The 72,089-nt window shown below is 44.6% G+C and overlaps 1 protein-coding gene and 2 pseudogenes across 1 annotated transcript; all 3 read right to left on the bottom strand.

Moving 5' to 3' along the window:
- Nucleotides 1–16,989: 16,989 nt before the first annotated feature.
- On the bottom strand, nucleotides 16,990–53,773 carry LOC124805245 (O-acyltransferase like protein-like). Its single transcript, XM_047265756.1, has 12 exons — nucleotides 53,500–53,773; nucleotides 45,577–45,719; nucleotides 42,373–42,563; nucleotides 39,083–39,168; nucleotides 36,541–36,722; nucleotides 33,104–33,436; nucleotides 30,435–30,628; nucleotides 28,316–28,448; nucleotides 25,971–26,154; nucleotides 21,939–22,081; nucleotides 21,083–21,191; nucleotides 16,990–18,218 (listed from the first exon to the last, which is right to left on the bottom strand). The coding sequence occupies exons 1-12, from the start codon at nucleotides 53,732–53,734 to the stop codon at nucleotides 17,965–17,967; spliced, it is 2,187 nt and encodes a 728-aa protein (XP_047121712.1). The 5' UTR covers nucleotides 53,735–53,773; the 3' UTR covers nucleotides 16,990–17,964.
- Nucleotides 53,774–61,003: 7,230 nt separating this feature from the next.
- On the bottom strand, nucleotides 61,004–61,121 carry LOC124709469 (annotated as a pseudogene).
- A 7,043-nt stretch (nucleotides 61,122–68,164) lies between these two features.
- Nucleotides 68,165–68,282, bottom strand: LOC124709364 (annotated as a pseudogene).
- Between the last annotated feature and the right edge of the window lie 3,807 nt (nucleotides 68,283–72,089).

Raw genomic sequence — 72,089 nt, 5'->3', positions numbered from 1 at the left:
AAAGAATGATCGAAGAAAATGGAATTAGCATACAAGCTTATTCAAAACCATATAATAGAAGATCACTATCACTCCAAGCAAAAATTAAAGACTACGCTACAACAACTAAACCGGAAGCACTTTACGGGTCTGAATGCCTAAAGAGGTGAACAAGAAGAACTGGAAAAGAAAGAAAGGAAAATACTCAGAAAAATTTTAGGACCACAAAAGAACAAAGATAGCAACTGGACGAACAGAAGAAACTAAGATCTACACAGAAACATAGAAACAGTCCGATTAAAGTTTTGCGGCCATATTTACAGAACGAATGACAATAAGCTAACTAAGAAAATTTTTAATTTCATTTCCAAATTAAAAAATATCATGGTGTAGTTGGAAGAGACAAGAAGGAAGTTGAGAAAACTTAACATCACAAAGAGACCATAAATGACAGGGAAAATTTCAGTCCGTTAATTAGTAAAGCAAAAAGACCTGTAAAAAAAAGAAGGAAGATATAAAGAGAAAGATTGTATTTTACTTAGTCTTAGGTTCAGAGCGGTCTATAAGTGGCCACATTCTATTATAAAAAAAAAAAAATTCTCTCTTTGGAAGTATTTTGAAGCCCTTGGCAGTAACACGCCAAATGAAGGCAGTATATCACTGTACAGACATACACACCGAATGCAACCCAGAAATTGATTATTTCCGCTAGTACTGATAAGAGTTTATGATAACTATGGTGCTACATTGGAAAGTCTGACTGAGTAAGGAATGAAACGCAGGCAGGCAGATTCTTCGTTTTTGGGGTTACGTGTTTCAGTTCGTAACAATGGAACACTTGTTGTCCTTCCGTCTGTCTCTCCATCTGACTGTTAAGAACACTTTTTCTCAGAAACGTTGGACGTATCAAGCTGAAATTTACGTCACATACTAAGGTCTGCGGTCCCTTGGCAATGTAAAAAATTTAAACATTTGAGTCAGTGCAATCAAAAAATACAGCCAAATATGCCGAAAATTTTGATACTCAAAAACTCAGTCATCATAACCTATAAGGTACTCCCCAATGAAGTAGAATTATGAAATTCGGCAAGATGCAAGATTTCACAGTACAAGTGAAGGAAAAAATCTGAAAATTGTTAATTTGTAATTATGTTACTCTAAAAGAAATTTTTTGTCCTTGTGTTATAGGTCTGTAAGACCCATTTTTTTCCCAGTAACGGGTTGTCGTATCACATCTAAATTAATGCAATCAAAAGATACGGCCTTTTATGTCACAGATTTTTATACTCAAAAACTTACTCGACAAAACTTACAATGTACTTCCCATTAACTCAGAATAATGAAATTGGAAAGAAGTAAAGTTTCACAGTACAGGTAAATGAAAAAATCTGGCGATCCTTAATTTGTAGTCATATCACACGAAAAAAAACGGCAAAACTTACAATGTACTTCCCATTAATTCAGAATAATGAAATTTGGAAAGAAGTAAAGTTTCACAGTACAGGTAAATGAAAAAATCTGGCGATTGTTAATTTGTAATCATATCACACGAAAAACTGTCATTTTTTATGGGCCTGCCTGTCTCTCAGTTCTTAAGACCCCTTTTCGTCAGTAACGGGTTGCCCTATCTAGTTCAAATTTAGGTCACATTTAACCTTGTAACTCAATGAATGAAAAGATACGCCAGTTTGTCACAGAGTTTTATACTCAAAAACTCACTCGTCAAAACCTATAGGGGGACCTAAAAACGGCGGAGAGGGTTCGTCCCCGCCGTAGCCCTCAGTGGCACACAACCCCAAAACAAGCTACAGCAGTCCACTCACCCCACCGCCACCCCACTCCGAGCGCAGTGTTATTGTGCTGCTCGGTCCCCAGTGGACCCCCCCCCCCCCCCCCCCTCCCTCCTGGGAACGTCTCATTCCAGACGAGTGTAATTCAGATGTTTGCGTGGTAGAGAAATTATTGTGTTCGCATACGTGGGTACGGTGTTTGCGCAGCAATCGTCGACATAGCGTAACTGAGACGGCATAATGGGGAAACACCCAGTATTCGCCGAGGCAGATGAAAACCGCCTTAGAAACAATCCACAGGCTGGCCGGCACACCGGACCTCGACACTAATGCGCCAGTCGGATTCGTGCCGGGGACCTGCACGCCTTCCCGCTCGGGAAGCAGTGCGTTAGATAGCACGGCTAGACGGGCGGGCACCTATACGGTACTTCCCATCGACCTAGATTCACGAAATTTGGTAAGAATCAAGGCTTATCAGTGCAAGTAAAGGAAAAGAAACTCAGAAGTTTGTAAATTTTTAATTATTCACACACAAAAACATTCTGTTGTCATTTATTATTCGACTTCAAGTAATTCTTGAAAATCTTGGAATTCAAAGCACCGATTTAAACACTTCCGTCAGTCAACTGACGCGATTTACAGACGAAGTGGCTGAAGTTGAAGCAGAAGTGCAGAGTCATAAATTTAGCTCCGGTGAACTAGCCACAATGTGTTAAGTAGTCACCTGCCTTTATTGGTCGTCTGTAAGTCTGCGGATCATTTCTGTAGCTCTGATGAATCATTCCTGTCGACTGTAGAGTCCGTAATGCACAATGAACTTTGATCAGACTTAGGGCGAAGCACGCGCCATCTAGGCAGCGGCTGGCGAACTTCACGAGCGCTGCAAGTGCTCTGCAGCGTTGTTGGAGGGCAGCACCAGTTGCTACGTGATGGAGGCCAAGGCTCCAGGCACCGCAAGGGATTCACAAGTTATTACAGTTTGTTACTGTGATGTCACGGGCGACCGAGATCAAGGACGTAGTAAAACCACCGGTTCCCGCTACCTGTGAATGATACAAGGCCGATCGCTGAGCAATAGAGACAAGATGCGGGGAGTCACCAGCTCTATCGTCACGTTGCGCGAATAACAGTTACAAAATACGAAAGGTTTCGAGATGAAACGACGTACGATGCAAGTTTCATAGAACCTGGCCCTAATATTCGAGGTATCGAGCACATTGTGACGTAGCTCACCGGTTTCCGAGACAGGTACGTGAGCCACACACGTACTGAAATGGCGGTTTTCTTGCAAAGACAATGTCGCGCTTGTTTCCTATCTGATTCCCAGGAACACACACATATTTTAAATACCAGTTAACAAAAAAATAAAGTTTACGCAATTCGCAGGCCGAATTGTACACTTATTTTCTTATTTAGGATAATTAACGTTTGTTGAGGCAAAAAGTGCTTCGTGCTGAAAATAAAAATAAAAGTAATTGCCGTACTGTGAATGAACGAATGCTCGCCGTTTTCCACACACTGTCGCAATTAGACTAATGCTCAATGAAAACAAAAGTTCTAACCTGTACCGCTCTGAATGGCCAGATATTTCCCCGTTGCCTGCCAAGAGCGTACCAACATCCCAGATACTGGTGGGAGCGGGGGCAACAGCCCATATTAGTTTACTGTTAGTGGCGAAATAGAGATTTTGCCTGTCTTCAGCTGACACTGACTTGGCACGTTTGTCTCTCTTCAGGTGCTTGTCTTGAAATCAATTTCAGAAGACTGGGTGGTTGGGTCGGGGAGGGGGGGGGGGGTGGGAGGAACAGCTGCCTCTTGCTCCATTTTAACCCCACCCGCAGTGGGTGTGCCTATGCTTCCTCTATTTATACTGAAGACAACAGAGACCAATTTCTAATTTCTTCTGTGCGAGGTTGCAAAAGGCCAGTGATGTTTGCGGCAATCGGCGCCTCACCTGTTGCCTACCATGCAACAACAATATTGGCTGCTAATGGCAACAGGGAATGGGACTGGAAGTATCCAGTGGTGAGCACAGCACGAGGCTACAGAGCGTAGTTGAATTGCTGAGTTGAGAGTAACTTACATCACTGCTATAGCGCTAGTGGTGTTGATACAGAGGAGAGCAATAGCAACGATAAACAAAGCGATCATTGCATTATATCTTCAACAACAGTTGCCGAAGTTGACATATCGACAGAAAGGAACCCATCAAAATGGGTCAAATGTCTCTGAGCACTATGGGACTTAACTTCTGAGGTCATCAGTCCCCTAGAACTACTTAAACCTAACTAACCTAAGGACATCACACACATCCATTCCCGAGGCAGGATTCGAATCTGCGACCGTAGCAGTCGCGTGGTTCCGGATTGAAGTGCCTAGAACCTCTCGGCCACACCGGCCATCTATAACAAGTGATTGGGCAACCAAATAAAGGCAAGATCACGCCACTTGAATAAGCGCTTACTGGAATGCAGGAAATAGTACGACAGATTAGCCTCACCTTGTTCGGACACCAAACAACCGTTTGCAGTTCTGTCGTTGAACACTGAGTAGACTCTGCCATGGGTCAGGCGGTAGTGTCAACATGCTGATTCTGTCATTACTGTAAACTGCGGTCAAGGGTTAGTAGAGCATCTGAGGTGACCAAATGAATTATGGGGTTATTGTCAGACACAGATAAAGATGGAAGTGGGAACGGAAACATCTTAGACACAGTACTGTTTACTTGGACAAAGATGAGGGAGGAATTCGGCTGGAGACGCACTGAAGGTACTACCTCAGAAATCAGATTGAACTGACAGCCCCACAGCTAATGCTGCTAGTTCTGTTAAGTCGTGATACGAGGTGTTCAGAAAGTCTCTCCGCAGTACCGTATGATAGCCGAAATAGAAGTTATTAATTTATTGAATATTCATTTTTACTTACAAATTTTAACATTAAATGTTGAAAGTGTCCACCCTGTTGTTGAATACACAATCCAATTTGTCTAATCATATTTCCAAACACAAGCTGCAACATTTCTTCTGTAACAGAAGCAGTGAAAGTGGAAATTGCTGTTTTCAATTCATCAATGGATTTTGGACGGTTTTCATAAACAGTTGCTTTCGCTGCACCAAAAACATGAGCAAGTAATGACATTGAAACGCGAGTTGCATGCGCGGTTGCACCATCTCGTTGAAAATAACCGTTCACTTAACACAAGTTCTCCTATGTATGGGTACAGAATATCACTGCAGTATCGTTGTGCGTTTATTGTTCCGTTGAAAAATATGGGACCCACAATCCGACGTCTAGAAATTGCAATCCAAACTCCTATTTTCACAGTATGAAGTGGTTCCTCATGAATACGCAATGGATTTGCAGTATTCCACATATGAGAATTTTGCGAGTTCATGTACGCGGATACGTGAAACCACGTCTCATCAATGAAAAACGTTTAATTAAGAATATCCCTTCCATTCTGTTGAACGAAATTGTTGAACCATTGACAATAATGCAGTCTCTTGCCATGATCAGTATTTTTCAGTTCTTGCACGACTGTCACTTTGTATGGGAAAAGTTCTAACTTTTTCCTTACAGCTGTGTGGGCCGTTCCGACACTAACATCGACTTCCCGGGCGAGTTTTCTTACTGACTTGTTCGGACTTATGGACATTTTTTCGGAAATATCTAGTAGTTTATTCTCAGACAAAACGCTACGACGTCTACTTCTCGGTGCATCTGTCACTGAACCTGTACTTCGAAATTTGTTAATCAAATCTCGCATAGTATCGCAATGTGGGAGTGTTGTCTCCGGGAAAACAGAATTAAATGTTTGACGAATTGAAACTGTGTATTTACCGCCAGCTTTGAACACTTGTTCGACCAAAAACACACGTTCTTCAATGGTTAGCATTTTAACAGTGACAAAAGCGAAACAAACGAACGAAGGAAGAGACCCGCCGGCATAAAAGGAGGCTGGGAGTTACTGTGTTGTAAGCAGAGAAGCACAAACAGCACAGCAGAAGCTCAGTGACTTCGAACGTGAACTAGTCATCGGAGATCGAGTAACAGATCCATCAACGACGTCCCAACCATTCGAAAGCTGCCCAAGTCGACTGCCGGTGATGTAACTGTGAAGTGGAAACATGAAGGAATAACCACAGCTGCACCAAGAGCGGGCATACCTCATGTACTGGCGGATAGGGATCGTCGAGCATTGCGGAAAATGGTTCTAAAGAATCTCATTAAATCAGCTGAAGGAACCAGTCACGAATTCCAAAGTGCTACCAGCATTCTAGTTAGCACAATGATTGTGTGATTGTGCGTAGCTCTTCACAAGTTACACGTATATCTAATCAATGTCAATTCCAGGCGACGCTTGTTGTGATGAAAAGAGCGACATCACTGCAGAATGGATGACTGGAAACGAGTGTTTTGGAGTAATGAATCACGCTATACCCCTTTTGTAATCCGACGCAAGTGTTTGAGCTCTGCGAATCCCGAAGAAAGTTGCGTGTCATCATGTGTAGTGCTTACAGTGAAATATGGAGGAGGTGGTCTTAAAATAGAGGGATGTTTTTCTTGGTTAGTGTTGGTCGCCTTAGGTAAACATTAAATGCAGAAGGATACGAACACATTTTACGCTATCGTGTACTGCGTACAGTAGGGCAACAATTCGGAGACGGTGACGGTTTGTATCAGCATGACAGTGAGCCCTGTCATAAAACAGCATCTGCGAGGTGAGGATTTCCTGAAATGGACTGGTCTACGGAGAGGCCCGATCTGAACTCTGTGGAACACCTTTGGGATGAGTTACACGGTCGACTTCACTCACGACCCCAACACTGCTGTCATCTCTTGTTTCGACTCTTGAGGAAGAATGGGCTGCTGTTCCTACACAGACATCCATAAACCTCAACGAAAGTGTTTCCTGCCGAGTTCAAGCCGTCATAATGGTTAAATGTGGGCACGCCCCACGTTAATGTCCAGTAATTGGTGTCCGTGCACTTGTGATCAGAAAGCTTATCTTGCCGCAATCAGAAGCGCTCACGATAAGAATCTATCACATCCGGCGCTCGACTGTAACGCCAACGGCTAGTTCATTGTGTGAAGATGTCCCAGTCCCGAGACGAGCCCACCTATTCCAGTCGCCGTTTCTTTATCTCCAACATAGCAGCTATCTCATACTCACTTGCTCCTGAGCGTATGAAAATACGTACGTCCCATTCATTTTACATTAATTTATTCGCATTTCGCGGATCCCACTGGCAGTGGACTCCGGGATGTGCTAAGAAATCAAAGTTATTCATTTATTTTTATTTAAGTGGAGTGTTGTGAAATGACATAGTGTCTGTTGGCCGATGTTGGCCGAAGTTCACGAGACAGAAGCCTCTCATCAAGTGATCAAGAAACCCTCGAAAATTTTGTATTGTGAAACGACATTATATTGCTCTTTTTCAGTGCTAATTATAATAATAAACTAACCTAAAACGTTAAATTTGAGAGATTCTGTCGAGGTACTCTTCAGTCGAATAGAAAGAGTTCTCCAACAGCAAGATATTGAATTTAATCTTGAACTTCAGCACATTGCCTGCAGCACTTTTAATGTGCTCTGGTAGGTTGTTCAGTACATGTGTACCCTTGTATCGGCTCCTCTCGGCACTGTTTCATTCATAATTTCCACTATTTTTTCTTAAAATACCTACTATATTGAACAGGACTCTGCAGGATGTTCTAGAATTAACACCATATGTGATTCCTATAACATGATTCTGTATTCTGAAAATAGTATGCCTTCATCGATACGCAAATCACTCAGATTGTCGTCACCCGGAAAGCATCTCGGAGGCCAGAAGTTCCCCAGATGGAGACTACAAACGATCAATAGCATACGATTATTTTTTTCACCTGAATTTCGCTAGGAAAGGATTACGTAGCTCATTAATGAGTGGCTATATGAAAAATAACTAGTCTCTCCTTTTTTAAATCGACTTTAGCAGTAATCCATACGTACTGCAAACATGGCTGAATCATGGCGCTTTATTAATTTTAGGCATTGAGTTTTGCAGTTTAGTTTGCCATACACCAGTGGCCCAAATAACGTAGCACATTCTACTTCTTGTATTTCGTTGTTTAAGAAACTTATTTTTATAGCTTGTGCACTCCTGTGATAACCCAGCTGGGCTGAACCATCCGTTGATGTTTTCGATTATTTCATTAGCTGCCTTTTGAGTAAGGGTACTGGTACTGGAACTGCAAAATTTATGTCTTCCACACTTATTAGAAGATCATTTATGTGTAGCAGAAGCAATATAGGCCCCAAAATGGAACCTTGTGGTACACCACGCCAGATTGTATGGAACTGTGAGTAGCTATCGTTATGCAATTGACATGGAACTGATACATATTGAGTCCGTCATTCAGATAAGGTAAAAATGATAAACTTGCTGTGTCTACTATGACATGGTATTTTAATGTTTCTAACGAGCGAGATGGTGCAGTGGGTCGCGTACTGGACACGCGTTCGTGAAGACGGCAGTTCCAACCCGTGTCCGGCGGCCATCCTGATTTTCGTTTTCCGCGATTCCTCTCTAATGCTGGGATGGCCAGTTTCCTTCGCCGACTTGAATCAATCCAATAGCTTGTGCTCCGTTTCTAATGACCTCGATGTCGACAGGACGTTAAATGCCAATCTTCCTCCCTTTAATGTTTCTATTAGGATATCAGGATTCACACAGTCAAAAGATCTGTCTGATGGCATTAGCTGGACTTCTGCCGATCCAACTTTTCCCTTAGCTTATCAAGTTCTTGTCGGGTTTCCAGCCGGATCAAACTGCCATCTGAACACAATATTTCACCTGTCCACCTGGCCGCCGTCATCAGGTGAGGAGTAAAATTTACACTATTCGTACCGTCAACGATAGATGTATTGAACATAATCGCCATATGCGATTATTACAACCAGATGAATCTGCAGTGGCTGAGTATTACCTTACAGAGGGACACAGGATGCTATTCAATGAGACGCAAGTAGTAGTTACAAATGCTTCGCGGTACTGGGATTGTGTTTTAAAAGAATCTGTTGAAAATCAGACTAGCGGATAATATCATAAATCGTGATAATGGATACCCGCTAAGTAAAACGTGGAATCCTATTTTATCAGATATGAAGAAACAACGGCATCTTAATCGGTCCACTATGAATAATCATTTGCAATGATATATCGTTTTCAACAGTATTCACTACCGGAGTCGTTGCAACTCTTTTTGCCGCATGGGGCAGCAGGAATGATTGACCGCGTTCGCACCGTATTTAGCGCAAGCGCTGTTGTACTTTCGATGTATATAATGGTACAGTAATTTGAGAATGGAATCAGTTATCGGCGAGAGCAGCGTAGCTTTTCTCACCTGATGATGGCGGCCAGTGGACCGCAGAAATATTGTGTTCAGATGACAGTTTGATCCGGCTGGAAACCCGACAAGAATCTGATATACTAATACGCCGGGAAAGCCTACATAGTCATTCCCTTAATTTCTTTCTTTGGCAATCGACTTATGATGGATTCAAAGTAAATGAATTTGGCTGTCTGTTTTAAATGGTTTTCTGTACATTTTGATGTTACATTTTTCCAGCATCGCCTCAATTCAGTGGCGTAAATAATGTAACTGGCGCCTAGGGCAAAGATCGCCTTTATGCCTCCCCCTGTACCAACAGCCCATCCGATCTGCTTCCCTTTGTTTCCGCATGAAGACAGTCCAACGTTCCTTTGGTTGCCTTTTCCATTTCTTGCTCAGCCATCTCTGTAAACCTCCCAACCACTGGCTTTTCTTCGTCTGGCGCCCCTCGCGATGCCGTCATCCTACGGAAAGATTCCTTCAAATTTTATTGTAATGCCTTCAGTTGTTTGTCCACATACGTGACAGCTTGCGAAATCTGCTCACGATGCACCTGGTCCAGAGTCAAACCGAACAAAACTCCGCATTATTCTGCTGACTGAACTCGAAGGTACAATGAATACTATTACATCAATGTATTACTTTTGAACAAGCGGAATTGCTAAGGTTGATTTTCACGTGGGTGAGACGCTCTATCGTGACAGGATTGAATTGGCAAGTAGCTTCAATAGGTCAAGATGGTCTGCTGCCTTAAAAGTGTCGTATTATCATTCAAGTCGCTCACTACGACTGCGAGAGCTGATGTACAGCATGATTCAGCTGCTCCAACCAATGTCGTTTTATGCAACGACCTTCAAAAACCACAAGCGAGATTTTCATATTCTCTCGCTCGCTACGCGCAAACTACTAGTCCTACAGAAAAAATTAACAGGACTTTGTAACATTACGTGATTGCCCTACCATTTTAAATCATTCACTAACCGAGCAGACACTCAGCAACAGCTACAGTTAGCAAATAACGTCCTGTGACGTGACGTGTTTATAGTGGAATCGCCGTCAGAGATACTGTGAGCTATTGACTTTGAAAGCCGCGGCGCGAAAGGCGGACAAAAGAAGAACATTTTTACTCATTCTTTTGATGTACGAGGTATTCTCGATGAACAGTTACTCATTCTTCTGTATCTCGTAATTTGTGTCGGACGCGCATGTCTTGCCACCGCATTATTATTGTTTAAAAATATTGTTTTAGTTTAATGTGGAAGTGCCACACTGCATAGCAGTAGATTCATGTGAGAAGCTATAGTGCGCGACGTATATCTGGAAATGTTAAAAGATGTAAGTTCGTTATATATCGACTACCATAAATTGAGTCCGCAGCTCGTGGTCGTGCGGTAGCGTTCTCGCTTTCCACGCCCGGGTCCCCGGGTTCGATTCCCGGCGGGGTCAGGGATTTTCTCTGCCTCGTGATGACAGGGTGTTGTGTGCTGTCCTTAGGTTAGTTAGGTTTAAGTAGTTCTAAGTTCTAGGGGACTGATGACCATAGATGTTAACTCCCATAGTGCTCAGAGCCATTTTTGAACCATAAATTGAAAGTTAAATGAAACTTGTGTATGGACTAATTATTTAGTATAGAACCTATGTCTCACTACTTCATGACCATATGTATTTAATTTTCTTTTATGTTTCTGCAAATTTTGATGGTTCACACTCACAAATTGTTTCGTCTAAATCGGACGGAAGTTGCATGCGGTGAAATAGTTTTTCCGCACCTTATTCTACAGGTAAATGCATAATAAACTTCGGTCCCTTATGAAATTCGCGTTGAGCTATCCAAAAACAATTCTATTTTCAATAGTCATTTAGCCCTGACCAGTAAAGGTATTCAAAACCACTACAATAACTAGTTATGTCTATTGGCCTAAAATACAATATATATCATTATGTGCTTTTTTCTGCAAATATATTTCCACCACCAATTATAGTTGTATGTTAACGCACAAAATAAATATATTGTCATAACTTTTTGGAGAAAATTTAATGTATTTAAGTTTTGTTCTGGGATGCGTTTTCGCTAGAGGCGTAGTTTTCGAGTTATTCAAGAAAGATACCTTCAAACGCACCCCCACTTCCACACTCAGCTCCCACCGGTCAGTATTTGTAGTATATTGTCCATTGCATTCTCTTCTACCACTGTACGAAGATTGGTGACAACGCGAATTATTTCCCACATTCGACCTTTTTCGCTCTTCATTGACTGGCCCTATTACACCACCGGTTTAGTCGAGGACTCACTAATTGTAAAACTGACGTTTTTGTAAGTTTTACCTAACAATTTTTCGAATCTGAACAACATGAAATAAACAGTTACAACGTCGTTTTCATCTGATGTTCTGCCTACAACACTATAGTGCTCGTAAGGTTAAAGTTCGGATAGAATTTCAACGTAATTAGTTTTAGCGTAAAGTGTACCAAAGTTGTTTTGTCTTTTATTACCGTCACTAGCAAGTTTAAATTAATAAGTTAACGAAATAGGCGACTATGCTGGTGGTGTAATAGCGCAATCAACAGAGACCGAAAAAGGTCGAATATCGGGAGTAGTTAATGTAGTTAGAAATTTTTGTGCAATGGTAGAAGGTATGGAAATTCTGACTGGCGAGGGATAAGTGTGGAAGAAGGGGGAGGGGGGGCGGATGGAGGTGCGTATGAAGTTCACTTTTGTATGTTTTTCTGGAGTAATTCGAAAACTACGGCCTCCAGTGAAAACGTATCCCAGTACTACAGTAAATTTGCTACAAAAAGATCTTGTTCATTATTTCAGTAGGACTAATAGTTTGCGCTTATCAAGCGGGAGGATACGAAAATCTCGCGCGTGGATGAAAATCTCGCGCGTGCATTTTGAAGGCCGGATATAACTTTGCGGGTTGCATAAAACGACATCGGTTTAGCAGCTGAATTACCCAGTATACATTATATAGCAAATGACCCTTTCTAAGATGTTGGCCAACATGTCTTCGATCTCTTTCTGAAGGTCTCTGTCAGTCAGTCCTTTATTTTCAACAATATTTCTCTCAAACTCTTTCCATTTTGTGTAGTACACGCCTCTTCTCTGTGGATGGGTTTGCCTCGGCGTTTTCCGCTGTGCGGTCTGATTCTGCTGCAGCCACGAAGCGAGATAGCCGTGCTAAACGATCGTCGATGTACCGCCTGTTTATTCTTCTATGAAAGCAACATCGCTTTACAATAAAGAAAAAGGTACACCGTTTTTTTTGGATCCTGTCGATTGGTTGTTTCAGGTCCAGGAAAACGTTATGGAGGGCAGGATTGTGAATATGGGGCACTGAATGCGTCTATTCAGTGACAGTCAGTGTCCTTCTTCTAAGTTGAAAGAAATAGTCATTTCCAGTTTGGCTTTTAAATTCCTTCAGAACGGCCTTTTGATCACTTTCATTACAGTAATGCCCCCGTGAGTTCTAGATTCTTAAACACACGAATGTTTTACTGCGACTTTCGTGTCTCTAAAGTTATGTGTCAACCTTGATGGTAAACAGCAAATCTTCGTGTTTCTGCTTTATATTTTGAATCATCTATGACGTAACATTATCCTAATCTTCAGATTTACCCTCTCTAAGCTTTCTCCTAGCTATCTCCTTTCCGGCTGATTCCAGATCTCCTCAGCCTTTCCCCGTATCAGTTTTTCTTGTATTCCTTTTTATACCTTCATATTATTCCCGTGACTTAATTTTTTTGTCTCCTTAATAATATTTTTGCCTTTTTTTCTTTGTTGCTTGTATCACTCATATGTTAATGACCAGTGGTCTTGATCCTCAAATTTATCTTTCCTTCTTCTTCCTCGCATCCTGGATATTATCATTATACCCGCTCCCAAACCCCCAGCACAGTTATTTCACACTTCCATACTCCATTTGTCCCTCCCAGAATCATCGTCATAAATGTGTTCCATTTCTTCTCCAAGTCCGGTTCACCTATATTCTGTTTTTTTTTTTTTTTTTTTTTTCCGAACACATTTACTCTATAGCTTGCGAAACCCTTCTTCCATTTTCTGGTCCTCTCTGAGTTATGTTACTTCAGTTTTCCCGTCTTTATTCTTCCTTGGCTCTCTCTTGCCCTCCTTTTCGCTTATTTTGGTTGTACTTATCAATAGATAATGATAACACCCCATTTAAAAGCCTGAACAATCCATCATAAGATTAAAATGGTACTTCTCACGACTGTTTAGGTTATTAACGCTGTTTGTTCCTGACTGGGTTTCTCCCTACTGTATTGATGAGGTCTCTTGAGTGTAAACGTATTTGCTGCTACTAGACTGTCTACTTCACAGAAGTCAAGAATCCTCTCACCATTGTTCTTAACTGTATTCTCTCTTTATCTCCCACTTGTCTACCCTCTCCATTTACTGATGTCTGACTAGCATTAAAGACTCAAACATTATACTTTCTGCAGCAATGACATTCATTCCATTCTTAAGCTCCACATACAACATACCCTTATACTGTTTCCTTTCGTAATAGATAATTCTATGTTCCACAACCTACCATATTTGTTCTACATCTAGATCCACACATACGTGTTAAGTCAGCTCTTCAGTTCCATCTCTAATATTCGTATAAACCGTCAGCATTTCTGTTTGATGATTAGTACAGAGGCTATGATCTTTATTTTCTTGTGGAAGTGTATCGCATCGTAGCAACTGAACTCATATTAGGGAAGAGCAGGATTAAAGTTCTGATGTGGTCATCCCGTTTTATGTATCCCGTGGTTCGTCTAGATCATTTCGGGCGAATATCGGGATGGTTGTTTTAAATACCGCTTCCCTTCTAGCCCCCTCGATGCCGATGGGATGCGGTAAACTCTAATATTCGTCCTTTCTTCCTTCGGTTGGGTTTCTGGATGATGTAATATAATGAAATTCATTTTTTATTTGAAACCCGAAATGAAAATTATGCCAAAAATGAGTAGTAACACAACTTAAGAATAAATAGATTAGTATAGTATTGTGGAAATTAATTGGAACAAGCTTATGTTTTACAAGTAACTGAAGTTGGTTAACTGTAACCAGTGTGGATTCGAGGCGGACTTGACAAGTGTAGGTCCCCTTCAGTTCAGTTGCGTGCTCGACAGCAAAAATTTGTGTCACCTACGATACCTGTAAAAATAGTTGATCTTCATGGACACAGCATCTATGACTATAAATCTGGTGTTTCACGACTTAGTAGGGCATATAGAGTTACTGTATCATTGTCTCCATAAACAAAAGGCAAATACGGACGAAAACGGAAAACCATCCACAGGACTGACAAGACTCAACTTACAAGCAGTAAAATTCATCCTCACAAGACAAGGGAGGACCTTCAGAGATATTTATTGGCTACTGGGGTTCAAATTGACTCTGAAAGTTTCTTGATTGTGAGCGAAAGACACGAAAGATAGGTTGGCATGGGACAAAATATATAAATCTTGGGCCTCCAATGACTGGAAACGTGTAATTTTCACCGATGACTTAAATTTTGTTGTTCAAGTTTACTCACAAAGGAGTTTAAGGAGAGACACTAAAGAAGCAGTGAGAGCAGAGAATCTCGAACAGGTTACAAAATACCAGCCCAAGAAATGTTCTGGGGTTTCTTCACTGCAATGGCTCTGGGGCGCTAGTTCCAGTTGATGACATGATGAAGTCAAGTAAATACATTGAACTCGCTAGGCACACGGTTGTGCCATTCCTACAGAGCTTTTCAGATGGTACATGAACATTTCTACATGATTTGGCCCTGTGTCACATTTCTAGAGCAGTCAAGACGACCTTGGATGCCGGCCGCTGTAGCCGAGCGGTTCTAGGCGCTTCAGTCCCGAACCACGCTACTGCTACGGTCGCAGATTCGAATCCTGCCTCGGGCATGGATGTGTGTGGTGCCCCTAGGTTAGTTAGGTTTAAGTAGTTCTAAGTCTAGCTGACTGATGACCTCAGATGTTTAAAGTTCCATAGGGCTTAGAGCCTTTTGAACCATTTGATCTTGGATGAATAATCAAATGTGTGAAATCTTATGGGACTCAACTGTTAAGGTCATCAGTCCCTGAGCTTACACACTACTTAACTTTAATTACCCTAAGGACAAACACACACACCCATGCTCGAGGGAAGACTCGAACTTCTTGGATGAAAACAACATTAATGCACTTCAAAGGCCTGGTAATTCGACTTAAACCCCATCGACAATTATTTGTGGATTATCTTGAAAAGGCGTCTTGGTAAAATGAATTGCTCAACAAAAGAACGCATGTTAGTAACAGTGCTAAAAGAATGGTTTCATGACAACGAACAACGTAACACTTGTTCTAACCTGGTCGAATCTATGCCACAACGTGTTCAGAAGCTCGTTAAAGTTAGTTTTATGCATACCGTGCACACTTAAATTGTCCCAGTTAATTTTCATACTTCTTTAGTTCAGGTGTTGGAGCAGTAAGTGTAATCCGTAAACAGTTCTAGTAACTAATTTTCTGCCCCTTCCCGTCGTATCGAAAGGAACCGGTACAGTTGGATTGGTCTGAAGCAGCTGCAACATTACTTATGTTGCTCTCCATGTCCTGCTTGGGCTAAATGTTCATCATTACGTATTATGCAGCCTTCCCGACGTTCTGCCACATTAAAGTCGTACCTCTCTGGTTCAAAACTATGTAAGTTTTATTTGTGGACAGAGACGAAGGTGTTGTACCGTCAGCATTTGTACGCTCCATCACACGAAGTTCCTGAAAATTCGCTCCTAAGTTTATTAAATGTTTTTCATTTGGCCTATAGAAGATGACACGACAGTTGTCATTAGTTCTTGTGTGGTGAAGTCTTGATATTTGGATGTTGACGTCTTACAGAGTAGGAAAGTCTAACTGCTGTGCGTGTTTGTACTTCTCTTGGAGCTGGATATCTGTGATCATTATAATATTTCTTATGTAGTATTATCTTATCATCGCCCTCAACTGTTGGTACATTCGTCAACTACTTTTTTACGTATGCAGTTTTCTATCGTCTTAAGCGATTTTGTTATTGCTGAAGTTATTAACGTAGAGCAGTCCTTATCTCTCGCAAAAAGAGTCCTCATCTATCTAGCGCACAGAAACCTGCTGCGAAAATAGGAAGTTACGCTGTTCCCGAGCAACTGAAATAGTTTAACTGCAGACTGAGCACTGGAGAAAACATAGTGTCCTCACAGATAGACGTGCTCTGTGTTTTAGATGACGAAGGAACTAGAGCATCGTTATATCTTTCCTGTATGTGCTAGTAGGTGAGAAAGGTGAGCACTCCTGTACGCTACAGACGGGCTAGTAATTTATTTCATTATTTTCATTTTTCTGGGTGATTAGTTAACCACAAGTAGCTGTTGTACTAATTTTGATGCATGTCCGATAATTTTTTGCATATTTTTAAATAATTGGTTTATAATATCACGTTGAACCAATGCTAAGAATAACTGTACACTGTTATCTTCGTGTGTTTTTAGAAGTTTAATGTTCCTTATGCTTAGTGTCTAAAACCGTCACCACATTCGCATCAGGGACTGAAATTACTTCTTTTGATATTGTTCTTTTTATCAAACGACGGCAATCTGCAGTACTATATTGTGTCAATTGCCTGTAGTAACATCGTGTATTCCATTAGTTTGTTAATTGGTGATATTGTCATTAGGACGAGTCCATGTTCAGCTTTTCGCATATAATGTATGATAGCTGTTTATTTCCCTAAAATGGGTGCACATTACAGTAGGGTCGACTTCCGTTGGTATGTTGTAGGAAATGATTCACATTAATCGTATCAAATGGAGAAGAAACAGTTACAGCCTTTTGTTATAATTAAGGTTTTTTATTAACAAAATTTAATACTGATTTCATTAAACACAGCAAACGGAGGCCTTGAAGGGCCTCGACTTCATTTGATATGTATATTTCTTAAACATATAAATATCTATGAAATACGTAGGTAACAAATGACAACGAAATAAATAGCTACTCTTCTTCGCAGTAACAACATTTTCCTCGCCATCTGGTGTTTCGTTTAACATAAAGTTCTCTTGGCAAAGACACTAGTTGAAGCAGAGTAGGTGAAAGACGAAGTGCGAGATATGCGAGTATTTTACTGTGGAAAATGTTGTACTGCTACACAAATGAAAAAACAAATATCACTTAATAAATACTGGCCTGTTTTTCGCCAATACTGTTTGCATCTAGATTTAACATTAGAGAGTGCTGCAGAAAGCACTCTCTGGTAGTATTTCCGACTAGACTGCCAAAAGCGATCTTTTACGAGAGGTTAGAGTGGTCAGGTGGTTAACAGGCGACTACCAAGGCTGTACGAATCCGCGATATGGCTGTCGCAGCGAACGGTGGCAAAACGATCGAGCAAGCGCAGCGCTTGCCTGAACGTTGCGTCAGCCAGTGTTCTCAGACCTGTCGGGAGCAGACGCGCCCATTTCTCTCCGAGTCGTAGCTGGTGACGTTAATGGAGAGTGTCGTTTGACCTCGAACCAATGCGCGGACTAAAGAAGGAACAGCACAACAGTTTCACAGCCTGTTTTCCACAAGGAACTGACTTATATTGCTATAAAAGTATGAATGAAAGACACTTATTCGACTTTTCCCCCTCAAAAGCATGTCGATCTTGCGGTTAAGAGACTGTCAAAATACGTCGGCGGTTAGTGCGACGTCATAGCCTGCGGTATCTCGAATGCTGAAGCGAAGGTCGTTTCGACGCGTTATCAGTCGACGTCGAGGTTCGTGTAGCGGCGTCCCCGGCCGCAGGTCGTTGCCACGGAAACCGCTAACAGCTGGCCGGCGTGGACGAGGCGTCGACGCGCACCTCCGCGAGTCGACCGTCGCTGGGAGGGGCGGGGTGGGTCTCTGTCGCCTCCGACGCTGCCACTGTGGCGGCCTCCGTGTTCTCGAAGGCGGGATTGTCCTGCGGTTTGCCGGCCGCTTGCCCCAGCGTCGAAGGCGGTTGGATGCTAGACAGCACGGAAGCCGGCGGCGTCGCCGTGCCGGGCGACGCGGGGTTGGCCGGCGAGGGCTTGCTGTCTGTAAAGGTGCGACGGCAACTCGTAAGCTAAAGCGCAACAGTCCAGCTGTTCAGTATCTCTGTGTGTCTACTCCACTGAAGAATTTATCGCCAAAAACATTGCTTATTAAAGTTAACCCCGGGCGTTAATACTGTTAAAGCACCATATTCAAGTAGCATAGAACATTTCTTCGACAATAGCTAGGAATTTATCAGTAAGAGCTTCAGTAAATCTCTCCCCTGCTTTGTATAACTGCTTGCACCCAGTTTGACTAATTCAGTTTTTGGTAATTTCCAAGAATGATTGCCTATCGAAGTGGCGGGGTCCAAACGGTACATATCGAACTTGCGATTGTAAATCGATCATGCGACTGTGCTGTCAACGTCATGGTCAATTATTTGTGATCGTCATTTTTATCTGTTTTCCGTCGTTCCCTCTTAGTTGCTCTAAGTTACATACCTCCGCGAATTAATAGAAAAAAGGGAATTGTTCCCCTAACGTACACATCACATGGCCTTTCACATGACGACGAGTAAGTTAAGTCATCTCCTTTGTAATTACAAGTATTTTTGTAACGGATCACGCAACTTTTTTGGCGGGCGTTATGAGTATGTTCACGGTGGTACTGTAGCAATGACAAAAGAAGACCGTTACAAAAATACTTGTAACTACAAAGGAGATGACTTACCTTACTCGTCGTCGGTGTTGTCGTCATGTGAAAGGCCATATGATGTGTACGTTACGGGAACAGTTCCCTTTTTTCTATTAATTCGCGGAGGTGTGTAACTTGGAGCAACTAAGAGGGAACGGCGGGTAACAGATACAAATGACGATCACAAATAATTGATCATAACGCCGACAGCAGAGTCGCATGATCGATTTACAATCGCACGTTCGAGATGTATCGTTAGGACGCCGCCACTTCGATAGGCAATCATTCTTGGAAATTACCCAGTTTTTTATGGAAATTGAACGGGAATGGAAGGAAAGGACAGGAAACGAAAGGGAAGGAACTAACGATATCATCAGCCTCGGGACTTTGAGTGGAATCAGCGGCGACGTCTGAAAACGTGTGCCGGACCGGGACACGAACCACGGATTTCCTGCCTATTAGGCAGGAAACGATATCAGTGATACGATGCTGATGACATTGCTATCCTCAGTCAAAGCGAAGAGGAATTACATGATTTGTCGAAGAGAATGAACAGTCTAATGAGTGCAGAATATAGATTGAGAGTAAATCGAAGAAAGACGACAGTAATGAGAAGTGGCACAAATGAGAACATCGAGAACCTTAACATCAGGATTGATGGTTACGAAGTAGTTAAGGAATTCTGCTACCTGGGCAGTAAAATAACGAGCGACGGACAGAGCAAGGAGGACACCAAAAGCCGACTAGTACTGGCGAAAGGGGTGTTCCTGGCCAACAGACGTCTTCTAATATCAAACATAGGCCGTAATTTGAGGAAGAAATTACTGAGAATATACGTCTGGAGCATAGCATTCTATGATAGTGAAACATGGACTGTGGGAAAACCGGTAGAGAAGAGAATCGAAGCATTTGAGACTTAGTGCTTCAACTGAATAATGAAAATTAGATAGACTAATAGGTACGTAATGAGGAGGTTCTGTGCTGAATCGGAGAGGAAAAAGACATGGAAAACACTGACAAGGAGAAGGGATAGGATGATAGGACATCTATTAACACGTCAGGGAATGACTTCCATGGTTCTAGAGGGAGCTGTGGAGGCCAAAAACAGTAGAGGAAGACAGAGATTGGAATACATTCAGCAAATAGTTGAGGACGTACGTTTCAGGTGCTACTCTGAGATGAAGAGGTTGGCACAGGAGAGGAATTCGTGGCGGGCCACATCAAACCAGTCAGAAGACAGATGACTCAAAAAAAAAAAACAAAAAAAAAAAACGCTGTTACGTTAACCATTGCGCCACCCGGACACAGTGTATACTGCAAATACTCGAACCATCTCTACGCGCTCCCTGATTGATCATCATCCACACTGAAGGTTGTGGATACATTGCCCATCGAGACGAATCATTGATATGGATACGTGGTGTCTGTTCTTTGAGGCACACTTCCCTCCAATACTAAACTGGTGATCCGTTTATGGCGCAAAATGTGCCATACCAACCGATCCCTTCTTTTGGTCAAACTGTGCCACAAATTTCTCGCCTCTCCATTTCTGTTCAGTGCCTCCTCTTTAGTTGTGCGATGTACTGATCTAATCCTCAACATTCTTCTGTAGCACCACATTTCAAAAGTCTCTATTCTCTTCTTGTTTTATCTGTTTATATCCATGGTTTACGTCCATAGATGGCTACACTCCAGCAAAATACCTTCAGGAAAGATCTCCTAACACTTCTCTCTATAGTCAATGTTAACAAATTTCTCTTCTTCAGAAACTCTTCCCTTAGCAGTAGCTATATCCTATTTCGACCATCATCATTTATTTTGCTCCCCAAATAGCAGCACTCATCTAACACTTTTAGTGTCTCCTTTCCTAATCTAATTTTCTCAGCATCACCTTATTTAATTCGACTATTATTATACAACGCAATTTTTAACATTTATCAAACATAGCCCACACAAAATATAAAGACAGGAAAGAGCAGTTGGAACTAAATGTGTGAATTAGATGTACAATAAGTGTAATATTGAAAGAAACTAGATTGCAGAGTGGTAAATATGAGTAAGTTTTGTTACAGTGTAAAGGTTGTAAATTTTGAATATGTGGCCAAATTGGAGATGTGAAAAGGGTTCATGGATGGGAGCATTTAGACAGAGAGGGAGAGAGAGTAGGGGGAGAGAGGCAGAGAGAGAGAGAGAGAGAGAGACAACAAACGTAGTTGGTGAAAGACACATACCAGGTTTTAGCCAAGCCTTGTCCAGGTTGAGAACGGGCAGCTCAAAAGTGAGGGCGAACACTGTGGATAACGTGAGCACAATGGCGACGTCACCCAGTGCGATGTGTACCTGCAAACAGAACAGACGGTCACTGCTAAGACAAAGTACAAGAGGTGGCACGTCTGAAAAGTCTCAAAAAATGTGTGTGAAATCTTATGGGACTTAACTGCTAAGGTCATCAGTCCCTAAGCTTATACACTACTTAACCTAAACTATCCTAAGGACAAACACACACACCCATGCCCGAGGGAGGACTCGAACCTCCGCCGGGACCAGCTGCACAGTCCATGACTGCAGCGCCCCAGACCGCTCGGCTAATCCCACGCGGCAGTGTAAAGTCTATGGTTATCAAAAAACGCACGGGACGAAAAAGCTCTTTTTCACGTTCTTTGAGTATATTATTAAGGGTGCAGTTATCATCAAGTATGCACCATAGTAAGTGTGCCAAGCCACAGCACGTTTATATGGAGTAAGTTAAGACAGAGTGTTATGAAAATTATACGTCTTCTATATTTGGTTGGCACGTATATGACGAAAATGTATGTTTGATCCACTGATATACATTGTTTTTCTCCTGCGGATATGATTGTAATAATCTAAAACGGTAGAGAATAAACATACAATTATACGGCTGACGGCGCAAACATGCTTTTCTCAACTTATCTAACAGTTGTAGACAGCCACCTCTATTACGATCTTCAACCCCAATTCATTACATGGCAGTCACCGACTTAATAACGAGCTTTAGGAGTAGGAATACTAACACTACAACAAATTTTCACCATGACCATGCAAGTGCTGTGATTGCATACTTACCACCGAGAAGTGATCGTAGCTGATCGGAGCCCTGAGGGCGCCCAGCTCGTAGTAAAAGACGAGGAAGTGGATGAGGTAGGCGCTGTAGCACAGCTTGGCCAGGGGCTGGAATCCCCACCAGCTCAGCAGTCTGCGGACGGGACCTGCCGCAGGACAATACCGCTACATACTCGTCAACAACTCCAAACACATCGCTATAGAGATGAAATCTCACATAATAAACATAGAAGCGTGGCATTAATGTCCCTTCGACGACCAGGTCATTAGAGATCTAAATCTCGGGCTAGGAAGAAAGTCGCCGTGTCCCATCGTGGAATCTTTCCGGCATTTACCTTGGGCGGTTTTGGGAAAACACCGGGAACCTGAATCCGGATGGCCGGAGGAAAATTTAAATCACCGTCCTTCCGAAAATGAGTCTGATGTATTTCTGCTGCGCCACCTAGCTCGGTAAACGAAATTTAAGCAGTAAAATCGATTTTCAAATTTTAGGCAGCCATCTAGTATTTTCAGACAAAAGAGACGATTCAGACCTGCACCAGGCGAACGGTCTACCCGACGGGAGGCCCTAGCCACACGACATTTCCATTTATCCTCGTGCGAATTAGTGACGAGACGAGGAGGACAAAGGGAAAAGAGAGCTCTGCTCGAATTCAGGAACTGTTGCAGCATTCATATGAATTGATTTAATCCGTCCGAGCAGGCATCGGAAGGCCCACCGTTACCGATAGACCATCGTGTTATCCTCAGGCGATAGGCATGGTAGGCATGAAGGGGCCGTTGTTGGTTTTCGTGACGAGAACTGCTACTTCTCAACCAGATAGCTCCTCAGATGGCCTCGCAGGTTCGAATCCTGCCTCGGGCATGGATGTGTGTGATGTCCTTAGGTTAGTTAGGTTTAACTAGTTCTAAGTTCTAGGGGACTAAACCTCAGCAGTTGAGTCCCATAGTTCTCAGAGCCATTTGAACCATTAGATCCGGACGGTCAGCCATCCAAGGGCTAGCCAGGTCCAACGACGTTTAACTTCGGTGTTCTGACGGGAACCGTTTGAACTGATTTAGGGGGACGGTAATTCAAGAAGACTGGGTTGGTGTATGAACCAAGTAAGTTGATGTGAAAACAAAACAAAAAAGCTTTCGCGTAAATTGGAGTGATTTTACCTAGGAGCAAACTGGTACCGCAGGATACCGTTGGGTAACCAAATGTGGACATATTTCATTCAATTGATGTAGAAGTATTAGGTTTTTCAGACGCAGCTGATGATAGAACGTATATTCCATAATCGATCATGAATAATCAGCATCAATGAGTACAGCCTAAGGAAGTGTCTAATACTTCACAATAAAATACATTGCGACTACATGCCTCTGAGATGATATCTTTAATATCCCCACAAACGGCTGATACCATTAGCAGCTCAGAGGTGTTGCTTATTGAGATTGACTATCCCCGATAGGAGCCGTATGCAGTGCACCTCGTGGGTCTAACCACTGTCATGGGAAAGAGGACACGCAGACAGCCACTACTTGCACAGTGCATCACATGGGTTACTACCGGTCACGCCTTCCTACTACACAGATTACGATCCTGCTATGAACGTAGACTTTCTGGCTCCCACTAGCGGTTTCTATTCAATGCGCTGCTCATGACGGCTTTGGCTTTGACATGTTCGTATCGGGAAAGGGCAGAATACCGTTGTCAGCAACGACGGAGTGATTAGAAAACCAAAAATGTGAGACTAGGACTCGCGCTCTTACGTGCGTAGATAATGATAATAACTGCGTGTGGCTCAATGACCTGTTGCAAGTCTTGCTATTGGATACCACTTAGCCTATTTACATATCATTAACGTACCCCAGTTACGCAACCGGGGAAAGGCAACCAACAGTTTAACGTGGAATCCGATCCACGTGTTGTTTCTGGCGATTCCTCACATCACTGAGAGGTGGAATTTGCAGGCACGCATTTTCTACTAAGCCACCAAACCCTACAAGTGTACAGGTAGTTCATCTATAGGTTTTGAGGACTGAATTTGCGAGCATCGAAATATGTGACACATATGGCCCTATCTACTGATTGCATTGATTTATAAGTTTAAATTTCTTAAGCCGGTTAGGGTCGTAAACCTCAGTATTTGACATAAATTTCACGTTGATACCTCTAGCTGTTCCTGACAGAAAGTGGTTTCAAGAGACGGACAGACATAGACGGACAGCAAATGCTACAAAGAAAAAATGATGTAATTGCAAACTAACAACTTCTCGTATTTTTTTCCGTTACTTGTAGTCTGGAACCTTGCTTCTTACCAGGTTTCATGATTCTAGGTCAATGGGCAGTACACTACAATTTTTGATCGGTGAGATTGCGAGTGTCAAAATATGTGATATACACTACTGGCCATTAAAATTGCTACACCAAGAAGAAATGCAGATGATAAACGGGTATTCATTGGACAAATATATTATACTATAACTGACATGTGATTACATTTTCACGCAATTGAGGTGCATAGATCCTGAGAAATCAGTACCTAGAACAACCACCTCTGGCCGTAATAACGGCCTTGATACGCCTGAGCATTGAGACAAACAGAGCTTGGGTGGCATGTACAGGTACAGCTGCCCATGCAGCTTCAACACGATAGCTTCATCAAGAGTAGTGAATGGCTTATTGTGATGAGCCAGTTGCTCGGCCACCATTGACCAGACGTTTTCAATTGGTGAGAGATCTGGAGAATGTGCTGGCCAGGGCAGCAGTCTAACATTTTCTGTATCCAGAAAGGCCCGTACAGGACCTACAACATGCGGTCGTGCATTACCCTGCTGAAATGTAGGGTTTCACAGGGATCGAATGAAAGGTAGAGTCACGGGTCGTAGCACATCTGAAATGTAACGTCCACTGTTCAAAGTGCCTTCAATGCGAACAAGAGGTGACCGAGATGTGTAACCAATGGCACCCCATACCATCACGCCGGGTGATAGGCCAGTATGGCGATGGCGAATACACGCTTCCAACGCGCTAGTGATACGAGGCCGTTGGGATCCAGCACGGCGTTCCGTATTACCCTCCTGAACCCACCGATTCCATATTCTGCTTACAGTCATTGGATCTCACCAACGCGACCAGGAATATCGCGATACGATAAACCGCAATCGTGATAGGCTACAATCCGACCTTTATCAAAGTCGGAAACATGATGGTACGCATTTCTCCTCCTTACACGAGGCGTAAAAACAACGTTTCACCAGGCAACGCCGGTCGACTGCTGTTTGTGTATGAGAAATCGGTTGGAAACTTTCCTCATGTCAACACGTTGTAGGTGTCACCAGCGGCGCCAACCTTGTGTGAATGCTCTGAAAAGCTAATCATTTGCATATCACAGCATCTTCTTCCTGTCGGTTAAATTTCGCGTCTGTAGCACGTTATCCTCGTGGTGTAGCAATTTTAATGGCCAGTAGTGTAAATGGCCATATCTTTTAATTACTCTGACTTAGAAGCGTCAGCTTTTACAGCGCCAACAATAACAAAATTTCAACTTCATGCCTCAGCTGGTTCCTAAGAAAAATTCGTCTCAACAATCCGACAGACAGACAGGCGGACAACAATGTTATCGTGTAAGAGTTTCGTTTTTATCGATTGAGGTACGGATCCATAAAAATGGTGTCCAATGTTTCGAATCCATAGCTATCCCACATAAAAAAGTACCTGTGTTATTTCGGGCAAAAATCCATTACAGACACCTTTAGTGTAAAAGGAGTAACTCGTCTGGAGCGTGAATGAATATTGTATTGTAGGAACAAAAAGGCGTTTGAGTAATAAAAGTTACTTATACACTCTTTTCTTGACCCTCTATCACAGTTTCAGTATCCCTTTGGGAAACGGAATGTTGGTACATCTCTTGTCGGTGGAATTGTACAGCCACCTCAAGACAGTAGGTGCATTAGTGTGCCAGTTGATGGACGTGGCCTCTGGCAAGCAAGCGACGCCTGCGGTATCAGAGGAGGAGACAGGGTAGCGGTCTGGGAGGTGCCTACCTGCGTATCCTCGCTCGCAGGCGAAGATGGTCCAGGCGACGACGAGGGCCCAGGCGAGCGGGTGCAGCGCGCTGAAGAAGGCGGCCTCCAGGGGGTTGTACGGCTTGACGTAGTAGGCGTGCAGCGAGTACACCACGGCCAGGGCGCACGCCGTCGACGCCGCCCAGCACACGCACACCGTCGCCTGCGGGGACAGAGCAACGGCGCTGCATAACAGACTCGGCGCACACACGAAGCTACAGTGTTGCCTCACATTACTCTTCCACTTCTTCTCCGAGACTCGACGTTTCGAACTTCTACTGGGATATATCCCTCAGGAGTCTTCTAGCTGTCAAACACTGCAAAATGCCAGTGTCGCATTCGCTTACAACATGCAGTTTTCCCGCACTTTTTGTTTAAACCGATGAATGACGAATTTTACCCATTACTCCATTTCCTAAGAAAAAAAAAAATATCTTCTGAAGAAGGTTCCTGTAGAGGAGTCGACACGTCGAGTTTTCAAAAGAAGGGAATATGATGCAGACTAACGACCCAGAAGATTTTATCTACAGTGGCAACAGTCACGAAAGAATGCAGACTGACACTGTAAACGTGCTGGGTCTACGGACGTGGACACACTTATCTCATCAGCACCCTCTTCTACGCCTTAGGGATAAATTTATAGACCAGACGAGTCTGAGTTGATTTGCGTGAGGTTTAAGAAATGCAGCTGTATGAAAAAGAGCCGTGAAAACAACTGTTACCAACAAATGAAGTCATTTTATAAATTCTTCCTCGGCCTTTTTTTTAATTTTATTTTATTTTTTTGCTGCATGGGCGTGGACGATCATTTGAAACACACATATTTTCTGATTATCTAGTCTGTATACCTGTAGCTCCAAGTATTTAAATTCTACCAAATCAGAGAGTGTCAACTTCGTGTAACAGAGTCTGTTATACCTAAACTACCCAGAAAAATCAGGTGCATCCACTTCTCCAGGAAATTTGCATCGGGATGCTTCTGTTCCGTTATTTATCACCTCAACTGTCAGTTCAAGCTTTTATCAATCATCCAGAGGAATTTTTATTACTATTCGACAGATAGATATTACTTTGCGTGTTGGCATATGCAATTTTCTCTTTTTTAAAAAAACTTTCACTCGATGTGGTTTCACCATTTTCATAACCTTTTTCAGCTTGAATAGACATAAACACCAATGTGAACAATGACGCTAGATGCAGCTATTAGCTCAATGAAGGGCTTATTTCAATAGTGGCACAAGTCCATTTTTTTCATATTGAGATACAGAGCCCTAAAGTTAAATGAGCGCTGAAAAATCTGCAGTTGACATACGAGAAATATTCAAGCATATGGCTTCTTGCTAGAGATAACCTTTATTTCTGTTTGTTTGGGCCGGCCGCGGTGGCCGTGCGGTTCTAGGCGCTCCAGTCCGGAGCCGCGCTGCTGCTGCGATCGCAGGTTCGAATACTGCCTCGGGCATGGGTGTGTGTGATGTCCTTAGGTTAGTTAGGTTTAAGTAGTTATAAGTTCTAGGGGACTGATGACCACAGCAGTTGAGTCCCATAGTGCTCAGAGCCATTTTTTGTTTGTTTGGCTCATTAATTTCAGAAGCGTTATCGACAGAAAGGTGGAAGTAATGGACTTGTACCACTATTAAAATAAGCACTTCTAATAATGCCGAGGAAAGATTTTTATACTCAATCTAACTTGAGTGATGTTTGTGTAGGAAAACGAAGACAGGCTTATCACAAATGAAAACTATATTTCCGTAGTTAATACTTTGTTTTGTTGTTCATATAATTATGTAATACGGTTTTTATTGTCTCTTGCGCTATTTCCTTTTGTTACTGTGTTCAGTGTTCTACTCCAAGTTGATAACTGTACACCGAGCTCTCCGTTACGCGCCATTATATTATTGCGTTGATTACCTTGATGTGGAATTCGATTTCTGTTTGCATACAACTGGAGCCATTTGTGTATTTCTTACCATCGACGTGGCACCAGATCAGGCATTTCTCGGCTTGCAACTTCCGTGGTGAAGTCCCGCTTCCCCATCTGCCGGCTTGTACCATTTGTGAACGTGATTCGTATCAGTTTGAACTTTACTCCGAGCTCCGAGTAGCGAAACTCGCCTGTTGTGTACATAGAGAACTATTTGCGTTTGTATTCAGCAGGGCACAAATCTAACAGTTGAAGCGACTGCTCGTGATAAGCAGAAAGTTCGTGTCAGGTCCCGGTCTGCCACAAATTTCCAGCTGTGTCGACATAATCATTATGAGCCCCTACTTTAATTGTTGCACACAAGAGTAGTCGCAAAGTGGAAGAGCACGGTGGTGGTACTTACGATAGAGAGGTGCGTTTTGCGGCCCTTGGTGTGGAAGAGCAGCCAGCCCAGTCCCAGGCCCACGAGGAAGGGGCTGGCCCGCGTGTAGGTGGCCGCGTACACTCCTGGGAAGAAGGCGTCTCGCACCGTGTCCCTGCAACACGAGGGCTCCAGTATAGACACAAGGTGCCGCGGATCCTGTGAGCATTCTGCACCCGCAGACAACCGTGCCTGCACCTGGCTATCATGGCAACAGTTCTTCCATTAACAAGGCACTCTCTGGTCAAAAAGCGTAACTGCGAGGCAAAATATCGTTCTACAAACAAGTACAAGGCGGAAAGGTAAAAATTACGTAAGTGACTTAAGGTTGGGTGCAAGAAACAGCAACTCCTGGACTATTTTACAGTCTCGCAAATTAGGATTGACATCCCAGGGGAAAATACTGCTACGAACAGGGGAAGATTACAGAAATAACTGCAATACTTCCAATATATATCCCAAGGGTTGGCACCACAGTGCTGAACTAGTGGTGGCCGCATTGGAGATGGTATGCACTCGTATGAGCTTTCATTTGACTTAGAAACCAGTTATAGGGGAACCTGCGGTTTACTGTGTATTTCAAGTCACAGTGAAAATTGGGTATTTCTTGTAGTAGCAATTATTGTAAGCGGTGAAACAAGCGATATGTGACATGAAAAATTCTAGGACAATCTACTGATTGAACTCGAACTACTTTCAGATATTTACTCTATCACCCAGTTACCCATCGAGCCACTGTCGGATGGCGGGGCAGGGTGGAAGGAGGGGGGGGGGGGAGGCCATGGATGAGAAAAATGAGAAGTGATAAGAGAGTGGGAGTAATGGAGCTGGAGAGGGGCCAGAAAGAATGAGAGAGGCTTGCTGAGAGAAAGGTAGTGAAGTCAGGACTGAGAGAGAATGGGGGGTGGGGAGAGAAAGAAGATTAAGAGAGGGGGCGGGGAAAGAAAAGAGAGAAAGAAAGGAATGTTAGTGTAATATCTCTTTACCTTCTATTAATTGTCGCTGCACAGTTCTATGAGTGAATTACGTTTCCTACTTGACCATCTATATACTCGCAGAATCGATGCGCAAAGTAGTGCTACTCCATGAGCGTATAATTACTCTTTGTAATATTCTCTCTGGTGTGTTGTGAGGACTTCTAGGTTCTTCTCCGTGCCGAATAGCCGCATTGAATAATTGTAATTTTGCTATCGAGATTACTGGAAGAAAGAGATTGAAAATATATTGTATGCTACTCAAGGAAATATATACTCAGCATTTACATCAAAGGTGTGTAAGGAATTTCATTATATATGTATTCTCTAATTGGAAATTTGCACGGAAGTGTCGTTTCGTTGATAGACAGAAGGGAACTTCCGATGAATTGGAAACGAACCTGCAATTATTAGATCCAAGAGCTCCATTATTTCATCGGATAAGTAAACTCTATCAAAACAGACTTTCCGCTTGATCTGAGATTTCCCGACTGACTACGCAACGCAAGAAAACCAAGACATTTTATTTACACAGGACTGCAGATCGCTTCGAATCATCGAGACTGCGGACAAGGAGAGTCATCGTCGGATTCTGATTAAACAAGTAAAGCTTAATTATAACTTTCTTGAGCGACTGGGATGACTGTGATATGGCTGCTTATGAATGAGATCATTAATAAAATACTAATAACTAACTTTCCTCCTCACCAGCAACCAGTATAAACACAATATTAATTAAAATTATATGAGGAATTCGGGAGGGAGAAAGGAGAGACGAGTACAGTGCGTCGTCACCGTCCACAAATAGGAACGAACGAAAACAAAAAGGGAAATAGCCGATACGAGCTAAGAATAAGTCTGTACACGATGTAATTTTCTGCTTCTCTCTTAGCCGATGTCTGTATATAAATAGTCTGTTTCCCCACTACGTAAGTCAGTTCCCGGTGTAGGAGTCACTGCATTTAAGACCTAAAGCTGTAATGGTTGAATAATCTTCCGTCTGTGAGATTCGTATTCCTCGAAAGCGTTCGTATAGCTATTACATCTGCCCAACATTGAAGTTGATCTTCGACGAAAGAGGAAAGTAAGTTTATGAGCGAGAGTTGAGTGAGGGAGGGTATACTCACTCGAGACTGCGGACGTCAGCCCAGGGGAACTTGAGGATGTAGGTGAGGCAGAAGGCGACGATGATGGGCACGAGCAGCAGACCTCCGAGCAGGCCACGTGCGACGCGCGGCCACCGGAACATGGGGTACAGCACCAGCGGACTCAGCCAGTAGAGCTGCGTGTCCGCCGACAGGTACCACGACTGCACCACGCACTGCAGCACAGAGGAAGATCCAAACCAATGGGAGACATCGTCTTGCCAGGACAAAAACACAACTTTTATTGGGGTTTTCTACACATAGGAAGGTCTAGATCCATTTACTGCTATCCTTACAGGAGTCGTGGTGCAAGTCTGCAATTTCCAGTATCCATACCCTCTCGAAATACATCTAATACATTTACTTCGGTATTTCCTTCAGACAAGTTTTACCCGTTAAAACTCAAACACTACTGTCACAGAGTACATTTGACAGTACCGTACTATTGTACAGTCGAAGCACAGAACTCTGTGTAGGGCTGCGACGAAACTTGTAGGGCAACCACTGGCTCTAAATGGCTGTTGAAATGGTGTGAGGCGCTGCAGCAGCTGATGATAGCACTGGCAGCTGTAATTGCTCTGCATATAGTAGAATCAGCTAAAGAAGATCCCTGACAGCTGGCAGCGTCGTCGCCAGTTACCAGCAGCGAAGCTCACACGGCTTCAGGTGAATACAATAGCCATCTATAGATCTGTGGCAACACTGAAGCGTTGCCGTGGATACGTTTACAAAATCGCGTTACCCGATAGGTTGTAGCAGGCATGCAAAGCTGTCAGGGATCAACTTAAACGCTGATTGACTACAGCGGCCGAGGCCCAGATCTACGCTCTCTGGAGAGCTTTCAGAGTAGCCAGGCTGTAATACCAAAATTACAAAAAGGGGAACTATGTCCGTGTGTTTCTGAAATTCGTTCATATCGCCCAACGATGATATTTTCCTGTACGCACCAGAATTGTCAGTGACAAAATGATTCTGATCTTGTCTTATAAGTTGTTTATGTATACTGAAAACATTACAAGCGCTGTTACGCTTCCTTGGGACACACGTGGTGTTACTTTTGTTTCTGTTGAGCACTCACCATCCATTGTAACATACATTCCTCGAGCCAGTCAAGTACTTGTGAAGATACTCTGTATGATTGTATCTCAGCTAATAATTGACCATGTGGTACAGTGACAAATGACTTACAGGAATCGAGGGAGACAGAATCTACATGTTCGTCTTCATACGTTGTTACGATAAATTTCTGCAGACGCCTCTGGCTGCCTCAAGATATTACACTTGGGTTATAGTTGATGTTGAGATGTAAAATGTGCAGAGTAATATAGCACATTCCGTCAATAGCTACTGTACTGGGTGGTTAAACTACAGCTACTTACAGAGTTCCAGTGCGGGCTATAATTATACTGTATGGCAACGAATCTCGGTAGATGTGCTAATGCGTTAATGGCGAACCGATTTACACTGGAAGCAAATTAGTTACAATTTTGGCCACCAGGTGCAAATTTGTTGCTGTACAGCAACTTGTCGACAACGCTGGTGATCATGCTGGTGAAATAGGGTTAGCGGCGGTTAGTAATAATATCAGCGGTACTTCTTTCTCACTTATTTACTTTTTACGTTCACGTCCCGTTCCTAATGCATTACATAGGGAAACATCTCTGTACGTCTTTCTTGCATTCACAGTGCCAAGTTTGCACCTGGTGGCCAAGATTGAGACTATTGTTTTTCAACGAAGATCTTTCCCGGATTACAGCATTAGACTATGTAACAAGTTTCACTGCGGCGGGATACTTACAATCCATACTGGATCTCTGTGAGTAGCTGAACTTCAGTTATGGCAATTGGGTACTATGCGTGTTTTAGCTCTGAAGATGGCCTACTTCGGCTGAAACTGACCGTATAAATACCGGGTGATCCAAAAGTCAGTATAAATTTGAAAACTTAATAAACCACGGAATAATGTAGATAGAGAGGTAAAAATTGTCACTCATGCTTGGAGTGACATGGGGTTTTATTAGAACAAAAAAAAAGTATTGCTAGACGCGTGAAAGATCTCTTGCGCGAGTCGTTTGGTGATGACCGTGTGCTCAGCCGCCACTTTCGTCATGCTTGGCCTCCCAGGTCCCCAGACCTCAGTTCGTGCGATTATTGGCTTTGGGGTTACCTGAAGTCGCAAGTGTATCGTGATCGACCGACATCTCTAGGATGCTGAAAGACAACATCCGACGCCAATGCCTCACCATGACTCCGGACATGCTTTACAGTGCTGTTCACAACATTATTCCTCGACTACAGCTATTGTTGAGGAATGATGGTGGAGATATTGAGCATTTCCTGTAAAGAACATCATCTTTGCATCGTCTTACTTTGTTATGCTAATTATTGCTATTCTGATCAGATATCTGTCGGATATTTTTTGAACTTTTGTATTTTGTTGGTTCTAATAAAGCCCCATTTCATTCCAAGCATGTGTGTGAATTTGTATCTCTCTATCTACATTATCCCGTGATTTATTCAGTTTTCAAATTTATACTGACTTTTTGATCACCCGGTAAATACGTGATCTAGACTGTGCTTTGTTTGGACACTGGCAGACTGACTGCTGTGAGAGGTACGAGGTGCGGGCAGGAAGCGGGGCGGGGACTCACCACCTCGCCGGGCGGCTGGTAGTTGTTGATGTAGAGCAGGTTGCGCCACCACGAGGCGCGGCAGCGGCGCGTCTGGTCGGCCATGACGCCGCTCCACAGCGGGCCGGAGCCCAGGTGGCGCGACAGCGTCGCGTACAGCCAGATGACGACGGCGTAGACGGGCGTCAGGCGGACGTAGCGGTACACGTAGAAGTTGATCAGGCCGAAGGGCCGGCCCTGCGAGCGGTCGCGCAGGAACACGAACGACAGCAGCATGCCGCTCACCACGAAGAACGTGTTCACCGCCAGGCTGCCGCCGTTAGACACCGGCATCTGCGTCCAGTCGTACTTGAGCTGCAACACGACGACGCTCATTAGAGCGCGCTCGCTGCGCTACGAGCCGTCGTAAAACTGGACTGTCACTGCGGTCGATATTGAGTCCGTCCAACTGCGCGAGTGTTCCGTGGCTTAGAGTCAGGTGACAGTGAACGTGGGCATAAGTCACTCCTAATACAATATATTCAGTTCCGCACATCTACAGGTACAACACCAATTGTTGTGGATTGGCAAGACAGCCAACCCACTATGAGAGGAAGCCGAAAGGCACGCGTTTTAGCTCACGCAGGCTGGCGTGAGGTCTGGAACAGGTCAAGGAAATGAGACTAACAAAAAAAGTACGTAGCTGCTGGAATACTTAACTTTAATCCATAATTGGTGAACATCGCTCTTGACGGTACATGTTTTACAGCATCAATAGTAACCGGTAATGGCGCCTTGCTAGGTCGTAGCAAATGAGAGCGTATTTTGTCAGCGAACCATCGCTAGCAAAGTTGGCTGTACAACTGGGGCGAGTGCTAGGAAGCCTTTCTAGACCTGCCGTGTGGCGGCGCTCGGTCTGCAATCACTGATAGTGGCGACACGCGGGTCCGACGTATACTAATGGACCGCGGCCGATTTAAAGGCTACCACCTAGCAAGTGTGGTGTCTGGCGGTGACATCACACTAATAAAAAATTTTAGAGAATTTAAACAGGAAAAAACACATCTTTCAACACATAAAACAACTCAGTTAGCCATATTTGCACTTCCAACCATCGGAAATCTTGGAGAGAAACAAACCAGTAAGTTAAAATATTTCACATATTTTTATTCGTAATGACGCACGGGATAATGTCCTGGGGTAATTTATCTTTAGCAAAGAAAGTTTCCATACTTCAACAACGTGCTGTAAGAATAATATGTCGTGCTCATCCACGACCACCTTGACGGTATCTGTTTCAGGAGTTGGGCTTCACAGTGCATTTATTCCTTCATGAAGTTGTTCAAATGTGTGTGAAATCTTATGGGACTTAACTGCTAAGGTCATCAGTCCCTAAGCTTACACACTATTTAACCTAAATTATCCTAAGGACAAACACGCACTCCCATGCCCGAACGACGACTCGAACCTACGCCGGGACCAGCCGCACAGTCCATGGCTGCAGCGCCCTAGACCTCTCGGCTAATCCCGCCCGGCTTCATGAAGTTCTTGTGAATATAGTTCTAAAAAAACAATGACGAAGGCATTTACAATGCCGGAGGAAAAATGACATCCATTATCCCACATTAAGTTTGGTTTTAGCGCTAAAACGGGTGCACAATTCTGCCACCAAAAATTTTAATCACTTGTCCACTGTTTCACAATGTCTCCCAGACGTAAAGTTAAATCTGAAAACAAACTGAAAAAGTTTTTCCTTAACAACTCTTTCTTTTCAGTAGAAGAATTTCTACCTATGTGATACGTAAATGTTAGTGGACAGGAATTGTGAACTCACATCAATATTTAAAAAAAGTAAATGTTGAGCATGTAGCCATTTTATACATGAATGTGTAACGTGAATGTAAAATGACTCTTTTGACATCGTTATGATTCGTACATTTTCATGTATTGGAGCTGCGCAACTCTAAGTATTTGAAAAATGTCATGTTACAACCTTGAGATGCCGATAAAATTATTTAGACAACCATTTGTGGTAGACTGACCAACATCAGATTCATAAAAGTATTCACAGCATCATATTAGCCGAAATATAAAATCACTAACATCAGGTGATAAAACCATGAATTAGACACTATTACTATATCATAGTACAAATTATATAGTCAATCTATAAAAACTACGACAGGTAGTACACTCATTCCTGTTACGTACTTTATATTACTATATAATAACTGTGGCAACGGCCTTGCCGCAGTGGATACTCCGGTTCCCGTGAGATCACCGTAGTTAAGCGCTGTCGGGCGTGGCCGGCACTTGGCTGGGTGACCATCCAGCCGCCATGCGCTGTTGCCATTTTTCGGGGAGCACTCAGCCTCGTGATGCCAATTGAGGAGCTACTCAACCGAATAAAAGCGGCTTTGGTCAAGAATACCATCATAACGACTGTGAGAGCGGTGTGCTGACCCCACGCCCCTCCTATACGCAACCTCACTGAGGATGACACGGCGGTCGGATGGTCCCGGTAGGCCACTTGTGGTCTGAGAGTGCTTTTTAATATATTAACTTTGTCTGATGTATGGTTTTATCATCTGCCGTTAATGAATTTATTTTTCGCCTAATACCTCCCCGCCTGGGCGGGGCTGTTTATGAGTCACGCCTGCCCAAGTGAACAGCAACGAAAGAATGTTCCGAAGGGAAAAAGACGTTGCAGGCACGCACACCTACTGATATTTTAACAGCAAGAAGAAAGCTTCCTAATAAAATTTGATACAATAATGAAGTGTGCTTTCAAACTCTATGTACTGTGTAGACTCTTAAATGAACGCCCTTCTCATATAAATAACCAAGTTCCAGCATATTTCTTTCCATTCCCCCAATCAGTATATTTCCGGCTGATCATTTGGGTTATTGTCACGTTTTGGTTAGAAATTTTTGTAGGCGTCGACAGTCATCGGTCGTATCACTTCACTCAGGAAATGTGGTAGTGAATTTCAAAGTACATCTTTTAGTCAGTCAGCGGTTCTGCACGGAAAATAGCGGCCTTCCAAGTCCTCCGCATACGAAATTAATTTCTTAAGCACTGCGATACCAGGCTGAGTCAGTCTCATAAAGATATATCACACTGCCCTCTCCCGACGTCGTCGCGTGCTGCGAAGAATACGTCTCCGTGTCTCACTACTTGGCGCTTTAATTTTATTTAAAATGCTCTTCAAGAATCAAGTTGTGCTTGTGAGGGAAAGTGGAGACAGAGAATGAAGTCTGTGTTTGTCTGATTAAGCTGAACATTAGCTAGAAAAATAATTACATCTAAACTCTAAACCTCAAGTCCAGCTTTCACATGCACAGTGGGAATATCGCCGCTGACAGGTTGTGGGTGTAGCACGCGTTTTGAACGTGAAGTAATACTGGCATGTGACTATTTGATCAGAGAGCAAAAGGCTGAAGAGTCTCTTTTGTTTTGGCGATCTGTGACGACTTACCCCGTCCTCGACGATATCGCTGTTGATGGTCGGTGTGTCGGCCATGACGGCGTACTTGTGGAAGAGCACCACCCAGGCCATGCTGAGGAACTTGATGCCGTGCACGCTGGTCAGTCCCGAGTTGCTGACGTGGGTCAGGGAGCGCCAGTTCTTGCGCACCGAGAACGCCAACCACGCGCTGTCTGCAAAGACAAGGGAGCGCCAGGTTAGCGGTGAAAAGCAAGCGAGGCGCCACGAGATTTGTCAGACTGTAATGATTGCTTGTGAGGCACTGCAAAAGTTCAGTAGTGGGGAAAATACGAAAAAAAAGAAATTTGACCTCTATGTCCAACACTTTTCATACAGTTAGCACATCACTTGAAACTTCAAGTACGAATTCACTTTTGTTGCCACTTCGTGCGATCAATGACGCATCACACGTTCCATTCGTTGGTGATTCTGGTACACTGCCTGTGTGTGATTTATGATATTGTGTACGGAAGTGGACTTCGACGGCATCAAATATTCAACACGTTGTGCTGTGCCAAAAATTATGAAATCACTAGCAGATCTCTGGGGTGTTCAAATCAACCTTCGGCTTCAGGATAGTTTTAATTCATCCTTACAGTCACCAGACGAAAATGTTCTTGTTTCACAACTCCACTTACACTCCTGGAAATGGAAAAAAGAACACATTGACACCGGTGTGTCAGACCCACCATACTTGCTCCGGACACTGCGAGAGGGCTGTACAAGCAATGATCACACGCACGGCACAGCGGACACACCAGGAACCGCGGTGTTGGCCGTCGAATGGCGCTAGCTGCGCAGCATTTGTGCACCGCCGCCGTCAGTGTCAGCCAGTTTGCCGTGGCATACAGAGCTCCATCGCAGTCTTTAACTCTGGTAGCATGCCGCGACAGCGTGGACGTGAACCGTATGTGCAGTTGACGGACTTTGAGCGAGGGCGTATAGTGGGCATGCGGGAGGCCGGGTGGACGTACCGCCGAATTGCTCAACACGTGGGGCGTGAGGCCTCCACAGTACATCGATGTTGTCGCCAGTGGTCGGCGGAAGGTGCACGTGCCCGTCGACCTGGGACCGGACCGCAGCGACGCACGGATGCACACCAAGACCGTAGGATCCTACGCAGCGCCGTAGGGGACCGCACCGCCACTTCCCAGCAAATTAGGGACACTGTTGCTCCTGGGGTATCAGCGAGGACCATTCGCAACCGTCTCCATGAAGCTGGGCTACGGTCCCGCACACCTTAGGCCGTCTTCCGCTCACGCCCCAACATCGTGCAGCCCGCCTCCAGTGGTGTCGCGACAGGCGTGAATGGAAGGACGAATGGAGACGTGTTGTCTGCAGCGATGAGAGTCGCTTCTGCCTTGGTGCCAATGATGGTCGTATGCGTGTTTGGCGCTGTGCAGGTGAGCACCACAATCAGGACTGCATACGACCGAGGCACACAGGGCCAACACCCGGCATCATGGTGTGGGGAGCGATCTCCTACACTGGCCGTACACCACTGGTGATCGTCGAGGGGACACTGAATAGTGCACGGTACATCCAAACCGTCATCGAACCCATCGTTCTACCATTCCTAGACCGGCAAGGGAACTTGCTGTTCCAACAGGACAATGCACGTCCGCATGTATCCCGTGCCACCCAACGTGCTCTAGAAGGTGTAAGTCAACTACCCCGGCCAGCAAGATCTCCGGATCTGTCCCCCATTGAGCATGTTTGGGACTGGATGAAGCGTCGTCTCACGCAGTCTGCACGTCCAGCACGAACGCTGGTCCAACTGAGGCGCCAGGTGGAAATGGCATGGCAAGCCGTTCCACAGGACTACATCCAGCATCTCTACGATCGTCTCCATGGGAGAATAGCAGCCTGCATTGCTGCGAAAGGTGGATATACACTGTACTAGTGCCGACATTGTGCATGCTCTGTTGCCTGTGTCTATGTGCCTGTGGTTCTGTCAGTGTGATCATGTGATGTATCTGACCCCAGGAATGTGTCAAGAAAGTTTCCCCTTCCTGGGACAATGAATTCACGGTGTTCTTATTTCAATTTCCAGGAGTTTATATTGTCTTCTAAACTCGGTAGTCACAAAATACCGTCTTTAGTCAAAAATTTTGCAATTTGCGTCAAGAATTGTGGCATTCTACATTGTAATCAACCAATCTAGATCTGAAAATGGCCGGTAACGACAGAAAACGGTCATAACCACTTGTATGTTCGCGCAGTCTGGACTGAAATAAAATAACCGATTACTACTAAAACCATTTCATCATCGTTACTTTCAATTTAAACTAACACGTACGTCTCTCATTCTTTATGGTGTTCTCGTTTCATAACTCAGTATTTTCGGCATCTGTAAACATCCGATGTACTATTAATGCTGAAATCCTGGATGATACTACGTTAAAGTTTTCTGTTTTTACAAGAATTCTGACTTTGACATTCACGCAGTGTAATTATATGCGGCATTTGAAATACTCAGTGCCATTACTGCAATACAAGTAGTTTATTGTTCCATGAGTCGTGCAAGCCTTACCTTTCTTAATGTCCACTTTCTCGGAAAAGAACACATCGAAGACAGTGGAGCCCACTAAGGCCACTCCAAACATGACCATCAGCGCCCTGTAACAAAGAATAAATTTCAAGTTTAGAGACAGTAAATCAGAGCCAGCGCGAGGTATATTACTTTCATTGTGACAAAAGGTGAACGTTAAAATCGGATGACGCTGGATACTGCTGGAGACCAAGACGAGTGTGATGTACCATCGGAAGACCATCGCTGCTGTTGGTGCTTGTTACAGTCCCAGATTCTGTTGAGGCAAAGACACTGGCAGTGGCCGGGCACCAATCACTCTAATGATTTCCGTATACTGTCTTTGTTTAGGCCACGTTGAAAATAACGCTGGCAGTTCGATGCTGTACTCTTATCTGAGTCAGATCAATGGAAATCATTTCCAGCGTCGACGTCGATTTGATTTGAGGGTGTTCAAATTAAAGGAATCTGCTGTTAAAATGAAACAAATTAACCCTTTCACAGCCTAATATGCTGGATTTTTGAATATGCCTAACACACCTAATGTTCCTTGAGTTACTGGCCTCTCTCACAGACACACGGATGTATTGATTATAAAACGTTTAAGTAGCTAATTCTCTTCCATAGTTTGTAGAATGCACGGAGGGGGAGGGGTGCGGGAGGTCAGGTAACTGGGTCTGGGGTTGAGAATGCAGGTCGGAGAGGCTTGGTCTCGGTTTAAGGTGAGGACATTATAAGGCAGATGAAATTATGAGAGGTATGTTTGTACCTGGGGTCCACCGTTCGTGGTCTCGCGGTAGCGTTCTTGCTTCCCGAGCACGGGGTCCTGGTTTCGATTACCGGAGGGGTCAGGAATTTTCACCTGCCCCGAGATGAGTGGGTGTTGCTGCGTCATCATTCATCCCCATTACGGTCGAAGGAAGTCAACGGCAAACCACCTCGATTAGGACCCTGCCTAGTACGGCGGTGCGGGTCTCCCGCATCGTTCCCCTACGCTCTGTCAAGAACCATGGGACTTCATTTCCATTTCAAAGTTTGTATCTCCTTCGTGAGCGCTTCGTTAGATACCAGTGATGATTTTCACGGAGATGTGCAGCCTGTAAGGCATAGGACGCGAAGTGCCCAGCCCGCCACACGTAGCTGTAATGTTTGCCATGTAAGAAGTATTCATCGTCTGGTTTCCAACAACTGTGATGTTGTGGTTGTGTGAGGCGCCGTCCTGCTGATGAGATCCACTATCATTCATTTCGAATTCCAAATGGCGTTTTATTCTCGACACAAGTATGGATATTCGGAGGTATCACCAATTAGACAATGCACGCAGAGCGAGCACTGTGCAAATTTGGCTCCGTCCAGCTTCTCACTTACAAGCACACTGTTGATTACCGCTTCATACCATATTGCCAGCTATGGGCGACTGTGGTGATAAGATCGAAATGTTTTGCACTCTCGAAAATCTTCTAAACATAAAAGGCCATTTTTTTCGCACAACAACGCGACTAGTGCAGTGAGAGAGAGAGAGAGAGAGAGTGAGTGAGAGCTACATCTACATCTACATACATACTCCACAATCCACCATACGGTGCGTGGCGGAGGGTACCTCGTACCGCAACTAGCATCTTCTCTCCCTGTTCCACTCCCAAACAGAACGAGGGAAAAATGACTGCCTATATGCCTGTGTACGAGCCCTAATCTCTCTTATCTTATCTTTGTGGTCTCTCAGCGAAATATAAGTTGGCGGCAGTAAAATTGTACTGCAGTCAGCCTCAAATGCTGGTTCTCTAAATTTCCTCAGTAGCGATTCACGAAAAGAACGCCTCCTTTCCTCCAGAGACTCCCACCCGAGTTCCTGAAGCATTTCCGTAACACTCGCGTGATGATCAAACCTACCAGTAACAAATCTAGCGGCCCGCCCCTGAATTGCTTCTACGTCCTCCCTCAATCCGACCTGATAGGGATCCCAAACGCTCGACCAGCACTCAAGAATAGGTCGTATTAGTGTTTTATAAGCGGTCTCCTTTACAGATGAAACACATCTTCCCAAAATTCTATCAATGAACCGAATACGAGTATCCGCCTTCCCCACAACTGTCATTACATGCTTGTCTCACTTTATATCGCTCTGCAATGTTACGCCCAAATATTTAATCGACGTGACTGTGTCAAGCGCTAAACTACTAATAGAGTATTCAAACATTACGGGATTCTTTTTCCTATTCATCTGCATTAATTTATATTTATCTGTATTTAGAGTTAGCTACCATTCTTTACACCAATCACAAATCCTGTCCAAGTCATCTTGTATCCTCCTACAGTCACTCAACGACGATACCTTCCCGTACACCACAGCATCATCAGCAAACAGCCGCACATTGCTATCCACCCTATCCAAAAGATCATTTATGTAGATAGAAAACAACAGCGGACCTACCACACTTTCCTGGGGCACTCCAGATGATACCCTCACCTCCGATGAACACTCACCATCGAGGAAAACGTACTGGGTTCTATTACTTAAGAAGTCTTCGAGCCACTCACATACTTGGGAACCAATCCCATATGCTCTACCTTAGTTAGGAGTCTGCAGTGGGGCACCGAGTCAAACGCTTTCCGGAAGTCAAGGAATATGCCATCCGTCTGATACCCTTCATCCATGGTTCGCAAGATATCATGTGAAAAAAGGGCGAGTTGCCTTTCGCAGGAGCGATTCTTTCTAAAGCTGTGCTGATGCATGGACAGCAACTTCGCTGTCTCAAGGAAATTCATTATATTCGAACTGAGAATACGTTCGAGAATCCTGCAACAAACCGGTGTTAAGGATATTGGTCTGTAATTTTGAGGATCCGTCCTTCTACCCTTCTTATATACAGGCGTCACCTGCGCTTTTTTCCAGTCGCTCAGGACTTTACGTTGGGCAAGAGATTCGCGATAAATGCAAGCTAAGTAAGGAGCCAATGCAATAGAGTACTCTCTGTAAAGCCGAATTGGAACCCATCGGGACCTGGCGATTTATTTATTTCAACCCATTCAGCTGCTTCACAACCCCAGGGACATCACTATGTCCTCCATACGGGAATCTGTACGAGACTCAAACGGCGGTATGTTTGTACGATCCTCCTGCGTGAAAGATTTCTCAAATGCTAAATTTAAAATTTCAGCTTTCGTTTTGCTGTCTCCCGTTGCCAGGCCAGACTGATCAGTGAGTGACTGCGAGCTAGATTGAAGGAAGTTCTTTTATTTGACATAGACGCTGAGGAAGTAGAAGAAGAACAGGTGATGGTGGGGGTACTCACACGAAGCACCAGTCTGCGGGCTCCAAGGGCATGCCGTCGGCGGTGGCGCAGTCATCCGGCGAGATGTGGACGCTAGCGTCCTGGCCCAGTGCAGCGGGCAAAGCCACCATCAGCTGCGCGGACACGTCGCTCGCCGAGCACGTCGCTGGCACGCACGTACCCCAACGCAAGCGCCGCCCGTCAGCCGCACCCTGCAACACGTAGACCGCGCTCCAGTCCGAGCACACTGCTAGCAACAACAGTTCTCATCGATACCTTCAACACTAGGCTCACTACCCTCAGCCGTTCATCGAGAGCACTCTCTACCTCGGAATAAACAATCCGATGTAATGAGGAAGTCGCCACTAGATATAACGATAATCGGAGCTGCCAATGTGAAAGGAGGCGGGGATTACTGCGTTGTCAGTAGAGGAGCAGTAACAGAAGAATTGATGGGTCAGAAGAGCTCATGGACTTCGATCGTGGATCTAAATAACAGCTAAACTAAGACTAGGCAGACCTCGTGTACTGACGGACGGGCAGTGGCGAACATGGTGGATGGTGGCTGTGAAGATCGCATGAAATCATTGGAAGGAATTACTCGTGAGCTCAAAGTGCCACGAGCGATCCATCTAACACAATGGCTGTGCATGATGGTCAGTCAGTGTAAAGTGACGCTTCAGGCGGAGTAAAGAGCGACGCCAGTGAACAATGTATGACTGGAAACAAGTGATTTGGAGTGATGCATCACAATATTGCGTATGACAATCCAGTGGAAGGGTATGGGCTTCGTGAATGCCTCACATCAGGTGCAGTGCCAACAGTGAGACACGGAGGAGAGGTGTTACGGGGCAGGGACATTTTTCTTGCTTAGGATTTGATCCATTTATTGCGCTTAAGGAATAACTGGATTAGGAACCATGCGAAGACATTTTACAGCATGGTGTACTGTGTATAGTAGAGGAAAAGTTTAGAAGTGACGACTGTATCATCATGACTATGCACTCTGTCTAAAGCAGCATCTTTGAGGGAATGGTTTGTGGACAATAATATTACTGAAATGGACTGGCCTGCCGGTAGTCTCTACCTGAATCAGTGGAACACCTTCGTGGCTGGTAAGAATGTCGATATCGCTCCAGATACCAGCGTCCAGCATTGCTACCTTCGGTGGTTTCGGCTTTTGAGTAATAATGGATTGCCATTCCTTCACAGGTTTTCAGACAGTTGACTGAAAGTGTCCCCAGCAGGATTCAGGCTGTTGTAAAGGCGAAGGCCGGACACTCGCCATATTGACGTCCACTAATAAGTGTCTGGATACTTTTGTTCAGATACTGTACTTTTAATTTATTATACTGGTGATTGGTATCCGAAGCTGTGGATTAAAGAACTTGAAAAATTGCAACAACTGACCACTTCCTCTATATCCTTATTAATGGTAATATGCGTTTTGGGTCTTTACTCATCTTCTAATGGCGTAATGCGGTTGTGTCTCACTTATATCGAAGTGCAAGTCTTAGAAAGCTGTGTGGCCATCGAGCATGTGAATGCTGACTCACTTCCCTTATCAGGTTTCCAAGTTAACGCCTCTAAAATACAAACAGACTTAGTTGCACAGAAAAGACTTATAAACCTCAGTTCAGGGAATGTAGATGGGTAGATCACATAACTAATGAGGAGGAAGTACTGAACAGAATTGGGGAGAAGAGAAATTTGTGGCACAATTTGACTAGAAGAAGGAATCGGTTGGTAGGACATGTTCTGAGGCATCACGGAATCACCAATTTAGTATTGGAGGGCAGCGTGGAGGGTAAAAATCGAAGAGCGAGACCAAGAGATGAATACAATAAGCAGATTCAGAAGGATGTAGGTTGCAGTAGGTACTGGGAGATGAAGAAGCTTGTACAGGATAGAGTAGCATGGAGAGCTGCATCAAACCAGTCTCTGGGCTGAAGACCATAACAACAACGATTACAGTATTGGTGAAAAATCTGTGGAAACACTAACCACTGTCAAGTACCTAGGTGTAACCATCCACAACACCCTAGAGTGGAATGACCACGCAAAACAAATTATACGAGAGCTATTTGGAAAGTAAGGTCCGATTGGTCGCGAAATGGGAAAAAACGACAGTGAAAGTCCGATCAAGCTTTGCACAAACGTACTGGGCAGTATCTCTAATAAGCCTGTCGATCGCGTCACATCGCTCTTTTCAGTTCTGAGCACACAGTGAACACGTGAAGAAGTCTAAAACAATAAGCGTATCCCACAAAGTCTGAGTGCAGGCTGAGAGGTTTCGCCTGATATCATGCAACCCCAAATAACGCAACTGTCTCGGCCTCACACTGCAGGGGCACTGAGGGCGTGCCTGCAGCGTTTTCAGTGGGAGGTGTTTGATCGTCCCCCATACAACCCGGACTCGCCTCCCTCTGAAGTTCATTTCTGCTTACATGAACCATTGGCGCAGAGACGTGTCGGAAAGCACAGACGGCTGTCTTCTATAAGGACGATATTGATAAAGTTGTATAACGCTACGACAAATGTCTAAGCAGGCGCAGGTACGATGCAGAGAAGATGTCGCAAACAAAACATTTTTTATTTTCACTGTGGTTTCCATTTCACGACCGATCGGACTTTACTTTCCGAATAGTCCTTGTAGGAAAAGGAGATACCAGGCTGCGATTCATCAAAAAAAACGTTAAAAATGCAATTCATTGACGAAAGAAGTGGCATGCAAAACACTTTGTTCTGATGATTCTTAAGTACTGCTCATCGGTGTGGGACCGTCACCGGGATGGACTGAGAGGACAGATAGACAACATCCAATGAAGAGTGACGCGTTTCGTTATGGGATCGTTTCGTCGGCGCGAGAGCTTTACAGACATGACCAACAAATTCCAGTATCAGACGCTACTAGAAAGGCGTTGCTTATACGGAGAGGTTTACTATTGAAATTACGAGGGAGTACGTCATGGGAAAAGTCGGGCAACATAGTGCTGCACTACTTCCCACATACGTGTCGCGTCGCGAAATGGGGGCTTCGAGAAAATCTCAGAAATTGGAGTTAATATGAAGCATTACCAAAACTAATTCGTCACTCGCGTTATTAGAGAGTGTAATACGAAAGGGCGGGGGGGGGGGGGGGCGGCGGGAGGTAGTGGCACCAGAAGAACACTCCACCACCGAGGTGGCGCAGAGTGTCGATAAATGTAGAGATAAGTGACTCACCCCTGAGAGGTGCACCGTGGCGAGGCAGTAGCGGGCCTTGAAGGCGGGCCCCCTGGTCTGCACGCACTGGTCGTAGGCGCCCAGCAGGTCTGTGTTGCCGGAGAGCACCCCTGGCGCCAGCCGCCGGTTGGACGCGTCCACCACTGCAACACCCGCCACCTCTATGTCAGACTATGTCCAGCAGCATACGAGCCGCGACGTGCAGCTTCGTCACATCTTGCGCTTTCCACGCATACCACTTCCTAGTAGCTTTGGTCAGTTAATGTCGTGACCGCGTTACCTGTATGTCGTGTGTGTTGCATACCTATCTGTCGTTACATCATAACAATAACTTTTTTTACGTTTGCGATCGGTATCTTACTAAATGTCCCTAAAAAGTGGAAGCAGTGAAACGTCTAGAAATTAAGTCGGGGTTTATAAAGGGCCACGTAAGCTGTGGAAAATTTTTGTTCTACATCATTATTCTCTTGTTTGATACTTAAAAATAAACAGTATTTACAGTGAAACTGAAATTGTCAATGTTTAATTCAGGCTTTATTCGAAAATTGTTGATTTTGGTACACGAAACAGAGGGATATTGTAGTAATAATAAAGAAAACAATGTAGATTTATCATACAGCGCTAGAAAACACAATTTCCTCGGTAAAAATGTAAAATAAAAAAAAAATCAAAATGAAAATATATCAGATATCGCTTCAATACTTCGTTGAAACTACATAAAAGTGTTTCAGTTTTTAAATAACATTTGCATTTATCAATAACAACAGGAAACTCCTGCTTTTGATCATGGTGAACATTCGATTGAGTAAAATATATCCTTATGGAATATAAATTATAATTTATAAGTAATAACAATTATTTGATCGCATTGTGTCCACGCTTTTATGGAACCAAAGCAATTACTTTTGATGTCAGTACAGGTTACATTCTATTGGCTGCAAAATAACTTATATACCGGGTGATCAAGAAGTCAATATAAATTTGAAATCTTAATAAACCACGGAATAATGTAGATAGAGAGGTAAAAATTGACACATATGCTTCGAATGAATGGGTTTTTATTAGAACAAAAAAAAAAAAAAATAAAGTTCACAAAATGTCCGACAGATGGCGCTGGACAGCAAAACGTCAGTGACTGCTACCCTGACGGGTGAGAGGTACGCCGATATGTACAGAATCGCATCATCCACAGCCTGGCTGATAAACACCTGCTGGAACGTACGATGTGTATGCAGGATGGCGCTCCACCCCATATTGCTAGACGCGTGAAAGATCTCTTTCGCGCGTCGTTTGGTGATGATCGTGTGCTCAGCCGCCACTTTCGTCATGTTTCGCCTCCCAGATCCCCAGACCTCAGTCCGTGAGATTATTGGCTTTGGGGTTACCTGAAGTCGCAAGTGTATCGTGATCGACCGACATCTCTAGGGATGCTGCAAGACAACATCCAACGCCAATGCCTCACCATAACTCCGGACATGCTTTACGGTGCTGTTCACAACATTATTCCTCGACTACAGCTATTGTTGTGGAATGATGGTGGACATATTGAGCATTTCCTGTAAAGAACATCATCTTTGCTTTGTCTTACTTTGTGATGCTAATTATTGCGATTCTGATCAGGTGAAGCGCCATCTGTCGGACAGTTTTTGAACTTTTGTATTTTTTTGGTTCTAATAAAACCCCATGTATGTGAATTTGTACCTCTCTATCTACATTATTCCGTGATTTACTCAGTTTTCAAATTTATACTGACTTTTTGATCACCCGGTATATTCTACCAATCCTACCGACAATCCTATCATTTACTCCGTCATTTAAGTAGTGTACCAAAACTACCGAACTGTAGTTTCGGTAGAGCACAACTCTAGTTTTAGCCAGACGCCAACGTTGTAAGATCTCAGTGCTTTCGTGAAATAGCGCTGCTGAGAACACATCATCTGACGGGGAAGAAGTCTGTTACTCCACACAATAGTGTAGTTTGTGAAACATTGAAATTTACATCTTTTCAAAGTATAATATGTGCCAATTAAATTCATTCGGATGACCAAACGAAAACATTTAGCAAATAATTCATCAGATTTTTAAAATTTATCGTATTCTGCATCCACTAGTATACCGAGTATCTAGTTCGCCCTTTACGTGCATCGTTTCTCGTTTTAATAACTTAATTTTCTACTCAATGTTCAAGGTTCCACGGGAATGTGAGAACGATACGCTTCATCAGCGGAATGTAGCGGATTTAGCTGCAACAATAAAATATATTAAAATAATATGAGGGACGCATGGTACAATATTTCAGGAAACTCTTTTCCCTTTACTGTAACCACAGAGGTCTCTGACGAGAGTCAAACTGGTGAATGCAGAACTTGCGAGAATGACACGAAAGACCAACTAGTCTGCGTCTATCCCTGCTGCATTCGAAAGGTTTCCCTTTAACAATCACAGATGTAAGTGGGTTGCCATTTACGTCACTACGAAGAAAGATCTAGAAAATAAATGTCAAAGTAACAGGGGAACGGCAGCATACGATTCGCTATGAACATTTCACATAACATCCCTACAAATTGTTGAAGACAGGTATGTCAAAACTGACTGATTCAAATTGTGACTCGCTGATGTTGTAGTCAAATGACACTAGATTTTCTCGTTTCGTAAAGTGCAAAAACTTGGCACCACTTTTAAATCTTATCAAGATGTGATTTGACATTCGTGCAGCTTTTTTTCTTATTATAGATAACTGCAACATCTGCAAAAAGTCAGAGTTTACTATTAATGTCATCTGACAACCCATTGATGTACAAATTGAACAGCTAGGATCCCAACACTTCCCTGGGGCACGAATGAATTTACTTCTGCACCTGTTGCGGACTCGCGGACGCACGTTCTCGCCACAAAGAATTCCTCAGTCCAGACACAAATTTCGTTTCACGGCCCCACATGATCGTGCTTTTAATTACAAGCATTGGTGTATCACTGAGTCAAATGCTTTTCGAAAGTCAGGAAATACTGCATCTACCTGGTTGCTTTGATCCGTGGCTTTCAGGATGCCATACGAGAATAGCGTGAATTGGATATTCATGACCGATGTTTACGAAATTTATGCTAGTGCAGCTCAGAATACGTTCTAAGATTCAGTACAGATAAACAAGGTGTTTCAAATGTCATGTCCTATAGGACAAAATCTACATTAGTGATTCAGTTGTCTTCTCCCATAGGACAAAGTTGCATTCAAGGATATGACAGGAAGGGTCATTCGAAGCAAAAAAGTCTAATAAATATGGGCATTAAAATGCACACTTTAAGATCTCTGAGCTCTTCTTCGTCTTCGATACTGTGAAACAAATCTTTTCTACTGCAAGCTCATTGCTTTCCATATTATGAAAAATTGTAGTATGGACCAACACAAGAAGAAAAAGAAAAGTGCATGGGCTCTGAAGTGCATACCTTAAAAGCCATGACCGCTTCTTCAACTTCTGCTGTGAAACACACCTCTCCTCCTTGAAAAGTGCTCATAGGTCTCGAGGTATGCACCTTAGAGTCCATTTTAACTAAACAGTTTTTACTTGTTTTGGCCTTTACTACCTCGTCCCAAAATATGGAAAGCAAAGAGTTTGCGGTAGAAGAGATCCGTTTTAAAATATCGGATATGAGTAAGTGCTCGTAACTCTTAAGGTATGCATTTTGGAACCTATGTTTAGTAGACTTTTTTGCTCCGAATGGTCATTCCTGCCATATCCCTGAATACGACTGGGCCAAGACTTTTAAATCACATTGTGATGATATTCTAGAATCTGATAAGAATTCCATCGAGTCCCGGTTCCTTGTTCAGCTTTAGTGATTTCAGCTGTTTCTCGACGCCATTGACATTAATACCCAGTCGTATATCACTCCTCTTTGCAGTGGCACGGGAATTAAACTGGGAGAGTTGTGATCCAATCCCGACCTTCATTTCTAAGGGAACATTTGAAATAGGCGGTAAATTTACATGTAAGACATACACGCCACTACACTGACCATAAATTCCACGTTTAAAACGACTGAACAGATTCTGAATTCTGCCACCAACCTACAGGATACTCGAAGTGCGCCGGTTAATGGATGTTTGACTGCCTAAAGTGAATCCTAAACATGTGTACATAAAAATTTTTAATCAGTTATTTTCGTAATTGCCAGTACACTGTTTTGTGACTTATGAGTCGTTCAAACAAAAAAGCGTGGAGTTCCTTTCGAGCTGGGCGCGTGAATCGTCTCAACAAGGTCACGTAACTGCTGCTATTCGCTACAGCGAGTCGACGTCTCTTCACCACATCTAAAAATCCGATCTGCGGGTGGCTCGGGGAAATAGTACCATCAAGTGAAGTGTCACCCATAAAGCCAGATATCAGCTTCATAAATGTATGCTTACGTCTTAAAGTAAGCGTAATGGTCGATTCTGTTTCGTACTGCGTGTAATGAAACTGCAGTCTTAAGCTCAGAAATGTTCTGAACGCTATGAAAGGGATGTGAAGCTTAGAGTTCGACATGCTTTCTATGTCGATGTCACCAGAGGCACAGCACTAGCTCATTAGCTGGGTCTGGTTGATGACAGGAACCACAATTAACTGAAAACTTGGTGAAGGGACGAGCAGAGAGTTTACTTCAAATGATTTACGAAATTTTAAGCACTGCGCCAACCGCAACTGTGCTATGTGCTTTGAGAAACACTGTGGCGAAAGATTCCTTCCAGTATGAGTAATACGGTAAACACCACTGACGGACTGACAAACTGCAGCGTGCAACAAGCGCCCTATAACCTTGGGACATGTGATCCTCATGACGCCAATCCCTCCAGCCGTTATTGCCAGTAGATCAATCCTGATGGCGCTGGTGCTTCTTTATTCATGCATATCGTCATTTTTCCTAAGATGGCTGAGTGAACACTGTTCCGGACCTCCCGATCTTTCAAAAACCCGAGGTTCAAATGGTTCAAATGGCTCTGAGCACTATGGGACTCAACTGCTGAGGTCATTAGTCCCCTAGAACTTAGAACTAGTTAAACCTAACTAACCTAAGGACATCACAAACATCCATGCCCGAGGCAGGATTCGAACCTGCGACCGTAGCGGTCTTGCGGTTCCAGACTGCAGCGCCTTTAACCGCACGGCCACTTCGGCCGGCAAAAACCCGAGGAAAGCCGGGAACCGAACCAGAGTCCTTTCGCACCGAATTCAGCAACGCCAACTATTCGGCTAGAGAGACGGTCGTTTATGCTTTAATCGACATGGATAAATGGAGCCTGAGGATGTCTGAAATCTTTCACATGGCATAATATTTTCACAGTGTATATAGTCCTAGTGGAATCATGTATCACATTCTCAGCACCGGTGAAACCAAGAGCAAAGAAAATAATCACCTTAATTAAAAACAAAACAAAATTTACGTACTTTCAATATTGTGTTGGTATCAATATCAGCAAATCACTATATTTGTAATTAATTAATTAAGATTTCCATCAGAGCTGTAAATAATATCTTAGTTAGTGACTAGTTTCGTGCTTCATTCTCAAACCATTTCCTATACTAGAGGATACAATGACCTTAGCAAAACGTGAAATACAATATTTTCATCTTTATTGCATCTTTATTGCATTGCTGTAATTTGTGCACGCAGAATGTTTGAAAATGAACGAAAAGTTCGAAACTAGTCACTAATAAAAATATTCTTTGCAACTCTGACGGAAACTTAATTCATAAATTACAATAAAATTTTGCAAAGAACACAATTTGCTGCTTCATTCACCTTTAACAGCAATATTTACTGCAACAGACGAGTTTCGGCAGTATTTTGCTATCATCGAGCACACATTTATCAATTAAACACTATTTTGTATGCCTTCATAAGCTAGATGTATGATGTTTTTGCTGTATGTGCCGGTGAAAAAAAAGCTAGCTGATCGAGTTCTGCAGTGAAATTTACACGTGGGTTACGCTCCAACATTTTTTTTTACTTATATGAGGCATAAATTGACTGTGTACTATTACTTGCTTATGGAATGAATGTATATTCCAATTTTATTTAGTGATCTATGTCCCAGAAATTGGAATGTATATGCAGTCCACATGTAAGTAATTAGTTCTTTCAATAAACATACTGGCCGAGCGGTTCTAGGCGCTCAGCCCGGAACCGCGCGACTGCTACGGTCGCAGGTTCGAATCCTGCCTCGGGCATGGATGTGTGTGATGTCTTTAGGTTAGCTAGATTTAAGTAGTTCTAAGTTCTGGGGGACTGATGACCACAGATGTTAAGTCCCATAGTGTTCAGAGCCATTTGAACCATTTTGAACCAATAACCATACGACTGAGAAATTTTTGTAGATCAGAGGATTTAAAATAGGGCCTCTACGGAGTATCTCTTTCGTTTCCAAAGACGCATCTCTGGAAACGAATTGAGGTGCTCTGTAGATGCGTTAGTTTAAAATATGGTCAGCTTTGGAAGCAAACTAATATACTCTGCAGATGCACTGCTTTAAAATGTTTGATTCAGCAAAAATTTCGCATTCACACATATTTATCATTGTACCGGACGATGACGTAACAGGCGAAGGCCTGTTGTGAAAAAAAAATAATAAATATTCTAGAATATTACATCGGTGACGCGTGTGTTCCCATTTGTAGTGTATAAAATATTCTACCAAGAACCGATTGACCTATAATACATTTTTTAAAGAAGGTTTTGCCATGTAACTGTCAATTGTTCATTTATTTTACACATTCATGATTTCGACTTTGTATTCATTCTCAAGTGCATGTTAAAAAGTTAAAATATGTCTGAACTGTCTGTGATATGTCATCGGCGACAGAGATATTTCAACTTTTCAACATGTACTTGAGAATGCCTACAAGGCAGAAATCGGGATTGTGAATAATAAATGAACCAGTGACAGTCAAATGTCGGGAATTTCTTAAAAAATCTCTATGATATGGTCTCCCACGAAGGAAACAGCAGTAGGTCTAGTTTATTACGAGGCCTGCTATACATCTGGGAAAAGATTTAAATTGAGAAGTAGACCACCCACATTACTGACATTTCCTAGTACCATTGGGTCACGGAAGCAGGTTAATTCACCGAGTATATAGAATACAGGATAACAGTGATATATATATATATATATATATATATATATATATATATATATATATATATACTGGGTGATCAAAAAGTCAGTATAAATTTGAAAACTTAATAAACCACGGAATAATGTAGATAGAGAGGTAACAATTGACACGCATGCTTGGAATGGCGTAGGGTTTTATCAGAACAAAAAAAAAAAAAAAAAAAAAGAAACAGAGTATTGCTAGACGCGTGGAAGATCCCTTGCGCGGATCATTTGGTCATGATCGTGTGCTCAGCTGTCACTTTCGTCATGCTTGGCTCCCCAGGTCCCCAGACCTCAATCCGTGCGATTATTGGCTTTGGGGTTACCTGAAGTCGCAAGTGTATCGTGATCGACCGACATCTCTAGGGATGCTGAAAGACAACATCCGACGCCAATGCCTCACCATAACTCCGGACATGCTTTACAGTGGTGTTCACAACATTATTCCTCGACTACAGCTATTAATGAGGCTTGATGGTGGACATATTGAGCATTTCCTGTAAAGAACATCATCTTTGCATCGTCTTACTTTGTTATGCTGATTATTGCTATTCTGATCAGATGAAGCGCCATCTGTCGCACATCTTTTGAACGTTTGTATTTTTTTGGTTCTAATAAAACGCCATGTCATTCCAAGCATGTATGTGAATTTGTAGTCTCTATCTACATTATTCCGTGATTTATTCTTCAAATTTATGCTGACTTTTTGATCACCCGGTATATATATCGATCCTATAACAGACTTTGCCACGGAAGCAACCCTATAAATGAAGGACAGTAGGACTTACTGGAGAGGGCCCACGTGGAGCGGTTGCGGGCTGCTTCCGCCAATAGAGTGGTATCTCTGCGGCAGGCGTCGCCGACCTCCGGCGCGTGTGGCAGCAGCGGCCGCAGCTGCGGCGGCAAGTCCTCCACCTCTGCCTCAGCAGGCGCCGGCAACCTGCGCCCCGAGGGGGGCGCCGGGCCCAGCGGCTCTGCCGCAGCCACCGCCAGCAGAACTGCGAGCCTCCACACGGTTGCCATGGCGACGCTTCTGCGGTACGCTGCCGGTGGGTGGATGGTGGCCGCCGACGACTGTGCGCCGGCCGGCGCGCGGCGCACGTTTTGTGCACAGCGCGACGCGACGCTACCCCCTCCCCGCCAGCCATCCACCCGCTGTGACGTCAGGCTTCACGTGCGGCGCTCCTGGCCCGATCGGGGCGACTTCCGTTCCGGGAACGTCACTGCCCGGGCCTCCACGAGCGCTACTGCTACGCAGAACCGGCCCGCCTTCCTCTCTCCGTGTTAACGCGGACAGCAGGGATGCCCCACGGACTGTGGACCCCTTATCTCGCGACCTGGCTTCACCTCGCCGTCCAGTGGCTGCGCTGCGTCAGGTTGTCCTCTGTTGGCCCTCCGGCACTAGGAAAAGCTGATGGACCCTCCAACTCAGTGGTCGTCAAACTGCGGCTCGCGGCCCGCGTGCAGTCCGAATGTAGTATTCGCGAGACTCGCTGTTCTCAGTTGTACTTTATAATAATATGCATCTAATAATTAACAACCGAATCTAAAATCGACAACTAACATTAACAGCCTCTTAAGGGTGTCGTATTCGTATTCAGTAAGAAACAAAAATGTGAGACCTTAGTTTTTCCCGGCGTATGCAATGTAAGTAAGTTACGAGAATGAAGCGAGATGACGTCGTCGACTACCGCCGATATTTCGAGAGAAACATGAAAAAAAAAAAAAAAAACAATTGGTTCAAATGGCTCTGAGCACTATGGGACTTAACTTCTGAAGTGATCAGTTCCCTAGAACTTAACACTACTTAAACCTAACTAACCTAAGGACATCACACACATCCATGCCCAAGGCAGGATTCGAACCTGCGACCGTAGCGGTCACGCGGTTCCAGACTGTAGCGCCAAGAACCGCACGGCCACATCGTCCGGCGGACAGGAAGACATTCTACCGTTTTCAAGGCAAATCTGCAGCAGGTAAGCACTGTGCAAGCGAATTTAAAACCTCAGTTTTCAGAGGAACTACGTAAAGATTACACACAAACACACACACACACACACACACACACACACACACACACATACACTGTTAACACTAGCGCCATCACAAACCAAAGATGACTGACGTCAGAAGTTACTGTTAGCAAAATTAATAGTCAACGTGCGCCTATCACAAACTCTGTCCCTCTGCTTTTTGACAAGTGAGAGAGCACGATTCCATGCAGAATCTAAACAATGACCACCATCTCTATTTATAAGGTTACTTGCTAATTTAATTTAAACAGCTTCCTTAATAACTCCATAGCAATAGCTGGAATTTCATGCCAGAATCTCCATCGAGCGAGGTGTCGTAATGGTTAGGACACTGGACTCGCATTCGGGAGGACGACGGTTCAAACCCACGTCCGGCCATCCTGATTTAGGTTTTACACTACGTGATCAAGGGTATCCGGGCAACTGGCTGAATACAACTTACAAGTTCGTGGCGCCCTACATCAGTAATGTTGGAATTCAAAATGGTGTTGGCCCACCCTTAGCCTTGAGGACAGCTTCCACACCCGCAGACATACGTTCAATCAGGTGCTGGAAGGTTTCTTGGGGAATGGCAGCCCATTCTCCACGGAGTGCTACACTGAGGAGAGGTGTCGATGTCGGTCGGTGAGGTTCTGGCACGAAGTCGCGTTCCGAAACATCCCATAGGATTTAGCTCAGGACTCTGTGCAGGCCAGCCCATTACAGGGATGTTATTGTCGTGTAACCACTCCGCGACAGTCCGTGCATTATGATCGTGTTGAAAGATGCAATCGCCATCCCCAAATTGCTCTTCAACAGTGGGGAGCAAGAAGGTGCTTAAAACGTCAATGTGGGCCTATGCTGTGATAGTGCCACGCAAAACAACAATGGGTTGTAAGCCCCCTCCATGAAAAACACGACCACACCATAACACCACCGCCTCCGAATTTTACAGTTGGAACTACACACGTTCGCAGATGACGATCACCGGGCATTCGCCAGTTCCACACTCTGCCATCGGATCGCCACGCTGTGTACCGTTATTCGTCCTCCACACAATTTTTTCCACTGTTGAATCGTCCAATGTTTACGCTTCTTAGAGCAAACGAGGCGTCGTTTGGCATTTACTGGCGTGATGTGTGGCTTATGAGCAGCCGCTCAACCGTGAAATTCAAATTTTCTCACCTCCCTCCTGGATTCATGTCTCCTATTACACTTTACGGCCCTCTTCAACTGTCGGCGGTCTCTGTCATCAACAGACGAAGTCCGTATGTACGCTTTTGTACTGTACGTGTCCCTCCACGTTTCCACTTCACTATCACATCGGGAACAGTGGACCTAGGGATGTTTAGGAGTGTGGAAATCTCATGTACAGACGTATGATACAAGTGACACCCAGTCACCTGACCACGTTCGAAGCCCGTGAGTTCCGCGGAGCGCCCATTCTGCTCTCTCACGATGTCTAATGACTACTGAGTTTGCTGATATGCAGTACATGGCAGTGGGTGGCAGCACAATGCACCTAATATGAAAAGCGTATGTTTTTGGGAGTGTCCGGATACTTTTGATCACACAGTGTACGTGATTTCCCCAAATCACTCCAGCCAAACGCCGGGACGCTTCCTTTGAAAGGGCACGGTCGATTTCCTTCCCCATCCTTCCGTAATCCGATGGGACCGATGACCTCGCTGTTTGGTCCCCTCCTCCAAAACAATCAACCATCCAGAATCTCCATGTCGTTATATTCCATCGGATGGCCGGATTTGCTCGGGTGTTGTAAGCGTGCGTGCCGCATATACTCAGTACACCGGTCCTCCACGATCCTGACACTCTGGCCAATGTATGACATGCCACAACTGCAAGGAGCACGTAGACACCAAACGAAGATTTACGGAACGTAGAAGTCACGGAACCTAGAAGGACCCACGATCTTAGATGGTGGTCTAAAAACACATTTGTCATCATACTTTCGCAAACTACGACCAGCCCAGTTCGAAATACTCCCTGTGTAAGGAAAAAGGCCGTATACTTTGGTGCCACCTTGGTATTACCATCACTTACCCCGTGCATAGTTGGTCGTTAGCGCACTTCTGACGTCGGTCGTCTTTGGTTTGTGATGACGCTAGTGTTGACAGTGTGTGTGTGTGTGTGTGTGTGTGTGTGTGTGTGTGTGTGTGTGTGTGTGTGCGTGTGGGCGCTAGAGATTATAGTTTTTGTGTGTGTGTGTGTGTGTGTGTGTGTGTGTGTGTGTGTGTGAGTGTGTGCGCGTGCTTGTGTGTGTTCGTGTGGTGTGTGTGTGTGTGTGTGTGTGTGTGTGTGTGTGTGTGTGTGTGTGTGTGTGTGTGTGCGTGTGTGTGTGCTTGTGTGTGTTTGTGTGTGGTATCTTTACGGAGTTTATCTAGAAACTGAGGTTTTAAATTCGCTTGCACAGCGCTTATTTGCTGCAGTTTTGCCTTGAAAACGGCATGGTGTGCTCCTGTCGAAGTATCGGCGGTTGTCGACGACGTCACCCGGCTGCATTCTCGTAAGTTATCAAATGGCTCTGAGCAATATGGGACTTAACAGCTGTGGTCATCAGTCCCCTAGAACTTAGAACTACTTAATCCTAACTAACCTAAGGACATCACACACATCCATGCCCGAGGCAGGATTCGAACCTGCGACCGTAGCAGTCGCACGGTTCCGTACTGCGCGCCTAGAACCGCGAGACCACCGCGGCCTGCGTAAGTTATCAGAAGAGAAACAAAAAGACTGACAGGGACAGTGAGATTTTATTAAGTGCTTAATTTTCAATTGACGTTGGCAGATACAGATGTGAGGTGAGTGAAGTTTCTCGCTTGTCTCAGGGACAGAGCGCAAGTAGCGCGGCCGCTGCAGGGTTAGATGGTGTGAGTGGGGGTGATGTTTTATTATTTGTCTTCCAATACTGATAAGTCACAAGCCTGCAACAATCACCTGCTATGGTATACGGAAGTAACATGGATTCATGATTGCCCATTATGGAGACTGGTCATCTTAAAACGCCGTGCGCACTCTAGCAAAGAATCTGAAATTAAATTAAGGCTGTTGTGTACAACGCAAAACACTGAAGGAGAATGACATTCAAATCAGTTAGTACACATTTGTAATCACGCCTCATACTGCGCAATGCAGAACAGTTACTATTATTAATCTTCAACTCACACCGACATCACAACTACACCTCGTTAGGCAATTTCAGTGTCGCAGTTTTGATGTCGCTGCCAGAAGAGGGTAGATACTACCAAAAAAGGTGGTACACCAACATCGAAAGGATGCCACCTAAACGCCTGCCATTGCAAGAATTACGTTTAGACCAATCATGATGTAGGACGGCCACAGAATACAATAGTTTTGTTAAATCCGCTTGGTTTCGAGACGTACCAACAGCCAGCCGTTGAAATACGAGAGGGAGAAGAGGAACAGCCGACAGGAAGTGTTCCGAACGGTGCCGACTTCCGTCCGGCGACTGACTTACCGCGCCCTTATTACTGATATTCTACTGGGGATTCGTAACGTACTAATTTATGTAAGTTACCAACTAATAGTAAGATAGGTGCATATGGGGCCAGAGGTGCCCCCCCCCCACTCCCCCTCCGAAAGTGTCAAGTTGGCTCTTGGGCAAAAACGTTTGACGACCACAGCTCCAACGTTCCGTCTCGGTGAGACTGCGAGAAGCAGTTTCGGACCTGTTTCAGATATCAACCTACCAAACTGGTGGGTTATCTTCCGACTTGTAGCATTGCGATTCAATTGAAATTCAACTTCATCCATCATTAATCAGTTACATCTACATCCATAACACGTATTCCACTTTACGAAGATTGGTCATGAAGTTTCAATTAGCACCACGAAAGAAATTAGTTAAGAAATTATTTTTGTGTTTGTTTGCAGCTGCGTGCCTGGAGACATGGTACACATTGAAATTCCCCCTAAGTAATGTATCAAGCTGCTAAAAGAGACAAAACATGAGTGTAACATAAATTAGTGTCAGTGATATTGGAGAAAGAGTTGTAATGCCTGAAACTGATGAAAGCTCCACGGCCCGACGGAATTCTTATCAGATTTCGCACCGAATTTATGGCTGAGTTAGCCCGTTTTTCAACCAAAATCTATCGCAGATCCCTCGAACTAAAATACCGTGTATGGTAATTGGATGACATCACTGGTCATACCCGTCTACAAGGAAGGTAGCAGAAGGGGCCCACAAAACTATCGTCCAGTTTTCTTGGCATCCATTTGTTGTTGAATCTTAGTATATTAGTCTGAGCTCAAATGTAATGCGGTGCCTCGAACACATTAACTTCTTTCACGCCAACCAGTATGGATACCGAAAACATCGATCATCTGAAATCCAACTCGCACTTTTCTCACATGGGATGCTGAAAGCCACGTGGATCAAGGTGGTCAGGTACATGCAGTACTTCTCAATTCCCGAAAAACATTTGACGCAGTGCCAGACCTAAACTTATTATCAAAAGTACGGTCGTATCGTGTATCAAGCGAAATTTGTCACTAGCTCGGTGTGGCCGAGCGGTTCTAGGCGCTACAGTCTGGAACCGCGCGACTGCTACGGTTGCAGGATCAAATCCTGCCTCGGGCATGGATGTGTGTGATGTCCTTAGGTTAGTTAGGTTTAAGTAGTTCTAAGTTCTAGGGGACTGATGACCACTGCAGTTAAGTCCCATAGTGCTCAGAGCCATTTGCACCATTTGAACTGAGCACGTTATTTTGGCTGGAGAGTCGTCGACAGATGAAGAAGTAACTTCAGGTGTGCCCCAGGGAAGTATGTTGCAACCATAGCCGTTCATTTTGTATACTAATGATTCTTGCAAACGATATCAATAGTAATCTCACACTTTTCGCAGGTGATGCAGTTAACCATAATGAAGTACTGTTTGGAAAATATAGATCATTTCGATCATGATAAGATTTCGGAATGATCCAGAGATTGGAAACTTGCTTGAGATGTTCACAAACGTACAATTGTGCACTGTACATAACTAAATACCATAGTATCTTATGACTAAAGTATCAAGAACTCACAATTAGAATCTGTTAACTTCTACACACACCTGGGTGTAGCTCTTCGTAGGCGTCAGAAATGAGACGATTAAATAGACTCAGTTGCACGTAGAGAAGATAGTACACTTTGTTTCATTGGTAGAATACTAAGGTAATGTTATCAGTATACAAAAGAGGTTGCCTATAAATCACTTGTGCGATCCATCCTAGAGCATTGCTCAAGAGAGCTGGACCTCTATCAGCCAGGAGTAGCAGTGGATACTGAAATAATACAGAGATGGGCAGCTCCAATAGTCACAGGTTTGTTTGACCCATAGGAGAGTATCACGGCGATGCTGAGTAAATCGAACTGAGAAACACTTGAAGATAGCAGGAAACTATCAAGAAAAAGCCTACTTACAAAAATTCTGCAATCAGCTTTAAATGACGAGTCTAGGAATACGCTACAGTTTCCTACGTATCACTCTCAAAGGGATCGTGAGGGACATATCAAGTTAATTACAGCGTTCACAGAGGCATTTAAATAGTTATTATTCCCGTGCTCCGTGCGCGAATGGAACGGGAAGAAACCCTAACAACTTGTACATCGGGTAGTACCCACTGCGATTCACTTAACAGTAGTTTGCAGACTATGGATATGTCTGTAGATGCAATAGACCCACAGGGACTGTCAGCAGAACCTGAACGTAAATAAATTTAAGATACTGTGTGTTAATAGGCACAGAGATCCCCTACTGTGGTTCTTCAGTTTCTCCCCGCATTTTTATAACAATGTAATTCAAGGTGGACACTACCGGTTATCGGTGTCCAAAGACCACAAAATAATGCGATCTGTCCTGTGTCCTGTCGCCATACCGATCACGAGGTGGCCTCGTGAGCTGACGGCGGAAACTTTGTGTTTCCGGGATCTACGCAATAAAAAACGTGTGAAGCGATAAAAAACAGACACAGGGAATAATATGCGTTTTTAACACATCTAAAATAATGAGAAACAAGAGTACAGTATCAGAAACAACGAGAAAGTGTATGATGTATGCAGTCCGTCTTCAGGCCACAAGTGGCCCATCGGGACCATCCGACTGCTGTGTCATCCTCAACTGAGGATGCGGATAGGAGGGGCGTGTGGTCAGCACACCACTCTCACGGACGTTATGATGGTTTTCTTTGACAGGATCCACTACTATTCGGTCAAGTAGCTCCTCAATTGGCATTACGAGGCTGAGTGTACCCCGAAAAATGGCAACAGCGCATGGCGGCCCGGACGGTCACCCATCCAAGTGCCGGCCACGCCCGACAGCGCTTAAATTCTGTGATCTGACGGGAACCAGTGTTTCCACTGCGGCAAGGCCGTTGCCCCGTATGATGTATAGCACATATAAAATTACCAGCATTATACATGGGCTTGGACAAATATACGCAAGAACCACGAGTAATGCATGCTTGAACGTAAATGCTGATGCTAGCCAAACCCGGAAGTTGCGCTGTTTGACAACAACGGCACCAGTGAAATGCCATCAATACGTTGCAAGTGTCCGTCGTGGTCAAAAGAGTGTTACATTAGTTGCAGGTGCATTATATCGGAGCTAAGTGAATTCGAACATGGGCAAATCGTTGGTGCTCGTACGGTGGGCGTTTCCGTAACCAAGGCAGTGGAAATGCTTCGCCTTTCAAGAGGCACCGTTTCGAAGATTTATACCACATACAGCGAAAGTGGGAAAACGTCATCGCGTGAGTCAGAGTGCAGGAGGAATCGCGTACTGACTGATCGTGACATACTGTCATTGAAGAGGATTGTGGCGAAAAGCGGGAAGAAGACAGCCGCAATAGCCACTGCAGAACTGAATGTCGCACTCGCAAATCCTGTCAGTCGCTTCAGTCGTGGACTGTGCGGCTGGTCCCGGGGGAGGTTCGAGTCCTCCCTCAGGCATGAGTGTGTGTGTTTGTCCTTAGAATAATTTAGGTTAAGTAGTGTGTAAGCTTAGGCACTGATGACCCTAGCAGTTAAGTCCCATAAGATTTCACACACATTTGAACAATCCTGTCAGTATAGAAACAACACGAAGGGAGCTCCGTAAGTAGGGAATTGAAAGGCTAGCTGTAATTCCAAAGGCACCCATCAGTGACGCACATACTCTTAATCAGGAAACGTGTTGCCGAAGCCATAAAACCTGGACTCTGGAGCAATGGAAAAAATAATTTGGTGGGATGACTCTTGTTTCACACTGTCTCCAACTTCTGGTCGCGATACGTCGAAAGAGTGAAACATCGCGAGAATTCGATGATAATCTGGGCAGCCATACTATGATATTCCATTAGCCCCATGGTTATTCTGCAAGGTCGCATTACTGCCAATGATTATGTGAGCATTTTGGGCTCATCACGTCCATCCGATGGTACAATGTTTGTTCCCTTATGACGATACTGTGCTGCAAGACGGCAGGGACGACAGAGACTGCCAAAGATTATTATGTGACCATTTTGGCTGGTGAGGTCCATCTCATGAAACAAGGTAAGTTCCCCAATGGTGAAGCTATGTTCCAAGACGACCAGGATCCCGTTCACACATCTCGCAGCGTCCAGGACTGTTCATGTAAACACGAGGATGAATCGGCACATCTCCCCTGACTACAACCGCCACCAAATCTCAGTGTTATTGGGCCTTTGTGGCCTACTTTCGAGAGAAGGGTGCGTGGTCGCTATCCACCACTATAAATTGTTCAAATGGCTCTGAGCACTATGGGACTAAACATCTGAGGTCATCAGTCCCCTAGAACTTAGAACTACTTAAACCTAACTAACCTAAGGACATCACAAACATCCATGCCCGAGGCAGGATTCGAACCTGCGACCGTATCGGTCGCTCGGTTCCAGACTGAAGCGCCTTTAACCGCTTGGCCACGCCGGCCGGCTATCCACCACTATCATCGTTACCTGATTTTGTGGTGGTAAGTTCCTATGGGACCAAACTGCTGAGGTCATGGGTCCCAAGGCTTCCACACTACTTAATATAACTTAAACTAACTTACGCTAAGGACAGCATACACATCCATACCCGAGGGAGGACTCGAACCTTCAATGGGGGCAGCCGCACGAACCGGTGGCAAGGCGCCTCAGACCGCGTGGCTACCCCGCGCCGCAACGTTACCTAAACTCGCATTATTTTCAGGGAAGAATGGTACAAGATTCCGTTGAAAACCCTACGTGACCAGTGTTTATACGTTACTGGCCATTAAAATTGCTACACCACGAAGATGACGTGCTACAGGCGTGAAATTTAACCGACAGGAAGAAGATGCTGTGATATGCAAATGATTAGCTTTTCAGAGCATTCACACAAGGTTGGCGCCGGTGGCGACACCTACAACGTGCTGACATGAGGAAAGTTTCCAACCGATTTCTCATACACAAACAGCAGTCGACTGGCGTTGCCTGGTGAAACGTTGTTGTGATGTCTCGTGTAAGGAGGAGACATGCGTACCATCACGTTTCCGACTTTGATAAAAGTCAGGTTGTAGCCTATCGCGATTGTGGTTTATCGTATCGCGACATTGCTACTCGCGTTGGTCGAGATCCAATGACTTTTAGCAGAATATGGATTCGGTGGGTTCAAGAGGGTAATACGGAACGCCGTGCTGGATCCCAATGGCCTCGTATCACTAGCAGTCGAAATAACAGGCATCTTATCCGCATAGCTGTAACGGATCGTGCAGCCACGTCTCGATCCCTGAGTCAACAGATGGGGACGTTTGCAAGACAACAACCATCTGCACGAACAGTTCGACGACGTTTGCAGCAGCATGGACTATCAGCTCGGAGACCATGGTTGAGGTTACCCTTGACGCTGCATCACGGACAGGAGCGCCTGCGATGGTGTACTCAATGACGAACCTGGGTGCACGAATGACAAAACGTCATTTTTTCGGACGAATCCAGGTTCTGTTTACAGCATCATGATGGTCACATCCGTGTTTGGCGACATCGCGGTGAACGCACATTGGAAGCGTGTATTCGTCATCGCCATACTGGCGTATCACCCGGCGTGATGGTATGGGATGCCACTGGTTACACGTCTCGGTCACCTCTTGTTCGCATTGACGGAACTTTGAACAGTGGACGTTATATTTCAGATGTTTTACGACCCGTGGCTCTACCCTTCATTCGATCTCTGCGAAACCCTACATTTCAGCAGGAAAATGCACGACCGCATGTTGCAGGTCCTGTACGAGCCTTTCTGGATACAGAAAATGTTCGACTGCTGCCCTGGCCAGCACATTCTCCAAATCTCTCACGAATTTAAAACGTCTGATCAATGGTGGCCGAGCAACTGGCTCGTCACAATATGCCAGTCACTACTCTTGATGAACTGTGGTATCGTGTTGAAGCTGGATGGGCAGCTGTACCTGTATACGCCATCCAAGCTCTGTTTGACTCAATGCCCGAGCATATCAAGGTCGTTATTACGGCCAGAGGTGATTGTGCTGGGTACTGATTTCTCAGGATCCATGCACCCAATTTGCATGAAAATGTAATCACATGTCAGTTCTAGTATAATATATTTCTCCAATGAATACCCGTTTATCATCTGCATTTCTTGTTAGTGTAGCAATTTTAATGGCCAGTAGTGTACATTCCGAGACAGTTGGAAGTTGTTTTGAATGCCAACGGCCTTCCTACACCGTATTAGGTGGGTCATGTGTTGTGTTTTCTAGTGTTTTCATATTTTTATTGAGGCCCTGTGACAGATGGAATTATGTGAGACAGAATAACAGACGAAAAAGGTATTGAAGATGGCACAGAAAGTGCTGACATATAAGTATATAAAGGAAAAATTAACACAGTCTGTCTGGCATAAGGCGGAGTTTTTCTTCAACGTTGCAGAGATGCTAAACAAATTCCAGTGGCAGACGCTACATGGAAGGCGTTTTGCGTCAAGGTGCGGTTTACTCAACTGCAACACTCGCCGTGCGTTTCTGAGACCGTACGTTCCCAGAAGATTTGGGTAACGTATTGCTTCCTCCTACATACAGCCTGCGAGGTGACCGCAACAAGAAAATCAAAGGAAATGGAGCCCATGTGGAAGTTCACCGACAGCCGTTCTTACCATGCGTCATTCGCTAAAGGAACAGGAAAAGCGGGAAAATGACACTGATTCCAGATGTACCCTCCGCAACACACCGTAAATCTTGCGGAGTATAAACGTAAATGTCGATGTTCAGGGATGATACTATTTACTTGGTTATTTCGTTCATTTCAGGAAGTATTACAGCTTCAAAATGGTTTCAAAAGCGTCGGTAAGTATAGGTTCAGCTTACACATTCCACTGAGATCGCGAACCAAATATTAAGGCTCATAATTAGTGAATTTCATATAAAGAAAGTGAAAGAAACAGAGTCTTACGTTCCGTCAATGACGAGAACATTGAAGCGTTCAAGAAACTTAGTCGAACAAGGACGTGAGAGACAATCGGCGAGTTGTAATCGTGATGAATTCGTCTACATTTATTTAGTACAATAACCAGAAATCTTATATGATGAACGACAGACGGGGATCTCCAGCTCCCTCCGTATATGAATCCCATGTGATGGTGTCTACGCCATCGCGTACTGTAGACAATTCGCTTTCAGACAGCTACGCCCCAATCCCTCATAAACAGCGCTTAAAAACTGTTTCATCTGTACTAGACAACAAATAGTAATGTTACATTAACTTTCAACACAAGGGGCTTACTATAATGAAGTGCACGTTTTCTGATACACAGCATCCCCCCGACCTTGATCTCGACCCCTCCCCCGTTTCCTTTGGCACCTATCTCTCATATAATTCATAAAGTTGTGCACAAACTGAAGAAGCTGATACAGGAGTCGAAGTACACAAAATCTGAAATCAGAACTTATGGTCTGCGAAGAACACCTTCCATCCAAAATGTTCCGAGACTGATTTCATTACTGGTGTATAAGTAACATTACCGCCGTAACTGACGATGTCAGCTTGAATCAATAACGCTGAACAATATATGTACATTCGATCAGTTATTTGTGAGCAGGCAGTGTTAAGTAGAGGACGGGCTACTGTAATGTGTCAACAGTGTGTCACAAATCGCAATGGAGCAACATCTCTAAAAAAATGGTTCAAATGGCTCTAAGCACTATGGGGCTTAACATCTGAGGTCATCAGTTCCCTAGACTAAGAACTACTTAAACCTAACTAACCTAAGGACATCACACACAGCCGAGCCCCAGGCAGGATTCGAACCTGCGACCGTAGCAGCAGCGCGGTTCCGAATTGAAGCGCCTAGAACCGCTCGGCCACAAACGGGCGGCGACATCTGTGAATGAAGTCGTGTGACTAGGGCCACCCGTCGGGTAGACCGTTCGCCCAGTGCAAGTCTTTCGATTTGACGCCACTTCGGCGACTTGCGCGCCGATTCTACATGAAGTGTTCAAGACATTCTCCAGAATGATTGAAATGCAAAACGAAGACAATTCTTTTCTGGAAAAAATCTCCACGAGATGTTATCAATACGAACCTAACGGACATTGAAGCCAATGTGACGCGCGAGCTAAACAACATCCTATAAAAGAACTTTTGTGATAGTTAAAACTAAAAAATGGTTCAAATGGCTCTGAGCACTATGGGACTTAACATCTGGGATTATCAGTCCCCTAGAACTTAGAACTACTTAAACCTAACTAACCTAAAGACATCACACACATCCATGCCCGAGGTAGGATTCGAACCTGCGACCATAGCACTCTCACGGTTCCGGACTGAAGCGCCTAGAACCGCACGGCCACCGCGGCCGGCTGTGATATTTTGACATTGTTGTATGAATGATCTGTGAGTTGTACTCAAGTGAAGGGAAACTATGTAGAACACCTGGAGCATTGAAACCACCATCTAAACGTTTCTCTACTTATTGTTTATCCAGTCTCGATACTTTTTGGGCTGACGGGGTTTCCCTGAGCTAGAAAAACCTTGGACTGTCAGGAACAACAAGAACAATCAATGCACAGCCCCTGAAGTTCAGCGCAGGTAATGTACCATTTTTGCATTACTTTTTTAAAAATTCTTTTTCGTAACACTGTTGATGATACATCAATAACCCGTTACCTAACTAATGAGTAGCTCCTACGAATTTCCAATAGTATTAAGATGCAGCTAATGTCTGGTAGTGTTAATACAGTTAATTCTAATGGGAAAGCTACTGTTGTAGTATTTACGCTACTAAGAACTGCAATTGAACTACTTTCCCACTGCACTACACTACCTGCAGCATTACAGGGGTGCCCAGCGAGCTGACTCCAGTGGGTGTGCCCCTGGCACTGGTTGACCCTAAGAAATGGACTGTCGCTGCAGAATACTAACTACTGCTTAACTACTCTACTAGCACAATTTCCTCCATCGACGAGAAACGTACCTCCTAGTCTGTGACGTGGCGGATTTCGACTGTAACGGTAGTTGGCCAGTCCACGTCTCGGCAGTATAGGGCAAGTGCGTGGATACGTTTCTAAGACCTTCCTTAGTTATCCCTCAAGTAGTCCCATAAGATCTTAGCCGATATCTCGTTAGCCAAGCTGCTGAGGATCTCGAAGGTATTCTGAGGTCTGTTCAGGTGATGGGTGTCATGGTTTGGTAGCCGACGCCTCAGGTCAGCCGCCACATCGCAGACCACGTTATCACGAGTGCCCTCCAAGGCTCCAAAGTCACACGAGGGCGTAGCCCGCATCCCAAACTAGCACAGATATGTCGGATAGGGCCCATGTCCCGTGAGAAAGTGCAACAGACCTCTACTAGGTTGAAGATACTTAAGTTGCATCCGTTCCCTTATGTTTGTCAACAATTGGTATGTTCTATGCCCAGCCTCGTCGGTCTTCCAGGTCTCTTGCCACAGCTCGTCCCCTAGCCGTCTGATCGAAATTTTGTCCCCTACTTGAACCCCCATGATCTCGGCTATCTTTTCAATTCTGCCCCTCTTCACCCAGTACCAGGCTGCCTGCTCTCGTATTTTGATGTCGAGCAAGCAAAGTCCCACTACGACTAGCATGGACCCTCCCGGACTTGCCCTTTACGCCCCAACTGAACATACTAGAGTATTCCGATGGACCCTTTGCACGATCATGGCAGGCACAATCCTCTTGAGCCTGTGTGCCCAAACTCCGGAGCTGTCACCCGCGATCTGGGTCAGGATACTGTTATGCACTCCGTCTTCAGGCCACAAGTGGCCCATCGGGACCATCCGACCGCCGTGTCATCCTCTGTTGAGGATGCGGATAGGAGGGGCCTGTGGTCAGCACACCGCTCTCCCGGTCGTTACGATGGTTTTCTTTGACCGGAGCCGCTACTATTCGGTCCAGTAGCTCCTCAATTGGCATCACGAGGCTGAGTGCACCACGAAAAATGGCAACAGCACATGGCGGCCTGGATGGTGACCCATCCAAGTGCCGGCCATGCCCGCCAGCGCTTAACTTCGGTGATCTCACGGGAACCGGTGTATCCACTGCGGCAAGGCCGTTGCAGGATACTGTTATGGTACAATTTAATTAGATTCGCCAGGAGGTGCAATCTTTTATGTCCAATTCCAATCAGATTGTTATGTACTTCCAGCGACCTCTGGGACACGGTCTCGACGTGTGTGGCGAAATTCCATTTTTCATCAACGACGACTCCCAGGTATCGGGCCTCGCGACGCCGAAGAACTGGTGAACCATCGAACCTTACAGTTGGGTGTCTAATTAACTGTCCCTTTATCAACAGATAGATAGATTTATTTGCGGAAATCTTAATTTTAGCTTTTCGACACCATTCTGATAGCAGAGATAGTGCCCGCTCTACCCTAGGTTACAAGTCTTCCCCACTACGGCCGCCCACCAGCAGGAGGAGGTCGTCTGCGTAGGCTATCAACTCTAGCACATCACCGCTGCGTTTTAGACTGTCCAATGATGGTTCGATGTTAAAATCCCAAAAGTGCGGCCCCAGATCAGATTCTTGTGGACACCCCATCGTCATTCTTTTACTAACACGCCCGCTAGGGGACGATAGCCAGACCTCCCTTCCATCACAATAGCTCCTCAGACAAGCGTATAGCCAGCCGTTGTGGCCGAGCGGTTCTAGGCGCTTCAGTCCGGAACCGCGCTCCTGCTATGGTCGGAGGTTCGAATCCTGGTTTGGTCATGGATGTGTGTGCTGTCCTTAGGTTAGTTAGGTTTAAGTGGTTCTAAGTCTAGGAGACTGATGACCTCAGATGTTAAGTCACATTGTGCTCAGAGCCATTTGAACCATTTTGACAAGCGTGTAGCAGTTCTGGCCACTCTTTCTCCCGCAAGAAGGAGAAGAGCAAAGACCACCACAGGTGGTCAAAGGCACCACTGACGTTCACCATGATGCCGACGTTGTACTTATGCAGAAATGAGCCACAGACCTCGGCCCCTTGGGCAAAAGCGACAGACTCTGATCGCTCCGCCGAAAGCTGAACTACCTGTCGCTCATTCCGCACAGCACACTGTGTGCTGCAAATCTGTCAGATAACTTTTCAAAAAGTTTACCAAGGATGTCTAGGAGGCAGATAGGTCTGTATGATTTTGCCACTGCGGGATCCTTGTCTGGACCTTTCTTTGTGGTTACCACATTGGCCCTCTTCCAGATGGCCGGAAATTTCTGCAATATCAGGCACTCACTGTATAGCCTCGTTAGAGGCGCAGCTAGCTGTGGGGCGAGGAACTGCACTCAATCCTATACAATGCCGTCTGGCCCTGGGGCTTCCCTCCTTTAAAGATTTTGTTTGTGCAGATACTTCCTCTTCCGGAAACGGGCATACCATGGTATTATTTACATACTCAACTTTGTCTTCCTCTCTAATACGGCGCTGCTCGTCTGTATCCATTTCCCCGTCTTCGTCGGGCAACAGGGACCTCAGCAGTTTCCCACATAGACTTCGTCATCCGGTCCCCATCTCTGACGGTGGACAACACCATAAGCAATCCAATTTTTTCTATAACTAGTTTGTATGGAACGCCCCAGGGATCAATTGCCAGCTGGTTCAGCACATACCGCTCCCAGCTACGGAGTCTAACAGCTCTTAGCTCCTTCTGAAAGAGCTCCTTGTCTTCCTGGTTCTGCTGAAGCCAGTACTGATTCTTTTCCTGGACGACACTTCGCTGGTAGTACCTCCTCATCCTTCTGACAGACTGATGCCTATGTCCCAGTTCGGCACACCGTGGTGATGGGGAGGCCGCTACGGCCCTCCTCCTTGTTCGTACAGCTGCTTACACTGCCATGGTAAATGCCGTAACAGTTCGTCGGCGTACTCCTCCACGTTGTCGTCGCCTTCTGGCACACATCCTTGCCAGACACTCCCAATCTGTTCTCTTGTAGTTAAGCTGAAATTCCGACCCTAGATCCCAGTGACACTCTCTGTCATTTAACGTAAATGTTATCATATTGTGATTACTTGTGGTGGCCCTGTTGTACACTATCCAATTCTTAATATTGTCCGCATCACCAGGTGTCGGCAGAGTGACGTCTATGTGCGGCCCACCACCCCCACCGCCAATGTAAAATGGTTCAAATGGCTCTGAGCACTATGGTACTTAACTTCTGACGTCATCAGTCCCCTAGAACTTAGAACTACTTAAACCTAACTAACTTAAGGACATCACACACATCCATGCCCAAGACAGGATTCGAACCTGCGACCGTAGCGGTCGCGCGGTTCCAGACTGTAGCTCCTAGAACCGCTCGGCCACTCCGAACGGCCCGCCAATGTAGGTGGGGGGATTACCTGGCAAGGACATGACTGTCTCCTCCGCCTAACCTCCATTGCCATCTCGAATCCCACTGAACCAAAGTCGCCACGATGAGTTTTTGCTCCCGCAACGCCATGAGCATACCAGTGGTTGGTACAGGTGCTCTTCAAAGTCGCTACCATTCTGAAAGTACATAGTGACTATATACAGCGCTCTCAGTGAACACTGAAGCTCAACGGCGTCGCAGTGGGCGAGGTAATCGTGGTTCATAGCGCTTTATTAATGACCGTTAGCACGGCTTTTGGCTCATCGCCAGTACTTATTACCTGCCTTGTATTGGCCATGAAAGCAATCTGTCCGACAATGGAGTATGGCTCCTGCAGACAGAGCACATCCAGTCTCCTCTCCTCCATCACTTAATGTAGTTCTTGCATTACAAGTTTGCTGTTATGCTTGTTAATTGCTCTACACTCACGTCCATATTATGGGAAGTAAGTGTTGATGTTACAGTCAGACCACGTCTTCTTTCAGTCGAGCTCAAGACCGCCGTTGGCTAACACTGATTGAGCGTAAATTCCGTCCAAATCAGTGGTCTCGATTCGAGTTTCGAAAACCTTCTTGACATTGTCCAAAGTCACTGGGGAGATTTATCGACTTCATCTGTAACCTGTCTACACCCTCCCGCATTTATGACCTATCCGGACCAAGTGCCGCAAAGCAGTAGCCCAGACAACCAGCTCTTTTAGCCATGCAAGTTGCAAGGCAAATTCTATATTTGGGTATACCCTTACTGGATCAGTTCCAATCTCTCTAATTGGGCGGAGAGGGGGGGGGGGAGGTGACTTGTACAGGAGTTTTTGGATTTATACTACTCACCGTAGTGTCCTGAAGCTGGCCACTTGGTACTTCATTTCTTTGCGTCACCACAGGTCGACCTACCACCACAGGACGCCCCATTTGCTGTTCCCGGTCGTCTGTCGACCTGTATCCCCGGCTGTCGGAGGAGAGAGCTCCAATTGGAGTCTGAGGCTCAGTTCGTATACCAGTATCCACTGTTTTCACTGCACAGGTTCGAGCTTCTGAGGTTAACTTTAGAAAGTCCTTAAATTTGCTGGCCCTTGCGTCATCTACCCTCCTTTTGCTCAGGGACTTTCTTTTGGGCATCCTGGGCCCAGTAACGTCTTCAGCCGTAGTCTGTTCTTGAAATTAGACCCTGCTACGGCACCTTATACGTGGTGCAGGTCCTACCCGTGGCACCGCATGACTTTTTAACCCTCCTTACACAGGGCATACATATGCCTGTTTTACTGCAGTTTTTTCTAGCATGATCTTCTGCTCCGCACTTGGAACAAGCCGGTCTCCGGCTGCAATGTTTACGTGTACAAATAGAAGTATGGCAGAAAATCCTGGCGCTCTCTACCAACCACAAAAGGCATCGCATGAATCAGGCGCAACAGACATCCTGACAAGAAGTTTTTCTTTTTCTGGTACTGGTGTCACGCACACAAGTCTTTTGATGTGCCCTCACGTATATACTGTGTATGCTAAAGGCCGTCACATCTGTGTAGTGAGGTGGCAATG

The sequence above is a fragment of the Schistocerca piceifrons genome, chromosome 7, assembly GCF_021461385.2.
Source record: "Schistocerca piceifrons isolate TAMUIC-IGC-003096 chromosome 7, iqSchPice1.1, whole genome shotgun sequence".
NCBI classification, from domain to species: domain Eukaryota; kingdom Metazoa; phylum Arthropoda; class Insecta; order Orthoptera; family Acrididae; genus Schistocerca; species Schistocerca piceifrons.
This window is presented reverse-complemented; position numbering and strand designations above follow the sequence as displayed.

Excerpts from the sequence above, each read along its gene's own strand:
- LOC124805245 (XM_047265756.1), bottom strand. The coding sequence starts at position 53,734 with ATGGCAACCGTGTGGAGGCTCGCAGTTCTGCTGGCGGTGGCTGCGGCA. Across the intron at positions 22,082-25,970 it reads CTGCGAGCGAGGATACGCAG|GTCCCGTCCGCAGACTGCTG; the intron begins GTAGGCACCTCC and ends GTCCTGCGGCAG. Across the intron at positions 18,219-21,082 it reads CAAGGCTTGGCTAAAACCTG|ACAGCAAGCCCTCGCCGGCC; the intron begins GTATGTGTCTTT and ends GCACCTTTACAG.